This window comes from Neopelma chrysocephalum, unplaced genomic scaffold, assembly GCF_003984885.1.
Source record: "Neopelma chrysocephalum unplaced genomic scaffold, ASM398488v2 Primary Assembly neopelma1_77, whole genome shotgun sequence".
NCBI classification, from domain to species: Eukaryota; Metazoa; Chordata; class Aves; order Passeriformes; family Pipridae; genus Neopelma; species Neopelma chrysocephalum.
Window position 1 is genome coordinate 8,147,266 of NW_020897738.1, and position 72,089 is coordinate 8,219,354.

The 72,089-nt window shown below is 41.2% G+C and overlaps 1 protein-coding gene across 2 annotated transcripts; it reads right to left on the bottom strand.

Moving 5' to 3' along the window:
- Positions 1-5,956: 5,956 nt before the first annotated feature.
- TANGO2 (transport and golgi organization 2 homolog) lies at positions 5,957-27,913 on the bottom strand. 2 transcript variants are annotated; one of them, XM_027689307.1, is made up of 9 exons: positions 27,859-27,913; positions 23,907-24,027; positions 19,243-19,331; positions 18,198-18,317; positions 17,082-17,196; positions 10,422-10,492; positions 9,802-9,955; positions 9,002-9,106; positions 5,957-7,130 (listed from the first exon to the last, which is right to left on the bottom strand). In XM_027689307.1, the coding sequence occupies exons 2-9, from the start codon at positions 23,960-23,962 to the stop codon at positions 7,010-7,012; spliced, it is 831 nt and encodes a 276-aa protein (XP_027545108.1). In that variant the 5' UTR covers positions 23,963-24,027; positions 27,859-27,913; the 3' UTR covers positions 5,957-7,009. The 2 variants fall into 2 exon arrangements, with proteins under 2 accessions (XP_027545108.1, XP_027545109.1); XM_027689308.1 differs by having other exon boundaries at positions 23,907-24,028; positions 27,855-27,909.
- Positions 27,914-72,089: the final 44,176 nt, after the last annotated feature.

A 72,089-nucleotide genomic window follows, 5' to 3' on the forward strand; every position in this document is an offset into this window, starting at 1 on the left:
TTGGGAGAATTAAAATGCCTGCAGTGCTTTGAAAGTGAAAATATAACCAGAGCCTGTTTTTCCACCGTGCATCTGTTCTCAGAGAATCATAATACTGTGACTTAAAGCAACGATGCAACAACCGATTCCTTGAGACACAGACACTACAGGGAAATATACTTCTAATTTTTTATGAACAAAAGAATAACAATCCATTAGCAAACAATGTTTTCATGCAAACAATGCTCAAATCATGGGTAATTTTTTACCCCCAAGGCCTATGTGACCTCTGGAGAATTATATCTGATCTGCTATGTCTAACAAGGGGCAAATTCACCTGAAAATTTTCATCACCTGGACTTTTCAAACACGAATATGAATCTTCCACTTTTGAATTAGAAGTGTCTTCCACTTTTGAACCAGAGGTGCACAGGTCCACCTGCACAGTGCAATCAGAATGTACCACAGTATCATGAAGTAAAATTATCATCAGCAAAAAGAAGTTCCTAATGATAGAGATTTTCACACACAAGATATCAAAAGGCTGGACAGAAACTACTGCTGCCAACACAAAATACAGAAATCAAGGCTATAAAGCAAAAACTATGAGCTTAATGAAGTTACCAGGCTGCATTCATTGGAATGAAAATTAGGTGGAGCCAGTGGCTTTTTCATATTTTTACTTCCAGTGTCAGTAACTGCAGCACATACTGTGCCATTCCCACAGTGAAAGACAAGTCTTTTATTTCAGTAAAAGAAGTTGCATTGCAGTTTTTTATGATTTTTTTGGCACTGGCAAACTGGTAGTTGCATGCATTACATGTCTTAGTGTTCCACTTTTTGCTGAAATCCTCACAGCCATGGAGAGTCATCAAAAGGACCCCGTGAGCAATCTCAGATCAGTTCTCTGATATCAAAAGAGGTGGTTGATTGCTACAAAACATAATCAAAGTGGACACATCCTTCGGCTCAACGGTACCACAGAATTACTAATCTTGCTCTGGCCACCCACACAGATTCATCATAAACTAAACTGTGTTGTCCACAGAAGCACATCTAACTTCTGATTTTCCTGTTGGAAAAACTTCAGCCAACTGGTTCTCCAAAGTTTCAGGCTGCTGGCAGCATTTTGCCCAGTAAGGGACAGTATTACTTAAAGTGGGATATGCTGACTTAAGAGGTCAAATGAAAAGTAACAGCTTCACGTGCAAGTCTGGGCATTTTATTAAGAAAGATGCCCATTTTTAAGTAACCAAGTGACCTTCACATTAGAAACTGGACTGCACAAGCCACTCAGAAGTAAAATTCGGTGCAATTGCCACCTGGACCTGGGCTGGTGCCATCCTGCAGCCATCAAGGCTTCCTTGCTTGTTCTTGATACAGAGAACAAACTTGGTCCTAGGGCTGAAAATCCTAAATACACTCAATTTATCTATGGGGAATATCAAAGAAAAAATTAAATAACATCCATGTGGGACAGAACACCAGTCTTCATACTTTGCTTTCCATAGGCCTTGTCATCCAAATAGTTCAGGGCACTTTTCTGAAATAGGCAAATATATATCTGTTATTTGTAAAGATAACACAAAACCCTCTGAGCCAGCCTTGTGCTGCTTTCACATTGTGCATCTCTACCAGTTAAACTCACCCTGTAAGTCAGTCTTAGTTGCTTTACAAGAGCTGTAGTAGTGTTCCACTGACAGCTACCTCAGACATTCTGGCTTCTCAACCTCTGTTGTGTGGCAGTTTTGCTTCTGAGTCCTCACACACAACATGATGCTTCTAATTCAGACCTGTGGTAACAAAGCCCACTTTGTTGTACACACTTTGGGTGAACTACAGCTAAGAAACTGTTGCTGCAGTTCCTCAGCCTGGCCTCAGTTCCTCGTGTCCTGCTGGCAGCACAGACATGAATCAGGAGCACAATCTTTGCCTGTCAAAAGTCCAGCTGTAGTTGCACATATATGAGCAAAACCATAAATGTCACTACCTTTGTTTTCCCCAACAGAGGCCAAGTAAGTTATGGCTCTGAAAGCACAGCCATGCTGGCAGGGTTGTTTTTTATGTAGCTGCCATTCTGGGATTTCTTTGCCAGTCTAAACTCATGCATATTATACTAAGACAGAACTCAGACTTGACTGGCACAATATATTGCTGAAGAAAACAGAAAAATTTGCAACTGCCACGTTGTGAGGATACTGATACAACACATCCATCACATGCTGCATCTGCAAGTCCAGCAGAGCAACATCAGCAGATCTGTGCAGCAAAACAACTGGTACATTGTCTCTGTGCAAGGCACATTTCAGACAATTTTGCTTCAGGTTAAACCTGTTCCCTGTGGGACAACACCTTGTGCATTCCTCAAGCACACCTACCAGTTCTGTTCCATCTTAAACCAGCCTGGACCCTGTGACCTGAGGCTGCCTTGAAACCTGAACTAAAGCCCAGTAAAGAGGGACTGTCAGAAACACCAGGTAAGGGCACTGTCAATCCAGCCAAGGTGCTAATGCAGACCCATCTGTGATCCAAAGGACAGTTAATTCCTCTCTAAATCCCAGTCATTCCAGTGACAAACAGGAGATGGAGAATGCAGCTGACTAAGACCAGGTTCTATGGTTATTCAGAGCAGAGCTAGTACAGGGAGAGAAAAAATCTGGCTTTCTCATTCACCTTTTTCTTGAAAGAGAACATTCCTTTAACAGAGGCAAAAGCCTCAACCATTGAATACTAATTATAATCCTGTACCACAAGAAGAGACACTACTGGCTCCACATATCCTCCAGTTTATTATTTAATACATCTCAATTCCTGTCTGCAAAGTGATGTGGTGTTCTAGTTTCCTTTGGCCACAAACCTGTGACATGTGGTTTTCTCCACTGACCAGAAGAGATCGATGTGTTTGCAGGGTCTGGTGAGTCCCAGCCCCAGGCTGGCTCTGTGCCTGCAAGGACTGGGGTGGCAGGTGAGAGATCCATGGGAAACACTTCCTGGAAAACACTTCCTCCAGCACCCGAGGGAAGCCCGTCAGGCACCCCAGTGCCTCAGCTGGCACTGTCACTCTCAGAGGCCTCCAAAGGAACAAGCTCATAAAACAGAACATCACTGTGTGTTCTCTGCCAAATCAAGTGTGGCTTCTCCTCCCCTTCCTTTCTCCACCTTCTGATGTGGTTTTACCTTTCATTTTTCTCCATTTATCTTTCTAGGACAAACACACAAAAATTTAATGTGAAATCACCAGAGAAATTGCTTCTTTTTTACCATTCACGTTGCACATGACTTAAATGGATTGTAATTTTGGGCTATCCCACTTATATAAAAGTTTACATTAATTATTATCTTTCTCCCTCATCTGTGATCATAAGTTCAGTCCTTATGTCTTCTATTTGAAAAGATATGGTAAATTTGATTGTGTTAATATGATACTGTTTTACTCATTCAGTTTCTAAGTTCTTGAAATAGGATGTTACAGATAAATTATTTATATATATATTTTATATTCAGCATTTCTTCACTCTGTTCACCTTAACCTACATTTCCCAGCATGAGTCATGCTGATGGATTTTGTAATTCTCACAGCTTATGCCTTTCCAGCTGATTACCACACAGATTCTATTTTCACCAAGTCAAGACTATTTCCCAGATCCTCAGAAGTTATCAACAAGATTTCTCTGCAGAAAATGAATCAGATGGAGAACATCAGCAACATTCAATTACATGAATCTGATATAAAATTAATGCCTAGGAGCTAATATTCCACATAAATTGGGATGCTTGCTAAGCCATAAATGTGCATTAAGTTCTACAGGCTAAATTTGAAATGTAAGATGCTTTAATTATTGCCTTATTTTGCTTAGTATTTCATAGATTCATTTTGAAATTACTTATTTCCTTATGATATTATGACACCAGTGTTCCAAGCCTTATCAATATTTTTGGTTTTGTTTGAAGCCCAACTGGTTCTCTGGTCTGTTTGGGTGTATTTTATCCAGCCACTCCCAGGGAGAAGGGACAATTCCACCTCCAGTGTCCAGGTCCTGTCAGCTCAGTGCAACAAGAGAGTCTCAGGTCTGCCCAGGATCCAGACTTTTTCCAGAGTGAACCTGGATTCGTCCCTCAGTAGCATTTTGTGAGGCTCCACTTTTCCCTAAGGGATCATTAGTTTTGCTCTTTCCTTCATTTCAAATATTTTCCAATTTCTTACCTGGATAAGACAACCATGCAACAGCTCAGAACTAACAAACCCAAGGCACACACCACAACATAGAAACCCCAGAAAAATACAGCACTGAAAGAGGAATTAAGTACCAGAAACAGACTTAACTTACAGCTCTTTCATTGCTAATACCTCCTGAAAGGTTTTACCTCATCTTACCACACCCACTGACAGGCAAACCAACAGAAACAGAGGTGCAAATGATCTATTAATGTCGACAGAGCCTGGTCACCAGACTGACTTTATTCTGATTCTAGTTTTGAACACACATATAAACAACAATCATGACACAACTTTAAGCAAAAAAACACAATTGAGTTTTTACAGATATTTTAAAATGTCTTCCACTACCATTCCAATAGAAACAAAAATCTCTTGCAAATTTATGACTTTGAAGAGATATGTATAAGCAAACTTACTAAAATGCAATGAAATGTTTCCTATATACACTTTTTTCCTTTATATCCCTTAAAACTGATATTTAAAATTCCCTTTTATTATTAAAAATATTTTTACAAAAATAAAACGCTTTCTTTGTTAACTTTAGCTACAGCTGATTTTTTTCCAGTGGATTCATTGCAACTATGAATTGCACAGAGTAGATGATGCACTTCACAAATACCATTTCTGTGGTCACCACTTGCTGATCCCTGCACTGCAGCCCTGGTCCTGCTTCCACTGAAGCCAATAACAACACTCTCATGTGCTCACTTCATTAACTATTCTGACATGATAAAAAATAACATCAGAGGTTTGTGCTCTTTATGGTTTAATTGTCAGAAAAAGCAAATCCCAGATTTAGAATTTTGGTTCAAGCAAAGCAAAATTTGTGATTACAATCTGTTTTTACATCTAAGCTCTGACTTGTCTTTTTTTACCCGTAGGTAAAAGGTGAGAATAAATTTTCATTATTACAGGACTGCTATAAAAACTAAGGTTTATAAATGCTTTTAGCATGAAATTACATGCAAGCATTTTGCTTGCCTTTAAGATGACGTCTTCAAAGAGAATTTCTTGTTCAGATATCCACTGGTGATTTTTTTCTTTAGCCATAAAAGAGTTTGCTATGGAAACTCTCAGAGCGAGCCATCGAGGCAGAGCTTTGTTTTAAAATGTGCATTTGTCCAACTCAGATTTAAGACAGCTACTTCTTTGCATCTAAAAATAGCATTTTTATCCATACAAATATGTGGTTTAAACAGCCATCAAACAATAGGAAAGGGCTGATCCTTTCCTGCAGCTCAGAAGGACAGTGTGGGAGGCTCTGAGCTGGAAACCAGATACAACCCAACCCAACTCACTGATCATCCTGAATCTTCTTCAGCACTGCAGCAACAGCCTGGGACTAGTCCTACAAGCAGTCCTGGTATCTAGAACCTACTTAAATATGCAAATGTAAAGGAAAGAATTGACTAAATGCTGCTTTAGTTAAAGATCTGGGATTCACAGAACTTCACTTACTGCTGGCTCCACACACTCAGGGAGGATGGAACCCACAGCAGCACAACTGCACGCCCTGGAGAGAGGATCAGAAATCTTGCTACTTTGAAATAATTAGTTAAAATCAGAGGCTTGTGGAAAGAATACAGTCAGCATATCTAGAGGGGAAAAAATAGCAGTGATCCACCACTAGCTTAATACTCAGTATTCAAAATAAGTCAGAACACCAGTAGCAGCAAAATAACTTAGGGTTTTCAAATATCCTGATATTAGTTAGGATCTTCCATTACCTGCCCTGGCACTGAATAATTGAAAAAAGCATGCATTTAAATAGCTTTTTAATTCACAGGTGTTAGAACATAGGAATTACATCTTAATACCCAACTTTTTCAGCAATATAACAGTGCAATAATGTCACCTTACAACAAACAGCTATTTTTACTAAAAATCTATGATCAGTCACTCCAGGCTTTAACATATTATACCAATATTGAAGCCAAAATTGCATATGTACAAAACAGCTGATATATGTAAACCTCATATTCAGCTTCTGTTTGCAAACAGGTACCTATTCCTTACCTGCCTGCTGGGGAAGAAAATATCAAAATCAATATTGCTAGTTAGACTATCAGGAAACAAGATGTCACAACACCAATAATTTTATTCCTGTCAAAGGTAGGCAAGTCTGCTCCCATGATTCTTTCAGTAAAAGTGAACAGGGACTGAGCAAAAATTTCCTACCTGCTCTTAGACCAAGTTTTAGAAGTAAGATATATTGCTGTACTATCTAGAGGAAAACAAATGTAAAGGATCCCCCTGCTCTGCCCTCCCCAGGCAGAACAGTGCACCATGGCACTGCTGAAAGGTTGGCATGGGACTAAAGCACTTAATGCTACCAGCAGAACATACATTCATTTAATGCACACTGGCATCAGCTGGACAATCTTAACAGCAGATGTTGAAGGAAAAGCAAAGTTTGGTAAAACCTTCATATATTAACAATAAAAGCAGCAAATGTTTCCCCCCCTCAGAACTGAAAACAAGTTTAAGTCTATTTAAAGCATCTTTAAAATACCCCACACCCTCACAAAAAGCAATGACTTTGTCCTGGACAAAGATGGCCTTGTCCTGAAGGCAGGGTGATATTAAAAAAAATATTTCTGATTGTAAGTTGCTACTTAACATAAACCCAGTTTTTTCACCTGGTTTTAGCCAAAGACTTTGTGAGCCCGATCCAGGTGTGCCACCAGTTTATTTAAACTTTTTTCTTTCCTTGCTATTTTTAGCTGGTGGAGGCTGGCACAAAACATTTACTAGAGGTTAATGGCTTGTTCTCTCCCTGCTGTTTGTTACAAACCATTCCATGGCAGGTTGTCAGCAGTGCAGCTGGAATTCATAGGTGTTTGTTTGCCACTGGTTGATGTCGGCGTTGATCATGTTGCGCTCGGTGAACGTCACCCGGCCCTGGGCATCGATGAGCACCACGGTGTTCGTCCTGCAACACAGGGACAGGCTCAGCCTGGGGCCACTACACCCACTGCCAGGGTGCCAGCCCTCAGTCCTGGGGTGCTTTGACCCCCACAAAAAAAAATCCAAGCTTCCCCCAGGACAACTTCCACCCCTCGCTACTGCGGAATTAGATATCACAACAATTTCGATACTCTGCAGTTAACATATAACCTCCAATGAAATACAAATCTCTCTGCTATACATTAACACAACATTATTACAAACTTAACTGTGTATTAAGCACTTACATTACAACTAAAGCTCTGCCCTCTCAGTAATGGTACAGTCTGTTATGTCTCAAAACTTCTCTTCGTTTTCTCAACACTCTCATGGCTGTTACCTCAACAAGAGTCTCATGATTCTACCCGCAGCAAATCCAAAAATCCGAGTCTTGGCACCAAAAATGTGGTGTTTGACCCCCTCACAAAAAAATCCAAGTTTCCCCCAGGACAAGTCCCCAATGTTTTAACTCTTTTTTTTTTTCTCCCCTGCCCACATCATCACCACGTCAGCAGGGCAGGAATGGCCCTGGCAAGTTCAAATGGGCATTTTCAGTCTGTTCATCTGTCACTCTACTGCTCTGAGTCCCTGCTGCTCTGGCAGCAGCTCACACACAAAGCTGCTCGTTGCAGAGTGTGATGGAAGGTCACACTTAGTGCAAAGTGCTCCACTCAGGAAGAAGTAGCACAAAACTAAGTTGTTCTTCACAGCCTACACGTACCCTGAAGGGTTATTTATCCCATCAGCAGTAACTCTCTTCATTCCTCTCTTTCAAAGCAACTGTCCACTGAGATTTAAACACAGTTAATTATCATCACAGGACACTGATATATGAACACAGAAAAAGTTCTCTCTCTCTAGGAACCTTCCAAAGGGGAAATGTGTTTTCATGGAAAGCAGATTCGGGTCATGCCCCGGTGCCACTCTGCCTTGTCACTGCTGTCACTGCTCCATGGACACTGTGTCACACAGGGATCACTGACAGCAGGAATTTTCCACCATCCTGATGTGGTGGCCTTCCCCAAGTCACTTCACAGTTGTTCACTCACATAAAAAGTGCTTAATTTCCTCAGAAGAACCTCGTGAGGCCCAGTTAACAATCTGTATCCACTAAACCCTGTTGCTAAGGGAAAGATAAGTGTGAGCACACAATTATAGCAGTAGGGAAGACTTGACATATAGTGCTAATTCACCAGTGAAAGGTCAGTACTTCTGCCAAGTTATCCCTGTTTCTTTTGAAATAGCTGGTCTCCAATCTGTGAAGCAAGAGGAGGAAGATGCTTCTTTATCAGGTAAAGTCTTCATTATCCTGCATTTAAAATGTTCTTTTAATACATTTTATAGAAACCACTGCAAAAACTGAGTATCTCTTTCTCAGAATCCCAACTCAAAATGCTTCCAGCAGTGAGCACTGTCTGCTTATCAACTCACATCTCTACAGTGGAAATACTATGCCTGACTATGCCAGAGACCAATCTGACAAAATCATTGGCACACTTTTAGAGTAGGAATTCCCAGCAACAGGGTTCACCTGTAATTTTGTCTCACACGGATTAAATGCAAGGTGCACTGCATTATTCTGTTGTTCTTGGTAGAACAGTCTGAGCAGAGAGTGAGAATATCTCAGTAAAAGCAGCAGCATCAGTTAGGGGAGAAGTAGAAATACGTGATCTTTTGAACAAGAGCAAAGGTTTTTAATGCACGAACGTGGCAGATCCATTTGACAATGCCGTGCCTGGAGAAATCTGATTTAGCTCTGCAGATGACACGATTCCTGCTCGTGGAGCAGAAACGTTCTGCAGTATCTCTGGTAAGATCAAAGTGCTCAGATCTGCTACTGCCCTGGGAATATTTTACCTTGTTCCATAGCCTGGGCAGCGAACACACACAGCTGCATATTGGTTCAGGATGGGACGGATATAGTCCTTCCCCTGGTCTTCAATTGCAGGGTCTGGCAACTGACTGAAAAAAGGAGTAAAGGAGTTAAAGAGATTTAAAAATGCTCCCGTATTAACACATTCATCCCTCTCAAACTGGAAGGAGTTGCAGGACATCCCTGATAGCACAGTCAAAGGCAGGGCTGAAGCAGAAGAGAGGGGGTAAAGGACAAAACCAGCTGGGGCTGCCCCATCCCTGGGAGTGTCCAAGGCCAGGCTGGACAGGGCTTGGAGCAACCTGGTCTGGTGGAAGGTGTCCCTGCCCATGGCAGGGGGTTGGAATGAGATGATCTTGAAGGTTCCTTCCAACCCAACCTGTTCTATGATTCTGTGTAAATAAGGGCTTTCTCTGTGTGCAGGAACAGACTGAACCTTACCCGAGCCTCCAAAAAGCTTCCAGCAAGCAACTCACAGTCCTGCACTCATTGCCCTTGCTAAGGGAAATGCAAGCTTTAAAAGAAAAGGGCACAGAAAAAACAGTGTACAGTTGAGGAGTACTAAGACTGCAGTAGTAACATTTACTGTGTCTCATGCTTAAAAATCAATACTGTTGAAAGTCAGTCTCTGTGGACAGAAAGAACACTACTTTTGCCCTTCGTTACCCAGCTTTAGTCAATTAATATACGGCTAAAGCTTTTTCTCTGCCAAAACAGTTTCTATATGCAATTTTTAAAGGGGTGATGTTGTATTTTCAGTGAACTCCAGCTATCATGTTCTTACGGCTCTTGATTATTCATCACTGTAAGAAGCTCCTTCACCAAGTCTTCTTTGGTAAGGTCTTGGCTTCTCTTCACCACTTCTGTGAAAAGCTGCTTCCCATATTGAAGCTTCTTCCATGGTGTATCCAACAAAGAATTACTCAATCCATATATTCCTACACACACACAAAAAACCCAATTTAATGGCAAGTGTATTCTGGTGATTTGAGTTGTCATTACAGATTTCAAAAACGTTAATAAAATATAAGAGGTCCCCCTAACCTTTAGCTGCAGGTATGCCATAAACACACATGCTGGGTAAGGGATTTAGGGTCAAATCCTTTGAAAATTCCATTCCTCAAAACAGGTTTCTGTCCTTCAGGCACAGTCACCAAAGGAGCATCCCACTAATTGCAGTACAGGTGGGTACATTGACATGGACAGAACTTTTAATGAACTATTGATTCTATATAGTAATTTATTAGTAAATACTTAAATGAATTCAAAGACATTTAATAATATTTTTTTTAAAGAATGTGAAGGAGAAGTCAGTGAAGACAATGCTTAAATAGCTAAACTACTAGAACAATACAGAGCTACATAAGAAAAGGTAATATTCAGACCTTTCTGAAGAAAACCTACCAGCATTTAGGAAAACAGGTTCTGGTTCTCCTTTGTTTCCATAGTAGCAAATTACATCTCCTTTGGTGGTACTGAAAAATATAAATAAGAATTTCTCCTTGAAAAGCCATCAGCTTCTGTATTTGATTATGCTCCAATTTCAGGCAATCTTTGCACACAGTAAGATGTTTCTCCCACTGTTACTCCTATGGTTCCAGGCATTAACTGAGGAGTTTTAGTACTCTCCTCCTCTCAAAACACTGGATTAGCTGCACCACTATCACAAGGCACCATTATCATTTTTAAACATAACTGCAGTGGAATTCAGTAAAACCCCAGAACCTCTGCATGGAGCCAGGTTCCAACACTGCAGGTAACTCTCATTTGACAGAGATGGGATCAGCACATCCAAACAGCAGGGACTTGAGCAGTCATACTCATATTGACAGCACAAACAGCAAACCAACTGATAAAGACAAAAAAATGAAGTCATCAATAAGCCTTGTGTGTCCTCTGGAAATGGACTGCCATCAGAGGGCTCACTGCCAACATCCCTCAATCCCATCAGCTGACATGGAATTCCTCAGTGATTCCTTTACTACCAGTTGGTGGGTTTGGGCTTTTTTTTTTTTAATTTGCCAGAATACAGCAACGAGATCCTCTAATTCTCTATTTCCCCCTTGTGATTTACTTGGTCACAATGGAAGAGAGCATTATTCCAGTTACCAACAAGCACATTCTGACCATTGTTCAGCTTTTACTTTGTCTCCCAAGCTCCAGCTCCTCAGACAGCAGACAGGCTTTTTGAATTGGAAAAAAAAAACAAACAGGCAAAACTTGCAGTTAAAATTGAATTTGGATTAAGCAGCATAAAACATAATACAGTAGAGAAACCATTTCCAGCTCCTCATATTTTCCTAAGATAAAAAGAAGTATCTCTGCATTTTGTATACTCTGATCTGCATCAGGGCAATCTCATTAATGATGTGCTGGAACTTCAATTGCTCTGCATAACTTTACATCCGATACTCAAACCTGAAGAACAAGCAAAACAGTCCTGATTTAGCTGTTTATATTCTTCTTGAAAAGCCATTCTGAAAGACATTCTACAGCATCCTTTGCAAGACAGCCAAATGAAGAAGGAAATATTAACTTATTAATTATACAACTCAGAAGAGTCAAGAATACAAAAAAAAAGAGCAAAAATAGAACTGCCTTTCTCTGTGCACTGCTCTTCCTCCTCCCAAACCCATGAGACTTTTCTGATGCCTTACAGAAAGATACCCAAGTTTTTCAGCATAGGTAGAAGACAGTAATTTTAGGTGGTATTTGTGTATTGTTGCTTTTATTGTTTAATATCATACACGAAGCCCTCAGTTATTCAATTTAAAATTTATCTACTGTTAAAAGAAATGTGTCACTTTCTGAACTCTCCTCTAGTGGTTTAAAAGACATTTATTTTCCTTATCTTTGCTTTTCTGCTCAGCTTTAATGTTGATCTCACGACTTACTGAGCACCTGAACTCTCCACAGACAAGTGCCCACACCAGAAGTGTGACCCCTCGTGTGCTCCAGTTCCAGCAGGGATGGATATGGATCCTCCTCTCCTCTTCTGCCTCTAATTCTACAGCACTGAAGGTTTTGACCAGTCTCTGCTAGAGTTTTTATGTGAATGTATTACCTGTGATATTCTTATGCATCAACCACAGCAAGAAAGTATGTTGTGAAACTGTTTCTTTACCCCAGTTGGAGTATTTGCATTGGGTATAACTAGACAGTCCTTAACAAAAGCAGCTGAAACAAAACAGAAGGAAAACACAACATATGACCAGAATTTTCTTTCCTCAGTTTCCTGAGATACAAATTCCTGTCCCATTACTGCAGATTAACTTGTGTATGTGACCCACTTAAATAATCTACTGAAACAGTTGTATTTTCTTCATCTGAGACAAAAGGGGGTTTAAAACTATTATTGTAGAACACAGTAAAGCAGTGAAATAGAGCCTTTCAGTGAATATGAGAAAGTGCTGCTGAAAAGTACAGGTGGAAGAAAAAAAAAGTTCTATTAGCAGCAACCTGAAACTATTATATTGGTGCAATAACTACTCTCTTTTCAAGTTCTTGAACCTGTACCTGCTGTAAAAGGTCTATGGAGAGAGAAGTTCAGAGCAATTGTGATCACCTGAGGTCTCAAACCCAGTGTTAGATGGAAGGGCAGACAAATGGCCTTGACCACAGCTGTCCATGTCCTGCCACAGATGGGACTGCAAGCTGTGTAAACAGGCACTGCTGCCTTCCTTTAGCAAGGGCTTTTTCTGGGAAAGAATATTATCCTCCAGCATCTGCGCCGAGCTTTTCGTGACTGACAAGCTCAGTAACAGGATCCCCTGGAGTTTAACAAAAAGATGGGGAATACACACAAACTGCAGGGTCACTGACTCAGGACATCTGTATCTTATTGTTTCCACATTCCACATTCCCCCAGACGTGTTTTCACTTACCTCCACTGCAACACTGCTGCTGTCTGCTGTCAAAGGAAGACTGAAGCCTCCTCCCAAGAGGCTTCTGAAATGGGCACACTTTCAAAGTGCAGTTCCCTGTGCCAGTCAGCCACTCTTCTTTTTGTCATTTGGCTCTGCCTGTTCCCTTCCTACTGTTTACAGATACTCAGTACTGAACGTAAAGGCAGAAGCCAAGATGAAAAAAAATCACTATAAACTTGATCACAGCAATAGCCTCAGAACCCTGGCCCGTACTCAGATTCTCTTCCCTTCCAGCTTTACAAGTATAGATACCAATTTCACTGGAGAAGTAATAAAGGCATAATTAAAGTGATGACAATAGGGCCCAGTAGGCTTATTTTTAAATCCCAGCCATAGCTGACAGCAGAAAGAAACTAAAACTGCATAAAAATTATGCTCTTAGATCCATCATTCTGTCAAAAAATGTAAGCAATAATAAATGTTCCGGGAAATATTCTAGGCAGCATAAATCTCAGTAGAAATAGAAGCTTCCCAGCAACATGAAAGCCATGCAGAGTTTGCCACAATCACTCCTCAATGCTGATGAAACATAAGCAATGTCCTTCTGCTCCCCTGCCCTGCTTCAGCTTCAAGGTGGCTTCAGGTCGTGTTGGCCAAAAACAGCCCGAGAGGAAAAGGAAGAAGTGAGGCAGCAAAGCTGCCCAGCGTGTGGTTATCACCAAGTGATCACTCCCCTGGGCACTGAGCTCCACTCTGCTCACAGGGGGAATATCTCAGACAAGGACATTGGATTGTTTGATGAATAATGTGTGCCTGTATTTTTTGTGCAAGGACAAAAGATGAAGTTGGCAGCTTGAAATGCTGAACAGGAGCTTCAGCTAAGTAATACAGTCCACAGATTAATTTTCTTTTCTTCAGTGTTCATGGGCTAATCAGAAAACTTTTTCTGTTCTGAAACTAAAAACACACAAGCAAGCACCAAACCACCAACTATAAAGCCCAAACATAAACCACCTACCATCCAATAAAATGGTGAAAAGAATTCTGCCAGATATTCACAGCATACAAAGTCTGCTTTAAAGTACTACTCTGATTTTGTTGCCAGTGTCTAAACATTTCTTTGGTGTTGTGCTTATATTTTGGGCCAGGCAGAAGCTGACACCAGAGGAAAGAGATAAAAAAGTTGTTCAGAAGCTTTTTTCCTTCTTTTGACATTGGCCTGTCCATCCATCCACTGGAAATGACTGAAGATCTATGCAGAAATATTTCAGAACACAGAGAAGTACCTGGACACCTCATTTTCATGAGGGAGCCACAAGAAGCAAGACAGGTGTACTCTGCAAAAGGTGATATTGTATTAGGACTGACAGTGCAAGAGAAGAAATGTCAGTGAGCTCACAGAGCAGCCGTGACAACTTGACCATCCCCTTCCTTCCACAGCAGCACTCTGACCCTGCCTCACTTTTCACTGGAAAGGCTCCCAAATCTGACCCCTGGAGAGCAATCAAATCCCTCCCACACAGCCAAGCCCTGATCCCCACACTGAGTGCACAGCCCAGGGTGATGGGGCATTTACTACATTTCCCCTGGAGGGACTGGAAACTGGCTGTGACAGGGAGAGCAGCAGAGCTCACCCCCAAGGCATCTCTCTGCATCCCCTCCAGCTGACTTGTTCTGGAAGGGACAATTTGTCTGTTCCTCCTGCAGGAAGTGATTCACTCCTGTTACACGGGGATCTGACTGCACATGAACTGTGTGGGCTCTGAGTGACAACCTGTCAGAGACTCAAACTCACTGGGAGAGCGACAAGAAGCTGCCAGTTCCATTTGTCCTTCAGGGCAGCCTGTATCACACACTTGGCAGTAAGAACACAAGTGAGATGCTGCCACAACAGCCCTGACAGAGGTTTGAGATACCCATGAAAGTCTAAGTACCTGTAGCATTAGATTTGTTGGACATAAATACAGGTTTCCCGAGGACAGAAATGATGCCCTGAGCATCACCAAGAGCAGCTCACTGACTTCAGGTACTGTCACAAATGGGGAAAGGAGGGAAACTGCTCTGAATCTTAAGCAGACATTCACTTAGAGACCAGTCCAGCCTCTGAAACCTTTTTCCTCTCCAATCAGACCCACTGATACTCAGAATTGGAGGATGGCAGCACTGCCTTCCAGGAAGGTAATTTTGCAGCTGCACAAGATCCCAAAAAGACACTGTTTGCCATGTGCTATATATTCAACATAAAAGTAAATTTAGCATAATTGGATAAATATTCACGACCAAGATGTTAAACTGAAAAAATTAGAAAAATAAAAGTACTAAGTAGTCTTCTTAAAAAAAAAAGGAATCAATTGTCTTTAAATTGACATCAAGAGATGTCACAGAGCAAATGGATTATTACACTAAGTGTCAGAACCCATGCATGTTGAAAATAAGAGTCACACCAAGCTGTGGAAATAAACAAGATTTTACAACTCGTATACTTGTTTCCAGCTCTCCTCCTCACATCACTGCACAGGTATGAAGCCAACTATCAGCATAAGAATACAGACAGAAGATTAAAATTTCTTTTTCTGAAATGTGTTCCTGAAAACTCAAACATTGTAAGTCTCTCTAAATATGCTGCTCACAGTCAGCAATATCATGAGCTCAGACACACCCCTCCCCACCAGTGCTTCATTTAAACTTCCCATTTGAGTTTCCTCTCCATTTCACACACTTTAATGGAGCCAGTCACTATTTGTTACACAATGGAAGAACATCTTAAGAATAGTCTTCAGTCCTTATTTTGAAACAGCAACATGGCCCAACAAAATAGCATCAACTACAATAACATTTTCTATTTACATAGAGAAGCAGCTTCCATTCATATACTATATTTCTCTCAGGAGTAATTCTCATTTCCTAAAATGACAAGTTTACAAATCTTATCAAAATTGCTCTGCATCATTAGCTTGGCAAGAATTTCATTTCATCAGAGTATCCAAGGCTAAGGACATGTCAAAACTGAGAAATTAATCACCACACACAGCTTTCAGAGTGATACTCAGGGAGGAATTATGAGCTGTATCACCATGGAGAGACTATTCAACTGAACACACAATTCCCTGTCAGCCCAGCATGGAGGAATAACCAAACAAACAAAACCAACACAGGAATGACTGCCTTAAATAACATCAGTCAGATCTACTGTAATATCTACTTGCAGGAAAGGGGGAGAGGAGGGAAGAACTGACCAGCAAGACTGAACCACCAGCTGAAGGTGGTCTAATACAGAAAGTAAAAAATGCAAACATGAGGCTGGTTAGTGAGAGGTGCTGGAAATCATTTCCACTCGGAACAGCAAACACTGGGACCTGCTGCCCTAAGTGTGTGTGGCTTCCCAGGGGCAGGCACAAAAGCTGAGTGGGAGCAGGCCCTGCACCATGAGGTTGTCTAACGAGATTAATGCTGCTGCAGGAAGGGTGCCAAGCAGGGGTGTGCTCTGGGCAGTTTGTGTGTGCTCATGGTCATGCAGAAAGGATCCACCTTGGGGCTGACACACGGCCTGGACACAGCCCAGCATTGGATCTCCCTTCTTCTCCCTCAGGCACAATGCAGAAAACACCCAGCACATGTCCTGCTCAACTGACACAGGCACATGCAGAGGAAAGGATTGGCCCAACCACCCTGATTACAGTCAAATATCCAAGATCCTTCCTTCAGCTACGGAAACTCTGAGTTAACATAAATCAGCACTGTCTTGTGCTGATTTTTAATGTTTCAGGAAAGATTAATGACACAGCTACTCTGACAGGAAAGGTATCTTGAAAGCTCTCAGGGGCTTTAATCCCACCACAGCGTGTCACCTCTCAGAGAAAAAAGGTATCTGAGAAATGACGGAGCCAAGGTTTTGTTTTCTCAAAACACAAGGCCCAGAGCCCTCAGGGTAAAGACTGGCCATGGCCTGGCAGGGAGCCACAAAGAGTTCTGTGGGAAGCAATGATCAGAACACAAGACAGTGCTCCAGGGCTGGACAGACCAGAAAGTACCCCAGGAAATGATGACTGCAGTGATGTTAGCAACTTACATGCCAATCAACAAAAACCAGGAGCTCTGACTTCAGTTTGTGACAGGCTCTGTCACACATCTGGGCTGTGATGTACATGTACAAAACTGCTCCCTTTGACACCTGAACTGGGGTGTTTTATAGACTTACTTCAAGTCAGCTGCTAACAAATTAAATCCATTATAAAGATGTCCCTCTACTGAAACTTTCTTCAGGTAAGAGTAGCTGTCCAGATCTGCAGTCAGGAAGTTTGTTACGAGAGCACCTAAGAAAGAGAAGTACACAGAACAAATGTGGGTGAGCTCACTGTTCTGACAGGCCTGGTAAAACAAACAGCAAGATAAAGATTCCTGTTGCCAAGGGGCTGTAACAGTGGGGAAAAAACCCCAAACCTCAAAATCAAACCAAGTAAGAAACCAGCCTTTAAAAGTCTTACATCACTGTACCATGTTCCTATTAAGAGCTTGACTTTTACTCTGAAGAACTCAGTCAAAAGCTCTTGATCAAAAATTCCACAGAATTCATATTACTAACTGCTCTAAACTGGATGTGCCTTTCCTCTCCTCCCACCTTACAAATTCTTTCTTGTCTTGCTTCATTTCCCTGATATATGACCCTAAAATGAAATACAAATGACATGGTTCATTTGTTTTCTTTGTCTAACATCTTTTGTCATTACAATATATTCCCAGTGCAGCAGCTTCTGACAGTTACAAACAGACCTATTGTTACTCTGAAAAACCCCACAGATGTGCTCTGTTGAGAATCCTCTTCAAAAGAGGTTTTTTCCTATATTTCTGCTTCTCTGATCTGGGGGAAGGAGAGACTATAATAATCTTTTAGGCTACCTTCAGCATAACTCAAGTTGTATTGATTCCCTGACATAGGTGTTTGAACAGGAATATATACATTTAAAAAAGTCTATTGTAATCTAAATCTAGCTCAAAGCTTGGCTAGCTGTTCTGCCTGTTAATTAGAATTATTTTCAAGAGGAGACAGTTGGTGCAGCATTTCTTGTCTGAATGTAACTTCAGGCTCTAGGCACTACATCTTGTTGGATCAGAAAACCATTATCCAAGTCAAGTTTCTCACACAGGTACTCAAACTCATCAGTTCACAAATTCTGTTTACAGCACATAAACATTCTATTTGCCCATAAAGCTGTGTTAAGGAAATTAATACTGTAATCATCACTGTTTTACTGGAACACCAGGGCTTGTTGGTTCACTTTCTTTTTTTCCTTCTTCTGTTTCAGCTCTTTCATACCTCTTCCTTTTGCATTTGTATCAATCTTTGGCTGCATATAGTTTGTCAGGGCTGCCATCTTGCCTTTCTTACTGATTCCCAGCCATGTCCCACCTTCTTTTCCTTCCTCCATATCCAGACCTAATGGAACAAGTAACAGTTAGGTTATTACATTTGTTTAAAAAAATCTCAAGCTTCGACCAGAATTTCTTAATGCAAATGCTGAGTTTTCATCAGGGTGGATGAAATGCAGTAGGTGCAAGATTGTCCTTCTGGATAAGTGACATAAGCCCACTTAAATTATCTGCCCTCTAATTCTGCACTATCAAGTATTTTCCAAGTAACTGCAATAACAGATGAGAGATAATGAGAAAATTAAATGTAAAAGCAAAATTAAAAGCTTTGCCTATATGCTAAACTACATATGAAGCTTTAAGAATGCTCAGAATGCCTGTTTGCTCAAAAGCAAATCCCAGAAGATTAATGTTATATGCAAGTTTAAATTCCTCACAAAGGAGAACCAGACAGCTGAGGGACTGTGCTACCAGTTTGGCAAGATGTAGACACAAGAGCTAATAAACTGAAGGATCAATAACTAAAATTATTCTGTAGCCTATAAATTATTAACCAATAAAAAATGAGAAAGTTTTCATGTTTCTGAGGCTTTGTTGAATGATTTCTAGTCAATATTACAGACCTTGAGTCTGTGGAATAATTAATTCCACCTATTTTATGACAAACTAATTCCACCTATTTATCAAACAAAGCTAAAGTAATCATTTGTGAGGGAGCAATTAATCTGATTTATTTCCACCTCACCACTAGGACTGAAATCAGTTAAAAAAATGTAAAACTGGTAAAAAAAACCCCAGAAGATACTAAAACACAAATAAGATAATAATAGCACAACTCATCTTTCAAACTTACATATTTTCCTCAGAAGTATAAGGAAGAATCAGATTTCTTATTAGGAAGGCAACACCACCACCCTAATAACAAAAAAATCCAGGCCACAATTCCCTTATAAATTACATGAAAACCTGTCAAAACAGCAGGACATACATACCACTGAGGATCTCATTGCTACTGTCCCAAAACTCGGCCGATTTGGATGGTCTGTGGTAAAATTCATCTCTGTTAGCTGCTAGAATGAGCCTGGAGAACACAGGAGGAAAAACACACTGTTACTTACAAATTGGAACTTCACGGTGCAGGCAGGAACAGAATCCAATTTTTGCCACAGCATTAGCTCATTTTAAGCATGAAACCACCCTTTATCCTCCCATCTCACCTTTATCACTCTGTGTAAAGGCCAAATGACATCTGACAGCAGCCTTGTCCCTCACTGCCCTGAGACAGCAAGTCCATCTTGTGGAGTGAGTGAGGCAGATGTGATTTTCAAAGAACAGGACTTCCAATGGGAGAGATTGAATTAAGATCACATAAACAACCTCAGGATTCCTCAGCATGAAGTTACAGCTTCATTAAAGAAAATGTAAAGACAACCCACAGATTCATAGGTAACTTACCAAAAATCTGAAGCATGAGAGAATGTTTTTACCAGATCATTGCTTAGGATCATGCAGTCACAGTATCTCTTAATGTCTTTGACACCTAAAGCTCTAATTATGGGATTCAAAGATTGTCTGTAAGTACTCAGAGCAGAGATAAATTTGTGATAGTGTCAGAGGTCCAGCCCCACTGAAATTCTTGGATGAAATGACAGTATGGTCAAAGAAGTAAAGGGAAAAGCCGTGGGGTTTTGTAACAATCAAGAGATACTTTGGTGGGCACTTTTCCCCTGATTTTTGTTGTTTTGTGGGTTGGGGTTTTTTTGCATCCATAGTTGCTTGCATAATTTGGGTTCTGCCAGAACAGGAGGAGGTGGCACCATCAGGAGGTAGGAAGAAGCTACGAAAAATAATATGCAATTGAAAAATGTTGCTGGATGAAATCCATTATTTATATTTAGAAATAAACACATCACTCCACAAGAGCGAGTGCTGTCCTGACAAAAAGCATGCTGCAGCTCTTCACGTGCCATCTAAAATTTGATAGTTTTAGAAAATCTGTACTTTGTACTTTGACCATTATCTCTGAACTTTGATAATTATCATAGATGGCACTTTCACAAGTTCAACATGATATTTAAGAAGCAGCAGGCAGGCAAGATAAGACAGGTCTTCCTCAAAAGTTCCAGTCTTTGCAGCAATGCAGATCACTCACATTCACAGTCAGCCAGGCTATGAATGTAAAGCAGGTAAGTTTTAACGAGTCACTACAGCCAGAGAGCTCCACAGGAATTTAGAACACTCCCCATTCTTGGCCTTTGAAAGAAAAAACTGCTTCTCTGTCCGTTTCATCCAGCAGAAGTTATTAAAACAAAGCAACTTTTTTGGTGTCCTCCTCACAGATCACACAGATCCCTCACTCAATGGGTGCCACATTCACTGCAACACCAGAAAGGAAAGTCTGGGCTAATCTGACTGCACACCCATCTTCTGAAACTGAGGAAGTGAACACTTTCTGTTATTCAAAAGCAAGGGAAGACAGCATCAGAAACTAAATTTAATTACTTGTTGCAACATCAGATAGACGCAGGGTATCTGTAAATAAGAGCTTGAGTTAGAAGCATTACATTAGAAATACTCTAGAAAAAGAACTGTAATCAGCTACAGAGAAACTAAATAACCCTCAAACCTCAATGGCACCCTTTCTGGAAGGCAGGGGCTTCGTATTTTGCCCAACAAAGCAGCATCTGTTGGAAGCCAAACTGTATGTACATTTTTTTTCTTTCCAACGCAAATATTATATTGTTCCTTTCAAACCTATATAATTTTTCTTCTCCAAGCTGATTCTGGTCTTTGACCTATAGGCTTTCAGCTGGTTTTCCAAATTTCTGTCATCTTACTTGAATATGCTCCATTTATATCGTGCAGCCTCCTTTTGAAGATTTTTATTTAAATTAACATCACCACTGTTAAAAAACAGTTTGGCTGAAGTGCATTTCTCATCTCCTGAAGCTCCAATTATACTTTGCCTTCAATAATTCTTGACATGAAACCACGGTTTGTTTATGGTATCTAAATACTAAAAATAAGTGAAGTCTTTCTGATGTGATTGAATATTCCCTACCTCAAGTTTAATGCAGACTCCTAAATTTATCACAAGGCTAGTGTACAAGATCATAATAATAAAACCATTTTTATTTTGTCTTTTATGAAACATAATCATACTGAAAAGGAGCAATATTAAGTGACCCTCATCTCCTAATAAATTGCAAAAAGCCTATTCAGCCATGTTATAGCTGAAATAATTCAACTGTATTAGGATTTACGTATTAAGATTTATTTTAATATTGAGAGCCATGAAAACACGAGAAATCATTCCATTAAAGCAATTTCCTACAATGCAATTCAGCTCCTTAAAAAAAAGACTCTGTGATTACAGCTCTGAAGCTTGAAACATGTATTTATTTGTAAGATGCTCACAGCACAGTTCAGGAAGATGTAAAGGCAGTGTGTTCCCTCTGACAATAATAATGGTCTGCAGCAAAGGGCTCCTCACACTGCACTGAATTTCAGTGCAAACAGGCCAAGGGAGCAGCCAGAGCAGGGGCACAGTGCAGGCACACAGAGCTGGTGGGGCAAAAGCAGGCACACAGATCTGCTGGTGCTCAGGGTGAGCTCTGTGCTTGATGAGCTGCTCATGGAATTACCAACATGCTGCTCTAGAAAGCACAGTCTGCCCGGGGGGAAATTCTCCTGAGGGTTACAGAGAACACAGTTGAGTTTGGCCATTTTCTTTCAGCCAATAAACTCTGTCAACGATAAGCACTCTGCCTTTTCAGCTTTTAATGCCTATTACAGACATTCTCCTAGTTTGAGATGCAAAGTAGGGAACAGTAAGGGAAGTAATTGCCAGCTTTAAAATGGGCAAATTGGTATGTCTGCAAGGACAGGAATCCCCTTTTGGTTGGGAAAACTGTTCCAAGACCTCACCATGAAGCAAACAGAGCCACAGTACAGTGATGCCAGGTAAAACTACCCTTAGCAAGGACTAGTGGAGAGATGTCTAACTTGGTCTAATGGTACCAGTTAGGAGGGCTGGGTACCATTCCCAACTGATACTCAGACCTATGTCCTTAAGAAAGCTGAAGCAAAGGTGAAAAAAACCTTAGGAACAGTTTAAAAATAAAGAACTTCAACATTCTTCCAAATAAAGAAAAGCAAAAAGATTTAGTTATGGTGTGTTAAGGACAAAAAATAATAAATGGGGGACTAAAGTTATGTATCTGATGGTAAAACCTGACACCAGGAACACTGTGGTCTGGCACTTATCTCCCAAACAGATGGCCCAGAGTGATTTATCTCAGAGGTAGGGAGCAAGACAGTGCTTAACAAGAAACACTGAGAAAGTTAAATACAATTAAACACTCCTGAACTTGGGCCAAACATCTCAAAAGTGTTGTCCTATTCTGACACTGACAGCAAGTTGTTTTCTGACATAAATTATTAATTTCAATCTTGATGCAATTTTTTATAGCAAGCAAACTACTGTAAGTTTTACTTTTAAATATTGATCGTGGCAGAAAGTTCACTTGGCAAGCAACTACAGCTGACATCCAGAGGATTTTCCCAAGAGGCATCAAATTGCTGAATCTGTCTTTCACTAACTAGTAACAACACAAAGAAAGTCAGACCAAATAAATGGATATATTAATTCAGCACCAGTCACATCATAAACAAAACCCCCTTTTAGGCAGATTCCAGATGCAGAAAGGAATGCACTCCACGGACAGCTGAGGTTTGGGTTCTCATTTCCTTTCTTTCTGTGGAATGGCATCTGCTTCTCAATACAACAAGGCAGAAAAGTCAGTGAAAGGCACAATGATTTCCTGAGCATCCTGACTCTGATGGTTTCTGGATGAATACCAATACTTGTACCCCACAAAGTAAAATGGAACCTATGCAGTATATAGAAATAAAGCAATAAAACTTTACAATCTGCTCACTGGCCTGAAGTGCTGTCTTTCTATTGCCTACTCAATGTACTCAAAGATGCTGCTGCTGGATATGAAGTTTAACAATTGAGGGCTATAATGAGAGAGAAAACGATTACAGGAAGTTTAATGTTTTGGAAACTCACTGTATGCCATCGACACATCCTGACAAACTTACCCAGAGACCTGGATGCTTGTTTGGTCTTCAGGTTTTGGCCAAACATTTCCAAATACACATGACTTAGTTTTTTACCTACAGTTTTAATTGCAAGCAGATTTTAGGGTGGGGGAAGGCTAGGACACTCACTAGAAGTTCCTTTAAAACTGGTTTTAAACTGGAAACCCTAAGCTTATCTACCACACTGAAAGGAGGGGACAGCTGCATCTGCAATGCCCAACAAACACGATTCACCTCAGTCCAAATGCTGAAGTAGAATGCAGGACTTTCAAACTCTGGAGTACAATATTTAAAGGACTTATAAAGCACATGACAGATCCCCAGCTAAAGGTCTGTGATTACAAAGCCCAGAGTCTTCTGACAGTCTGAAAACAAAGGGTTCTCCAAAGGTTACAGGAAACCCTCCAATGGGGAAAGTTGTGAAGTTAAACACCACAAAGGCACAACAGAACACATAATTCTGACCTGAGTTTGTACTTCATGTACTGGATACAGAAAGAAATGGTGTAAAAACACGGAAGCAAGTCTGTTTTAACTAGAACAATCTTACCTGTATGCATTTTTTGAAACTGGGCGGGGGTCAAACTTGAATAGAAGGATGCACATTGAAGAACTGATGTTTAAATCTTGGTTCTTCCACAAAGGCTCAACGTAAGGACATTCTGTAATAGCCTGAAATGTAAATTAAGATTATCTATTACACTGCAAATTATAAAAGGATAAACTTGCTTCTATGCTGAAGCTTAAGGACTGCAATGTACTGACTGACTTACTTTGCCTCTATCAAGTCAATCCCTAAACAACTGGTTTAGAAATTAATCATAAATTAAAGATGCAGTCTTGAATTCTGGGTAACTGATTTACCAGCCCAGTGTTTAGGAAGATCCACAGCCAGCTTTACATAGAAAATCTACTCAGTTTTAGGGTGTTACCCCCCTTCTCAGGCTCCTACTGCTGAATTCTCTGTAGACTGCAACCATACTGGACTTGTACAACCAAACTACTGGTTCTGGAAGACTTGGACCTTCTACATGCAGACCTTGCCAGCTTTTCCCAAAACTCAGGGTCGTGTGCCCCAGCTGCTCTATGTCACCAAGCCTGTTTCCCAAACAACACTCATGGCTCAGAAGAGATCCCCTCAAATCCACAGCTGAGCAGTTTCCATTTAAAACACCACCAGCCACATGGTGGGTAACCCGTGAAACTTTCTGTTGGCAAAGAAGGCCACTTGGTGAAAGCAGGGATATAAAATACAGTTTTAATGGACAACTGTTGCTGACTACTCTTGCTGACTAAGGAGATATGGCTCCTGGTATCCATTAGGTGTCCTGCCAGACAATTAAATGGATTACTCAATGAAAAACTGTCGGCAATTAATCACTCATAAGACCACTATTTTAATAAACATGTTTCAGGCTCCATTAGCTGATGCATTGAGTTCCCTTCAAATAATCAATTCAGTCCAGCTGTTTGTGCAAAATTACTGGCCACATAAAACTTACACAAAAACTGCCAGTCAGAAAACAGCAGCAGAGTAAGTTTGTAACACTCAGCACAATTATCTAGAAGGACAAGTATTTTCAACACTTCAATACCTTTCTACTACTGCTTTGACAGAACCATCTTTTTGTCACCCCATCAACCTTGCTTGATGTTATTACAGTACTTTAGGTTACATTTGTGGTTTTATTAACTCCAAATATCAAACCAGTATTACTTATCTTGGGCTCCACCTGCCGGCCTTGAAACAAGCATTAAGTGTTTATAGGTCCTACATAAACAGCCCAACCTTTTTTTTTTTTTAAATTCAGACAGAAGTGTTAAGCCAGATAAAACAGAGCTACCCCTTAAAATAGCAGCAACACTTAACTGGCAAAGGAGGCAAGCAATGTATTTTGGTACCTTTTATGATCAAGGCTGACACTGCACTTGCAACACCTGTTGAGGTTTTATACCCAGGGCTGGATGTTAGCATTATAATTCTTAAACAGAAGCACACTGTAAGTCAGACTCAAATTGGGATATTCTGAAATTCACGACAATTAACAAAACACTAAGAGGAAAAAAAAACTGAATAGAAGCAGCCATAGATACCATAAGTAGCTAAATATTCAACGAGAAAATCTTTATACGGGTGTCATCCTTTTGGGCTCATGTTCACATAAAAGTGGGTGCTGCAACTATGGGGTGGGACGAGCACGTTGCACAGAGCTGCCAAATGTGCTCAGCAGCCTCCTCTCCCCCCAGCACAGCAGATGTGCTCAGCAGCCTCCTCCTCACGCAGCTCAGTCCCCACAGACCGAGCAGATGAAAAGGATTAGGCCAGCACTGCCTTCCACTTGCAACTGGATGCTACAGCAAGCCCAAAGCTTGATCAAAAGCTGACTTGTCGAGCAGAAAATGTGTCTTCAGAACCATCCTTAGAGATGCAGGAGGTGGCTTAGTTCAAGCAGAAAAGGCTAAGTTGTGGCACAGCACTTGCCTTCTGGTTTTCTTTCTGAAGACAAGCCAGAATATACACACTGTGAAACATGGCAAAGTCTGCAGAAAGGGAGAAAAAACCCTCCACTCTAAGGTGGAGACAGTGAACACTTACTGCTTTCTGGATAATGAGCTTTTATAAATTCTGGTTTGATTATTCCTAGTCAATAAGACAACAGTTACCAAGGATGACACGATCAGCAACAATCTCCTATTTGTGTAATGTTTCTAGTTTGCTGTCCAACTTATGCCTAATACACGCAAACCAGCTTGACAAGAATCACAAACATCCTGTAATGAAGCATTCTGCTCCAAATGGCACCGCTAATTTGGAAATGGCATTCCAGTAACTAACGTTCTTGTTCTGTGCTGCTGGGCTCTGTTAGGCAGTACAGTGTGTTTGGCTCATTTTAAGGACCTGTTAAAAGCCTGAGTGGATACACACCAGCATAAGGAAGCGTTTAGAGGAACTACCAAGAGACCCAAATATGATAGATTGTGTATGCTCTTTTCACAGGGTTCTACCATCATTTGGTTGATTAGAGGCAATCAGTTCACAATTTGGCATAAAACTACTCTACCCTTAAGAATTCCCAGTAGCAGGCTTTGAAAAATGAAGCCACTTGTTATGTATTTTGTTTTCGCAAATGAAGCATCATAAATAACATCTGTCAGTTACCACAGTGATCTCCACTGCTTCTCACCTGATCCAAAACTATTGTTTAGGTGCGGTCTAAAACACAGCTAGAAATCATTTATCACTGGAATCTGCTAGTTTTAGGTACTGCAACAATAACTCGTGGTCAGCAGAGTCCAAAACTATTTTACTGTCTCTTTTGAATATGTCCAAATGAAGCTGAGCACTACAGTCCTTGAATGCCCATTAAGGGGCCATAAAACCGGATGCATTTTCTTGCACTAGTGGAATGAAATTTTTTTTTAACATGGAACTTTAAAACCTATCAAAAAGAGAAATGATCGATTAGCTATAAAAAGTAACCTATGTTTTTCCTCCAGAGAAAAGTGTCTCATGGCTGCATTTTTAAAGCATTTTACTGTTTTATTTTTGCACTTCCCCTGTGTAGCACATGCTCCTGTGCAGCAATACTAATAGTTAAAGACCAGGGGGAATAGATGGATCTAATTTAATGCCTTTCAGGTTGCTCTGTATACAGACTGTAACTAACCCTACCAAGGTGAAGTCTTCACTGCAAGAGACAACAATGCAAAGCACAAGGCTTATGAAAAACAGAAAATAACACATAAGGTGCGTGCCATTCCCAAGTTTAATGAGCTCATTTTTATTTTCAGCTGCATAATTTCTCTCCCACTGGATCAGGTCCACTGTACAGCTCCCGTGAGAAAGAGAGGCCAGTAAATATAACCTTTCACCACAGCATGTTTTGGAAGCATTTGCGAGGATGGAGCAGAACAGCCTTTCCCCCACTTTCTCAAGAGCACAAACTTCTCCTTTGCCACGGATCTGCAGACCCAGAGCCTTCTGCTGGACTTTTTTCCTTGGGCAAAACCCGTATTTTTAGCTCGCACAATTCTTAGGTTTTCTTCAGCGAGGAACCACCAAAAAAGACGTCAGTAGTTTCCGGCGTCTTTCCGTGACAGTTTCTTGCCCTCAAGGTGTCATCGCATATTAAAAATTAATTAAAAGGCTACTTTATTACTCTTGTACAATTACAATTACTCTGGTACGTGACGCAGGTACCGACCGGCCACCGCCCGCGCAGGAAGGCGCTGCCAGGGCACGGCCAAAGGCACAGGGACGAGCCCACACTTCAAATGGGGGCATTTAGGATAAAAATCCGAAGCAAATGGCGCTCGGCAGCAGCGCTCTGCTCGGCGGGGAGGCCGGGGCGGCGGCCGGGAGGGGCACTCAGAGCCCCCCAAGGCAGGAGCCCGTCAGCTCCCGGCGGGCCGTGGCAGGGGAAGGGACCCCGGGCTGTGCCCGAGCCCGTCCCTCAGCTCGGGGCCCCCCCGGCCCCTCATTCACTCACTCACTCACTCACCCAGCGCCGGCTCCGCGTCCCCCGCGCCGCTTCCGGAGCGCGGCCGGGCCGGGGCAGCGCCCGCCCCTCAGGGGGACGGGCCGGCAGCGGGCCCGGCTCCTCCTCCCGCCGCACTGACGGCACCCACACGGCTCCCTCGGGGTGCACAGAGCTTCCTCGGGATCCACACACCTTCCCTGCACCGACACACCTTCCCTGGGATCCACACGCCTTCCCTGGGATCCACACGCCTTCCCTGGGATCCACACGCCTTCCTTGGGGTCCACACGCCTTCCTTGGGGTCCACACACCTTCCCTGCACCGACACACCTTCCTTGGGATCCACACACCTTCCTCGGGATCCACACGCCTTCCCTGGGATCCACACACCTTCCTTGGGATGCACACACCTTCCTCGGGATCCACACGCCTTCCCTGGGATCCACACGCCTTCCCTGGGATCCACACACCTTCCTCGGGATCCACACGCCTTCCTCGGGATCCACACGCCTTCCTCGGGATCCACACGCCTTCCCCGGGATCCACACGCCTTCCCTGGGATCCACACACCTTCCCTGCACCGACACACCTTCCCTGGGATTCACACACCTTCCCCTGGATCCACACGCCTTCCCTGGGATCCACACGCCTTCCCCTGGATCCACACACCTTCCCCTGGTGGAGTCACCATCCCTGGAGGTGTTTAAGACGTGGCGCTGGGTGATGTGATTTAGAGGTCACAGTGGTAGTGCCACATGGATTTGATGATCTTAAAGGTCTCTTCCAACTGTGATGATTCTATGATTCTATGAAGGTGTGAAATAATAACCTAAAATGCTGGATCTGAGGTGCACAGGGCTCACACCTCCAAGGACGGATACACCCAGGATACACCCAGGACTGGACTGCTGACACTTGGCGAGTTTGGAAGTAACTCCCAGCTCCTCTAGAACAAGCGAGTTTGTAGCTCCTGACCCTTCTTTAAGGCTGCTCTGTGGACTGCTGTTCCCATGACCACCCTCAGCACAGACTCCGCTTCCAGGAAGGCCCCAAACTCACTGAGCTCTGAGCTTGCAATGGGCTAAATTCCAGCCAGGACAGCTTTCCTGAGGAATGAGGAAAATACAAGTGACAATGTCAAATTTGCTTTCAGTTATTAAGCACAGCACGATCAGAACTAATAATCAAACATTTAATAATTTTACGTAGATCTGCAGATTTAGGGTGAGATTGGATCCATGCCACTTTTTTGTCACAATTAAATATTAACCTACTCGTGGGTTTTTCAAACAAGATCTGAAAATTTCTGACTTTTTCTTCAGAGGTGGCAATAGAGGGTTTCAGTGGAACCCTGTAAATTACAAAATCTATTATGGTGAAGCCTACAATGAAACACCATAAAAGCCTTGAGTGCTCTTCTAGGTTCTAACACTGATGAACACAGTACACAAAAGATACAAAACCCTAATTAAAAGAACTCCCAGGGGTATATGGATGTGTAACGTGGCTTGCGAACCAAAACCTTTCATCCTGGATGCAGAAAACCTGAAGTCAAGTGTCAGCTTTACCACTGCTCTGGCACATGACATTGAGCAAGTTCATCTCAATGCTTTCTTTCTCCATCATCATCAGTGGGATGATCACATTGACCTTCACAAGGTCTGTTGAGATCTGCTGATGAAAATTACTGGGTGAGTATATGATCATCATTCTTTGTACTATTGCTTCTGAAATACAATAATAGATTGTAGTTATTACCTTGATACGTATAAACCTAAAATGTATTTATGCTTTCAGGCACAGGGTCGTTATTCCAAAGTCATCTGATGAATAAGTAGACAAATTATACAAATCTCCATTACATTGAAATAGGTAAAATGCATGCACATTAATTGTAATGTATTGTTCTTTCTATCACTCTGTTTGAGGCTCCAAGTATAGACTCATCACTGTGACCAAAGATTATTTACCTTCTATGCTTGATACCCATTAAAAATCCTCAGATGATAAATCTGCATATTTTCAGTAGCAGTAATGTCCATGAGAAGAAAAACTGTCCGTAAGCTTTAAAGTTAATGGTGGTTTTTAATGATTTCTTTGTTATTTTTGATACATATGGGAAGTTAGAATAACCTTAGAGTCATTTAAAAAGCCTTTTAAGAGGTTTCACAAAAACAGCCTGCTGAAAGGACTTGTGAATACTGGATTTGGTGGCCATTCAGACTCTTCCTTCTATTCTTGTGTCTACTTTTTGTTCTGCCTAAAACAGCTTGGTTATTGTTGTCTCTTTTAGACCCTGTTCTAGGGGATCTGTGTTTAGCTCCCATTGTTTGTCAAACTTGAATACTCTCATCCCAAGCAGGCTGTGATTCTGTGTCCACTTTATCTTAATGAAGAGAGTAGTACTGGCTGTCAGGTCAGAATCTCTCTTGGAGAAAGCTGAAAAACAAGCAGAAGCTTAGTGAAAACCTTGTAGAATTGTCCTGAGTAAATCTCAAAAACGAAAAGAGAAATAGCCCTGACATCTGTTTAAACCTTGTTCTTTATGTGCTGGAATGCATGTTGTTTGGAGTGCATAAAACACTCCTTAGATGGATTAAGTATCTTTGCCATGAGAGATCTCTTGAAAACTGGTTGTGAAGAGGAGATATCAGGGACCCAGACAGAGTATTCTAGAGATGAGTTCTTGCTCTGATCCGATTTGGTATCTCTATCAATTGCCTGGATGAGGCAAGATCTTTACTAGTAAAATCTGTAGCTTAGCAGATGAGTGGATAATTCACATGGCCGACTCGTTACAAAATCATCTGATATGCCCAATTAAATCATTCCAGTCCAATAAATTGCATTTTTAATATCAGAAAACATGACGAAACACATCTGGAAATAAAGAATGCAGGGATGGGGCCTGCCTTAGCAAAAAGTACTTTAGAAGATAATTTAGCTATTACTATATATAAATATTTCAAGGGTAATACTGTGGTAAACTGGACTAATCACTTAATGTATAAAATACAGATATATAGAGGAGACAAGGGAGTGACACTGCCTTTGTCCACAGCACAGTGACACTGGAACGCTGAAACATTTCTGGCACCCACGGTTAGGGAGGGGGGAAACCACAGGAAACGATTCAAAGGAGGAACATTAATGAAGGGGATAGATAACAAGATATAAAATAAGGGCATGGAAAGCTCAAGGTATTTAGGTTATCAAAGAGAAGGCGACGATCGCATTGCACAGACCGCTGCAAGCGGCGAGAAGGTCAGGTTGGACAAACCAGCATCCCCCGGCTGCGCTGCACCAGGCGGGCCCTCTGCCACGGCCCTTCGGACACCGGCTGGGCCCGAATCCCCCCGCGGGCAGCTGGGCGAGGCACCGGCGAGCTCCCCGAGCGCAGAGACCCCTCGAAGGGGGGGGCCTGCAGGGCCGGCAGGGCGGGAGCGCGCACCTATCCCGGGAGGTGACACAATGGTCCGTGCTGCTCCTGCCGAGCGCGCAGCGACAGCGCCCCGAGGGCAGGGCCGTATCCCGAGCCCGGCTGTGCCGTGAGGGCAGGGCCGAACCCCGGCCCCGCAGTGCCCTGTGCCCACCCCGGCCCTGCTCCCGCCCGCCGAGGGGCGGGGCCGCCCGGCTCCCTGACGGACAGCCCCGCCGGCCAATGGCGCGGCGGCGGGGGCGGGGCCGCACCAATGGGGCCGCGGTTGCCGGGCGCGGGCGCGGCCGAGCGGCCAATGGGGGAGCGGCGGGGCCGGTTGGCGCGCGGGGGCGGGCGGGGCGCGCAGCCCGCGCCGCTCCCCCAGGTGTGAGCGCTGGGCGCTGTGAACGCCCCGCTTAAAAACACCGGAGCTGGGTGGGCCCTGCCCTCACCTGTTCCTTTCCTCTCCTCTCGTTTCCCCGGCGGTAGCTTAGGGAGGGCGTGCGTTTTTCGGCCGTGCCCTCGGACCCTTTTTTAGGGGAGGGCTGCGCTGCTCCGGGGGTGGCGAGCGGCCAAGCCGCGCTGCGGGAGCGCGGACCCGGCGGGGACCCGATGGCAGCGAGTCCATGTGCTCTGTAGAGAAAGGGGGATTCCCCCGTGCGCTCCAAAACCGGAGCAAAAAAAAAAACCCAGTAGCAAAAGGTAAATGCAAGAAAAGGGTTAACGATCGCTTCCACCTCCCCCTCCCTCAACCAACCCAGCCCCCCGTTGGATAAAGATGGTCTTGGATACCCTTTGTAAATAGGAATGTGGAGGTGGGAGGGGAAAATCAGCCCGGCTGCGAGTGCTCGGCGGTGCCGGCGGTGAGCGGGCGGGAGGAGCCGGTGCAGCCCGGGCGCTCTCCCGGGGACCGCGCGGGGGGCGGGCGGAGCGGCGGGAGCGGCGGCGGGAGCGGAGCCGGGGCTGACACAGTACCAGGGCTGACCCGCTGCCCAGCGGCTGCCCCTGCTGCGGCGAACGCTTGGCCTTTTTTTCCCCCCTTTTTATTTTTTTTATTTTATTTTTTTTTTTTTGGTACACCGCCTCCTTGAATCCAGCAGCAGCAGCAGCGAGGAAAATAAGCGGAGGGCAGAGCGATAAGAGAAGACGGAGGAGATGGTGAGCGGATCGCTGGGTCGGGTGGAATGAATGAGCTCGCCGGGCTATTTTCGGTGAGAGGTCCTTGCAGGGTGTAGTAGGTTTTGGGGTGATTTTTGCATCGCGGTTGCGGGCTTAGACTTCTTTGTTCGCTAAAGGTTGGTGGTTCAGGTTCAGCAGCATCCATCAGTTTATTGTGAGATACGCAACGAGGAGTTGATGGGAGCGAACGCCTGAATTACATACGCAAGCCACACACACACAGAGGCAACCTCTAAACAAACCAGCATTGTGATAATCCTGCAATATGATGGGCAGCTCTGGTCCTGCAGGGCAGTCATTGCTCAGGTTATTTGTGGCGTGCAGAGGAGATGACTCTCTTTGTAGCAAAGACCAGGCAAAACTAACCTATTTTTCTATAAGGGTGAAATCCGTTACAGACTTAAAAGCCAAAGTTGGGGTTGTTTTTTACTGTTTGCTTTCCCTGCAGTATTGAGGTAGACGATTGAAATCTGACGTTTGTGGAAGTTGATCAACTCTTTGAAATGCTCGCTCCCAGTATGTAAATAGTAAAGACTGTCTTTTTCCCTTTCTCTGTTTTTTCATGTAGGTACTTGTTTGTGTATGTGGAAGGGGGAATTCTTGTTAGCATGCACTTTGCTTGTTAGGAGGTACTGTTGTGCCTTAGGTAGGTCACAATACAAAATGTGATTTGTAGCATGTTGAAAAAAAAACATAAGCAGATTTTTTTTTTATCGAGTGAAGACCTGTTATCATATTAATAGCTTAAACCCTAGATACAAGTTTTTGGGGAAAAACCCAACCCTACTGTTTTGTATTAATGGGAATGTTTTATGGTAAAAAAACCAGGACTCTAAATGACAGAATATTGACATTGGCTGATTGCATCTTCCTGTGGATGGAATGCTGCAGTCTGTATGAAGTACACTATCCCTTTAAGGTTCCATAAATTCCAGTGTATTTTGTTTACAGAATTGTGCGGGACTGCATGGTGCAGTAGTAAAATCTGAAATTTTAGTGGGTTTAGAAATGTTGCAAGGCACTGCCAAAGAGGAAAATTGCAGCTTCATATTAAATGTGCTATGGAAAAAAGATTGTGATAAAGTAATACAGGGTATGCATGGTGACTAAAGTAGCTGCAAGGGCTGGAGAGTTGAGAGTTTGTATAGAAAAAATAAGTTGTGACTGTGCTGAGATCTTCATCATACAATAGATTTAGATGGATGGCTGTGAAATCTATTTTAAGCAACATCTCTGTAAATGCTTGTCTGAAATATTTAAATTATATGCTCCATTAGGCAAATGGGTTTATCTTCCCATTGCTTGGCTAGAGGAATGTACTAGGAAGGCAAGGTTTGGAAGAACAATAGTTTGACTGCATAGTTTTTCACTGCGTGATTTATCCTCGTGTATTGTTCAGAGATGCACAAAATGTATTTTATTTGACATTGATGATCTTTACAAAGTTGACTTTGATTTTATTTTTATGCCATAGTTGCTGTCAAGAAAAACAACTGAAATCCAATTAATGTGATCATAGTTTTGACCTACTGTTTTGCTAAAATAGATAAAAAATAGTGCCTTCTTTGACGTTCACTTATTAATTCAAAATCTGTAATGGGTCTCAGTTTCAGCAAGTCTTTAATACTGGAAGAACCAGTAAGAGCTACAAATAGAAGGAGATTGCCATTATACTGAGTTTAAGATACTGCACTAGAAATGGCAAAATTGCTATCCTTTGCTTATATTTGGAATTTTGTATGAACTGCAGTTTAGAGAAGATATCTTGTCCCGAAGACCATATGTGTGCATATTACAGTTATATAAAACTAAGCTTCTGTATTTGATTTTATGTAATGCAACACGTTATTTCTGCAGTGCTTTTGGTGGATCTTGGGTAGTGTCAGAATTGATAGACTGCAAGGAAAACCTGTTAGAATTCTTGTGCTACCGGGTTTATGGTTTGTTGCTCTTAATATTTTATTGTGTGAGTATAAATCATTGACACAAACACTGTAAACAAATGCTGTAGCAGCTCAGTGTGAGATTACATTTAGCTTATGTCTTTCCAGTTTAACCAGAGTATGACAGTATCTTGTGAGGGTATCCTGTGGCCATCACAGTAATCTTCAAATCAGAAAGTTTAGGTCAAATTTTTTACTTTCTTGCCTGCTTCTACAGAATGAGGAGGAAAGGGCCAACTCTAGGGTTACACCAATAGGAACAGGGAAGGAATTTAAGATGTGTTGCATGCAGTTACCTTATTCAGACTTAATGTGTGTCACTTGGGAATTAGCAGTGAGATTTCTGTTGAGATTAAGATCCTGATTTTTTTAGGAAAAGTCTTCTTTCCATATACATTCAGAGTATACATGTAACTTGACAAGCACATTTTCTTCAGGAAAAGGCATTAGCAATATCATCAGTGTTTAAGCATTAAAGTAAGAACAGAGAGGTCTTGAAGTAGCTTCTTAAATTCCAGGTAGAATATGGTCTACCTGTGTGCTGGAGCAAGGTGGTAGCCACCTGAGCATCTGGAAAAATAGCAACCAACTTACATAATGAACTGGGTTTTGTTTCATTCAGATAGCTCATGTAAAACAAACCCAAACAAAAAAAACTGCTGTGCAAGTGTTTTGTTCCTTGTTTCTCCATTTCACAGGCAGCCCAAAACAATCTGTGCAGCTGCATCTGGTGCTGTCTGCTGAGGTTCTGGAGGTTGCATCTTCTTCATTAGCTTGGGTCACGTTTGTGTTGGGTAATATGTAAGACAAATAACTAATTCTAGAGAGAGCAGTTCTTTTTGTGGCTGGTTTTGTGCAACATTCTAAGAACAGACAGCTCAATTTAGTAGTGTCCAATCTTTTGAAAGCCTGACAATCAACTGTCTGGCAGTCACATTTTGAAGAAGTAGCATTTGGTGTGTGGTCTGTAAATGGCTAATCATGTAGTAGTAACTGGACAGCATCTATGGCTCAATTTATGCACATTGATCAAACAGAATAATATTTTAGAGCCCTGATTGGGCTCATTGATTGCCACTGTGTTTCAGGGTAATCTGATATTTTGACCCACCAAAATAAATGCCTTTCTTGGAATATCAGTTAATCATGGGGATAAAAAAATGTGCAAGAGACCCAGTAGGAATGTATATACAGGTGGCATTTTTAAGTATTTTAGTTTCTTGTAGAGAACACTTCAGTTTAGTTGATGAAGCTCACATCTAGTGACTTCTCATTCTTATAAAGAATGTATATTTTTTACAGTAGTTGTCATCACTGTTGCCACTGTTGGAACAAAGGCTTCTTTCTGAAAATAGTGAATTTTAACTATGGCACCGTTATACCCCTGAAGTGATTGGCTTTATTGATGTGGTTTTGTTTGGTTGGTTTTTCTAAGTGGTAATTTATCCAATTCTGTAGAAGTTGATACTGCATTTATGTCCTTATATTTTGCTTTGTAGTTGTGTGGGTTTTGTCCAATCTAGATAAAACTGGTGGAAATGTTGCTGGTTCCAACCAAGAGCCAGCTAGAGTTGGTTACAAGAAGCTGGCCACAGTGAAGTCAAGGGATCTGCCTGACCATATCTTTCAAAATCAGGTCCTCTGAGGAGTTAGCCTGGAAAAAAACTGCTCAGTGGGTACTTGTGTAGATACCTAAATCTGTGTTTTCTCAGTTGTACACGTTTTGCACAAGATATACAATGTTTGCTAGCAAAAAGTCCGCTGTGGAAAACCTATGAACCTGAGTATATGCAGTTCTATCTCCAAAAACCTCTTTGTGAAGGATATCTTTGTCTGATTCTGCAAGTCTTAATCCTCTGTAATCAGCTGATACTAATTATCATGAGAAGAGTGATTTTTGACTACAGAGTACATTTAGAGAGAGCAAAATTGTAATATTGGGATCACAGATTCCAGGCTGAGTGGCCCAAGAAGGTAATTCTCAGCCAGCATTGTGTGGTGGGGACACTGCTGGTGGCAATATTCCAGGGTGCTGAGGTGCACTGAGAACACATGGGCAGGGTTGTGCTGCTCTGCCTCCCTCTCCAGTTGATATTGCCCAGGGAAGGCCTTTCTGTTCCTCAGCTACGTGCAGTGTGTTTCATCTCTTCAGATGTGATGGCTTTCTTAGACAATTTGGGAATTTTGTTCCATAAGGTCCTTGCCTGGGTTGTCAAAATCTTCTGTGCATGCTTCAGCTGGTGTTATTTATAGTTGTGTTTTTTCTGCATCTCCAGCACATGCATTTTGGTTCAGAGGCTGCACCAGGGTTTCCATGAGATACCATGGGGATGTACAGCAGTGCCCCTCTGATCTGTTAGCTTCTTATTTGTAGGTCAGGGAGAAATGGAGATTTTTGCTATCTAAGCAGCATCATCTCTTTGCTGCTTCAGTGCTTACGTGACATCTCAGGTTGGCTGGAGGTTGAAAGGACAATGCCAGGGTATCTTTCCCAGTTTCATTTTTATTATTTATTTTGTTTGCCTTGTTGTAAGCCACTGAAAGGTTGAAGTCTAGTGCCTTACCACCAGGCCTTTGTCCTCCAGAACAGGTACTCTTCAGCTCCTTATGGATTATTTAAGAGTTGTGAAGCATTTCTTCTGAAATGCATCACTGAAGAGTTACAGCTTAAACGCTGCAAGTGAGAGGGAAGAAGTGGGTAAATCATTTTGGGGCAAGTCCTGACATTGTGTAGTTATGGTAAATTAAAAATATTCATTATTTCCCATATTTCTTTGAGAATTTAGTAATTTGGGATTTTGGAATTGGGCATCAGTGCTTTCTTCGCACAGTTATCCTTGAAAGTGGGCTTCTCAGGGGATTGACATCAGGATGTGCATTCTTAATTGGAAATCGTTCTACTTATCTGATGGAGTAATTCCTGTAAGAATTCTTGGAGGTGCAGTGGTACTCACTGACTCTGAGGTGGGAGCTGTAGCTTAATTTGGAGTGCTGGCCAGCAAAAAACAGCTTTACAGGATCTGGGCTTTGTGTATCACATATGCCTCTTTTCTAAGTTTGGTTATTTTCCCCTCTTAATATAATAAAAGAAATGATCATGGGGTTTTTTGTAGAGAAAACCAGCACCTTAACTTGTTGCTGTGAGAGTGTTTTCTTTATTTCAAAGAATGTAGATCAGTTTAGTTAGTGAAAGTACCGTTAGTGTTTCCAGTAATTTAATTGCATGTTCTTCATCTGCTCTGGTGGTGTAAGTTCTGCCCATGAGCTGGAATTCCTCCATTGAACCCTCTCATTACAGTAAATAGTTCCCTATTTAATTTGAGTTCTGTAGTGATAAAATTTTAAGTAACTTCTATTCAGAACGGTGACAGAAGTGATGGCACAGATTTTTACTGGTTTATGCTGTGGCTAAGAAACTGTAATGCAATGTTTGACTAATCAACAGTGTCCATGGCTACTGGATTCACAGCTTGATGAGAGCTGAATGTATATGGTGAGACTGGGTAGGCTTTTCTTTGCAGGTTGTAAATGGAAAAATAATAATCGTTTTAACAGCGTGCAGAGTAGCAAAGCTTGCTGAGGTTCCCCAGGGGAAAGCAAATTGCAGAATTGCTTAAAATACGGTTTATAAAGTGTGGTCTGTCTTGGGGAAGGAGAATGAGATGTGACACTGAATTTGGGGTAGCTACAATAACATCAGGCACATCAGTAGGTGCCTGAGTTAGGGAGGGAGACCCTTCTGGCTGCAGGTAAGAGCAGTGATGGAGCTGGACTCCTCTGGAGGCTGGTTCAGCCCGGGAGGGTGAATCCAGTGTTTTATCTGGCACTTTGAAGGAGCCTCTGTGTCTCTGCTGAGCACCACATGAGGTTATGTATGGAGACTGGCTTCTGGACTGGGACATGCAGGCCGGGTGCTGAAGTGAGACAGTGTGATCATTGTTCATGTTATTTGTTCATCAACACTCTGGAGAACTTGCTCATTGATGGGTTGAGTTTTCTTTATAGACAACTGTTGGTGCACTTCACCTATGAAGCTCATTGTGTGAGGTTGGAGGGGGAAAAATAGCTTTGGTCACTTGGTGAAGCTGTCAGATCTTTGAGATAATTCCATGGATGTTGGCTGAGTTTCCTGGGATGTGTGTCGCTGTCCTGGCAGTCTGCTGGAATCCATGAGCTTGCTACTGCAAGAGTTTCTTGGCTGCTTTTTGGGAAAGAGAGGGAAGCCTTATACCAGACTGCATATGGAGAGAAAGGTGGGCATGAGCATGCCTTAGGGTTTAGGTGTTTTATTTGGCTTTTCAGGGAGAATCCCTCTGCTGTCAAGAGCAGGTCCGTAGGAAATGCAATGGAAGTGTCTCACAACACCAGTGCTCCTTTAAAATGGGGTAGATTTTCTTTGAGCAGTGTTATTTATATATGTACAGAACACAAAGTATTGGTGTAGACACTTTTATTATTATTATTATTTTGATCTTTGATGTATAATCTTAATATTTTGGTGGTCTTCTGTAGAAGGTTAAAGTGGCACAAAGATCAGATTACTGGAAGTAGGAGTCTTTTATCTCTCATGTCTGTGTCTGTTTCTGCATTTTGATAGGCCAGTGAAAATGAGTGTTCTTTTGCTATGTGTCTAATCTGAAATATTTAAAAGAAAAGTGCCCATTATACTATATATTAACAGTCTTTCATACAATTGTGGTAATACCTTTATCAGTACTTAACTTTTTGATACTTCACAAACATTTGGCTTGTGGTTAGTGTTCTGCTGTTGTGTGTTACTGTTGTATATTGCTGTCAAGTTTTGCTTTATAAACGAACTCTATTTAAAAATGAAATAATCTAACATTCCTTCTACAATTCTTAATCTGATGCAAGGAAGCTTCAGCCATGTTGATCAATAAATGTCAATAACCATTCATAAAACAGTACCTGTATCCTAATGATGGTCCCAAGGTATTGAAAAGTTTTATTGTATGCAGTAGCCATAAATTTAAGAGTTTTCCAGAACGTTTAGGAACAATACTCTTCTGCCTGAATAAATATCACATTTGCCTTTATTTTATCAATGTAATGCCAGGTGAAGTTTCAGACATGAATTCTGAGTTAAGCTGGCAGTGTTCTGCTTCTTTGCACCACAGGCTGGGTCGTGCCATGCTGGTATAACTTCTCATATTTTTAGGCTGGTTCTTTTTTAATTCAGTGTGACAATACAAGTAGTGAGTTATTGATGGCAGCTAAAGTGAGACCATTATGGCTGTAATCAATAACACACCTGCATAGAATAACAACTACTGCCAGGGACATATTTTGTATTGATTCAGGAATTTATGCTGTCTGCACTATACCCAGGCTGCTACTTCCATAATTTATGTAATAAAATCTCTGCTTTAGAGAAGCTGTTACTAAGTTAAATACCAAGAAATGATGACATATCAAGATGTAAATTACATATTGAAGATTTTTACTACAAGCAGAAATAGCACTTGCTAAATTCCTGTGGGTTCTGATTCAGGACCAAGGCACTTCCTTACTGCAGGCTGGCAGATAATGGGAGGCAAACAGGGTGTTCCCTGTCCTGGGGCAGGATTGCAGAGGTGGAGGGGAAGATGCTGCTTTTAATGTGCTGTGAGGATGGAATTGTATAATCCATGAGTTCCAACCTTCAGAGGTTGCCACAGTTTTTTCACTGATGTTTCACTGTGGTGTGTTCTTGTAGGTGACAAACAGTCTTCAGCTTTTACAGTTTATTTACTATGCTGAGGGTGATTCCTGAATCCCAGCCCGTGCTCATCTGTCTGTAAAGGAAATAACCCCCTCATTTCAATTGTGATGCCACAAACCACTTGCCACTGTTTTGAAGCAGAGAAACAGGATGATAGTTCTGAATTTCAAGAACTTTAATTTTGAGGTACTGAAGATGTAATATTAAACAGAACTGAAGTTTGTTATATTCACTTTCCAGGAAGAGGTGATGTAACTTATCTACTTATATAGAGCCCAATAACAAAGTTCTTGTTAGCAGCATTTTTTAAATAGAAAATTAACATAAATTCAAAATATTATTGATTGTATGAAGGTTAATCTCTTCACAATGCAAAGGAAAGCATTTACATTTAAATGATCAGGAGGTAATACATATAAATTATATTTGTATACATTTGGATTTGAGGTCATACAGGAAACACAAGAATTCTGTGGCCTTTCTCACCATGCTTGTTTAAAACTGCACACAGTCCTGAAGGCATTTACCACATTCCCAGACTTGAGTTTCAAAACACAAAGTTTTCATTTACACTATTGTAAACTCTGTAATTAAGTCCAATGTCCAGTTGAAATTGTATAATTCAGGGAATATTGAACATGCCCACTTGCCTCAGGCTGTCTAGTGGACTATATTGCCCACAATTAAACAGATGAATGCACAAATAAGGATAGGCATCCTTCCAAACACTTCTGGCTATATTTAGCAAATTCTTCTCATTTCCCTCTCTGTAGGAGGGTGGTGATGTTGGTAACCTTAACACTGGCCAGTAGAACTGTCTTAGACCCTGTCCTACAAGATGTTTTCCTTTCCCATATTATTTTGACCTTGTATTCTCTTCTTTTCTCTTGGATTAACTCTTTGTGTCCTGAAGGAGAAATTTGCTTTGCATTGTCCATCTGAATATAGAAAATAAGTAGAAGCTTGTTCTCTGTGCCACAAAGGAATAGGAAGAACTTGGAAGTTTCACAAGTTAAATGTTATAAAATTTGTGAAAGATACATCCAAGGCAGGGGAGCAATACAAAGAAATCTCCTTTTTATGGAAACCAAAGGTACAGATTCTGTAATTTGTTACCTCATTTTATGTATCAGTATTTCAATAACTACAGTGAGTCTTGTTAAAATTCAGCAACCTTTCTCTGTAGTATTACCTTGAGAAAACCCTCAGTTGGACTGAGAGAACTGCTATAATTGGCGTTAGGCATTTTAACCATAAATAAGACAAGGTGTTGGCTTTTTATTTTTGTTTTTTATGCTACAGGCTTCCTACCTGTGCCCTAATGAGCAAATACTGCTGCATTTTGCAGGTGCAGTGTTTAGCCAAACAAATTGGCTACAGATCCTGGGGCTGAGAGAACTCACCAGGTGCCAAATGCAGATGTGTCTGTCGCAGTGATGCAGTTGGGGAGAGGAGGCTGAGAGCCAGAGATTCAGTGTGTGGGGGTTGTACTGTGCTGCCACCAGAACCAGAAAGCATCTGGGAGGACCTTCATAGCCCTTGATTATTAGCCCTTTATTACTTAAAGTAATCTGGGCTGTAGTTTGTCCCGATGCCCCAAAAGGAGGGAAAAAGTCTAATAAGAATTACAGGATGAAGAGAACTATTTCATGGGAAAAGGAGTTGAAGTCTGGGGGGGAATGCAGCTGGTCTCACCCAGGAGCGAGTTTTTAATTCTTTTAAGTAATTTTTGCTTTGAAGAATTAAACAGACATATTTCAGAATGATAAAAGCTTCAAAACAATATTACAGGTATTTCTGTTAAAGAACAGAGCTGTTGTTTCAGAATTAGGCAGAACTCTGGAGCTGTAATCTGTAGGAAGGGTGCTGTACTGATCTTCAGAGAGTTTCTGATTTTGGTTGAATTTGTCAGGATAAGGGATACAGGGATTTTGGAAGCTTTAGTGTCTACATTGTAGCTCAATTAAGAAAGCTCATTTAAATCACATGCCATGTAAAATTCTAGTTTTCTTCTGTCTGTAATCTATTAAGTATCTGCATGTACCCATGAGACTGCTATACAGAGGATATAATTATTTTGTTTACCACTCTGAGATTGATGTGAAGGGGATCAATACCAGTTACTTTGCTTTTCATTACTGAAGGCATCTGAAATGTTGACCAACCTTATCTCCCTTGTGTCAAAGGGATCACAAAGCCCTTCCAGACACACCATTTGACCTTCTAGGACATTCTTCAAAGAACTGGCAGGCTTAGCATGTCACTTTTTTTCCTCACTTGAAGAAATTAAATCTAATTAGGAGGATCCTACTAATACAATGTAGATACAGATTACAGGTGCACGCAGTGTGTGGAGAGTCCAGAATGAAAATAGCTGTAGTGAAGAAGCCTGGGGGAGGGGGAAGACCCTGAAATAGGCTGACTTAATTATCAGACTTGTACTCTAAAATAAGGGACTTCAGTAGCTGCACTGATATGAAACAGCAAGGTGGAAAATTCTGTTGGGGAGAAGAAATCCCTCAAGGCATCTTCTTCTACAGAATATAAGACCAGAAAGGAATTATGCACAAAAATACCAGTTGCCCAGTTTTAGTACCAGAGATTAATGCCTGGTATTTGTTTCCCTCTCCTGACACAGGTGTAGTTTGACTCGATACACCTGAATTACTCCCATGTTTTAGGGGGGGAAGCATGACCAGAATTGACTTTTCCTTGGAAAACCTTTGACATTTCAGTGGCCATTAACGTTGTCCTTCTTACAGCAAATGTCACTTGAGACTTCTGTAACAGAGAACGAAAAATATGCTTGTGCATTCTTGTCATTTCCTGTGAAATCAAGTGACTGATTTCTGATGGAAATCTCAAGAGCATTGAGTTCATGCAGGTTCCTACCAGGTCCACCTCACAATAACTGGCTTTTGCATGTAGTGTGTGAGGCAAGGAGTGTTAATAGTGGATTTTCTGAGAAACTAATTATTTAAAATATCCTCGATCCCGTGAAATTGAAATAAACCTATTGAGGATGTGCAATAACAAGAGAAAACCCAACTGATTTAAAGTCGGTGTCATGCCCAGGAGTGAAAAAATGTGTTCTTGATTTGTGTGTCCTCGTGTGCCGGGGGGATTTCAGCAGTCACTGGAGATGAAGGAATCCAGCTCTGTGCATTCTTGGGCCCAGGGGCCGTGCTGGGTGATCCCTAATTCATGCAGGCACGGGCAGGAGATTTCATGGTTGTACATCTCATTGTCCTTCTCGGGGCTCGTGGCTTTGAGCAGCTTGCACTGATCAGGAGTGTCCAACAGGCAGCACAGCCTCGTGTGCTGGGGGATCCAAAGAGGAGAAGTCTTATTTCAGTCAAAACCTGAGAAAAAATTTAAGTGTGAACTGGAGCAAGTTGGCCAGAGATTGTGGAGGTTACGTTCCTGGAGATTTTCAAAGCCTGACTGGAAAAAAAAGATCTTGAGTAACTTGTTCAAATTGTCTCTGCATTGAGCAGGGGACTTGGACCAGATTATCTCCAGTATTTCCAATCTCAGCTGCATTTATGAGACTCTGGTTTTTGTTTTTTAACTAACTTGGTTCTGTTTATTTAAATGAACATTTGAGGTCAAACTTCTTCCTTTAGTGAAATAAAGAATGTTAAGTGGTTTATTTAAATTTAAGCACTTCCACTGTCACTTTATACAAGTGGCTTCAAAGCATATTGAATTATATTGGATATCATCTGCTAATGAGCTTTGTCAGTAGATACATGTTTCTTCCATTATCTTGTTTGTTTCTATTTTGTACTTTGTGAGTAATATTTGCAATTATTTTCTACAGTACCATGTTGGTAACAGCAGCAGGAAACCATGGTTGGCTCAGCTGGAACATTTTGGCCTCTGGAGTTCTTGCATTCAAATATCTGCCTGCTTATCTTTGTGGCATTCTGATTCTCTTCTTCCTCTCATCCCCTTTTTTGTTCAGTATTTCTTTATTGGTTAGGGTTAAGACAGATGGTAGGAATAGTAAATCCAAGTTGATTATAGCAGATAACTGTCTGACATTGGCATGTCTGTAACTAGGAAGATGAAAACAATGGGCAGTAAATATTTTGGACAAGCTGAAAGAAGTTGTTACAATAATTCATAATTGTCTTGCCTGTTAGAGTGGATAAACAAAGCGAAAATTATTTCCTTATATTTGTGCACATTTTTGGAGAGCCTCAGAACTGCTGTGGTGGTGTATGGAGCTGTATTTCTGCTCAGTGCTTTTTGTGGACATATTTAATGTTACCCATAACTTCCACCAGTCTTCCTGTGCAGAATGTGTGCTGGGAGCAGTGGTGGGACTGGGAGAGCTGTGCTCCCTCTGCACCTCTGCAGCTGGGCTGCATTAAAGCACCTCGAAGGCATATTAGTAATGTTAAAATAAAGGTGCTTAGCCTTTGTCTAAAATCCTGTCTCTGTGGAAGCAGGTTACCTAATGAGCATGTTCTACTCATCTCGTGGGGGCAAAACCTGAGCTGTTAAATCTGTGGCAGCAAAACGAAACAATTTTTGAACCAAGTCATCGTTTTCAGCATCAATAGAAGGTCGTGCCCTTGTCAGCTGGCACTGGTTCAGCATAAGGTTCCACTCAGAATTGGCTGCACGATGCTGAGAGCTGCTCTTTAGGAGACCTTCACCCTTTGCTATGTTTGGAGCTGCTAATGTGGCTCTGCTGAATATTTATAAGGGACTTATTCCACCAGTCCTGCTGCAGTCACTGAGAGCACAGCCTGGTTAGTCCTTGGCAGCTGCTCTGGCACAGAGAACTTTGTTCAGGCTCATGGCAGAGACTTCTCCCATCATTTCTCCTCTGCTCACTGTTGTGTGTTAAGCCACGGTACTTATTTGTAAAGTCCAAAATGCAGCTCTGCTCCTGCAGCTGCTGCAGTTTCCAGCTTGGCTTGGTTCCTGAGGAACTCAGACCTTTGGGGACCTGGAGCTTGGCAGACTGAACTTCTCGAACAAGGTTATGAGTGAAGGCTGCAGAGCTTGTTCTCTTGATTTGCTGCTTGACTTACCTGATGTTTAATCATCTGTACTGTGCAAAGGTATCCAAAATCACATTCCATCCACTCCCCCCGTGATTTTAAGAACGTGACATTGCAAAAAGTCAGGGATCTCTTTTAATGGCATGTGGTGGTTCTCATCAAGACTTGCACTGGTCTGATCTTTTTGCAGTGCAGGTTTGGTCACACACTGGAATTTCTCTTCCCACGAGCATCTTTCAGATGCTGAAAAGAGATGAATTTTTAATCAAGTGAAATTACCAGAATATCAAACATACTTTTTGAGCGATGTTGCTCATAAAAGAGGAAGTTAATAACATTCATAAATTTAAGTTCTAGATAATTATAATTTCTTCCTGCACTCTTTCTAGGTCTTACAGGCATTGTACACATAGCAGAGTATCCAGATTTGTAGCTCAAATTATACCGTGATTTACATTGAAAACATAAATTAAATCAGCTTGCTGCCAACTTATGTTTTTATGTCATCATTAAGAAACTCACTGATTATTTATTTAAAATAGGCCATAATTTTCCACGTTTTTTAAAGAGTAGAGGCTTTTAAAATGGCTCATGTGGAATTGCCATATTTAATTAAAAATAATTTTAGAAGGACTGTATAGGATTTCTCGCAGTGTTTTAAAACTTGATACTAGTGGCATTTTTTAATATGTGGTATTACCCTGCTGATGTCTGTTTAATATTATTTCTGATTGTCATAACTGTTTACATTTCTTTTTGGTTAGAGGAAATCGTGTGTTCCTTTTATTCTTTGGAAAAGTTATTAAAAGGACAAAGCACTGACAAGGCTTTGCTTCTGACCTCTGGGTTGAACTGCTCATCAGGCAAAGTCTGAATTGCTAGTAAAAATGAAACTTTTGAGGAAAATTCTTGCCTGAGGTTGGATTTGTACCGATTCAACACATTTCTTATGACTCTGCCATCTCCCTCAGTGCTGCTTCTGGAACAACCTGACCCTTCTAATGAGTTTTATTTTGTGACAAACTGGATTTCCGTGGACGTGCTCCACTTGCTCGTGTGTTCCATGGTTGTGATGAGATTTCTCCTTTGTTCTGCAGGACTTAAAAGCATTTACTTATCAGAGTGGAAGATAAATAAAGCATCCTGTTTACTAATTAGCTAAATTTTTGTCAAGTGTCACCCTGAAGTCATTGGAATTACTGTGTTATGACATAGTGTTGCTTTACAACTTGTAAATTATGGAATGAAACATAAAATGTACCACAGGAGGTGAGGGCTCCCAGGGAGTACAGATGGTTTTTATAGGGCAGCCAAATGTTGAATGGGTTACAAGATGGGGGATTTTAGGGTCAGAGTGAAGTTTGTCCTCTTCTCTCCCGTAACCCCAGCACTGCTGGCTCGTGGTGTTCCCTGGGGAAGGTGTGACCTGCAGTGTCCACATGGAATTGTGGGGACTTCTAGTTTGGAAAGGAAGGCAGGTGGAACAGTTGGAGATGGATGGTTTGGAGAGTAAAAATAAACACAAAGAAAAGTTGATTAAAATTGGCAGAACGTAGCCCAAGACAGTGTTTGTGTTCCCTGAGATTTAAAACTTCGTATTACTGTGAACTTGATATGAAAAATGCTCTGGTTTCCTTATAACTTCAAGTAAAAATATATTTAAGCAAAGAGAAAGTAAGGAGAAACATCTTGGCTGGTTTTGCATCTTGTTACTGTACAGTTAAACAAAATGATTTTTGAATTTTGTGACCCAGAGGTTTCAGAAGAAACTTCCACATACTAGAGTTTTCAAACCACAGAGAAATTTCTACCATGAACTTTTTTTTTTTTTTTAAATTTTTTTTTTGGTGGGGGAAGTAGGAACTCTAATGATGAAAGTCTCAACTTGCTGTTCTGCACTAGGGGTAGCAGTGCAGTTTGGCAAGTGTTGAGAGTTGCCCCATTGCTCAGGTCAACAAGCCATTAGTCACACTAATTACAGCAGTACTGTTCAGAGTTTGATCTGTATCTTCTGTTTTCCAGGGATATCCATAACTGAGTTGTGCTCTATGAACAAGGAAAGGAACCCAACAACTCGCCTGAAGGGGTGGTAAGAATTGCCAAAATTTCTTACATTTGTATTTCTGTCATTATTACACATGGTCATGTCTATGAAATCTAGAAAGCAAAATTGTTCCTTTTTTAATCAGTCCTGCTATTTACTGTCTTAGACAGTCTCACACTTGTCATTCTTTAGCCAACAATGAAGTGATGAAAGACTAAATTCATTTTATAGTAATAGCCTGCAGTGCCTTTTTTTCAGACAGGAGGACTGTTGAACTGAGTATGGCTAAAATATGCAAGAGTTTGAATTGGTCTGCTTGGAATAGCAAATCACCATATAAAAACTAATGTCTGTATAATGAAAATGTAGAATAATTAACTGCATATAATGTAACTAATAGTAGAGCTTCCAAAACTTTATAAATGGGCCGTTTCAGAAGGTTTTGTCCTGCTGCTGTGTGCTTTTTGGACAAGAGGTGAGCTGGTTTCCCCCCTCCTGGCTGCCTGTGCTCAGCCCCTGGGGTTTGTGTTCAGCTGCACTGACAGACATTGCACTTGGGCTTCTTCTCAGAGCTCTCTGTGCAGAAATCTGTGGCTTGTGGATGTAACTGGGTTATAAATCCAGTGATTATTTACCTCCTTGTGTGGTGGGATGTGTGGCTTTCTGCAGCATAACTTCCCTATTTTCAGTACAGTCAGCATAATCAAAGACCAAGCAATTTATTAATTTGTATGACTTGCACTCATTTGGGAAGTCATTCCTCAGAACTAATCAGACAGAAGTTTTCTTACACAAGGAAAAGTCATTTACATTGGGATAAAGGAACATGATTAAAAAAAGCTGGTCTCTTTAAATGACTAAAACCAGAAGACAGCTGTACTTGTTAAATGAATAAAACTGATTGAATAATTCAAACTTTTAAAAGCTTTCATTTATTTTATTAGTCTCTTTTTAAATTTGTTTTAGAGAAAGTAGATTTTTAGGTGAAAGAACGGAGCACAGTTTACATAGGATGAGCAAAACTGAAAGTTATTGCTTCCAAATATCCTAAGCAATGCAGAAGAGGTGGGAGATTTCCTAGGGAATTTTTCTCTTAACAGTCATCCTAGGGTGAAATTGGTAGTATTTAGAGCAAAGGGAAATCATTGTAGGGGTGAAAGGGAATAAAATGACAGTAACTAGGATGTTATCTCTTGCCAGACAGCCTCACTAGTCTTTCAGAATTAGGAAATCAAAGGAGATGCTGTTTGGGGATACATGAGCAACCTGTTGGTATCCTGCAGCTTATTTGTGAAGGAAAAGAATGTACAGCTTTGAACATGTTCCTGTTCCTTCTACACTGCAGAAACTCTGGTCATTGTGCTATCATTAACAGAGGGCTTTTTTTACAGAGTTCACGTCTAAGACCAATTCCTTATTTCAGCAGTGAGGTGTTCTCTGTGCTCCTTTTAAAGGCTGTGTCACCCTTCATCAGGAGTGCCATGCATTTTCAGAATGATGGTGCTCCCAATTTATGGCTTGTCAGCCCTGCAGAATGCTGTTGGTTCCTTTGAGAGCAGCTCACTGGCCCAGGCTGCTCACTCAGAAAGCAGTTTTAGGTTTATTTTGATTGGTTATTGGTTTGTGGCTTTTAATGATGAAATAAAATTGCATTTTTGTGCAGTAGACGTCGGGGTGGAAAATCTGCAAAGTTTGGAGCTGCTCTGACTCCCACCAAGATCAGCAGGAGCATTTCTGTGGCTTTCAGTGGGAGTAACATTATACTGTGTGAATGTGGAGACTTTTCTTTCAAAAACACTCACAATAGTCTGCCATAGTTCTGGCAGTAACTAATCTACTACTTGTTTATGGAAAAAAGGGATTTTCTAAGCAGGAGAAGGCAGTTGTATTCATTTCTGTTGTGCCAGCATATTGCTTGGTTTGTTTTAATACCTACAGCTCTGAAAGGCATTGCACCACGAAAATTGGTTACCTAGGATTGTTTGATTATATCATCCAGTGTTTTTCATTGCACTGTCTGTAGGAGTAGGTCTGAAGAGACACTGTGTCTTCCCACAAGGCAAGGAGAGCTGCAGGATGAATATTTATTGGAGTGGTGGGAGAGGTGGCCTAAATTCTGCTGCTGCAGATACTACTGCTCGTGTAAACAGGGGCTGGAGATTGGAGGGAAAGCATCAAACCATCTCCTGAATTAGTTCTCAGCTTTGAGCAAAAGCTTAATTAAATATTATCTGAGGAATTTTCATGGATGTCATTGAAGGAAAAGGTTATTTTTTACAAAGGTGAACATGTCAAAAAGTGAGGTACTGTATTTGCTATGCAATTGTCATACTTTTTTTTTAAATTTCTTTAGGAAGATGTTGTTATAAGTAATTTGGGCATAAAAGCTTCTAGCCCATGGTTGCCCAGAAATCATTTGAAAAACATTCAAAATAACTGCCTTTTCAGAAATGCACACTGAATGGATATTTCTTGGACTGTGGTTGTGTGATTTAAATGGTCAGTTTTGCCTGTAATGTACAAAATGCAGTTGACTTGATTGGAAACTTCCTCCAGGCTGCCAGATTTCAGACCTGAGCCATCCAGAAGGGGAGTTTTTTAACTGTTCTGAACATCTTTTTTTCTTGTAATTAATTTTCTTTCCCTAATTCGTTGCTTGTAGATTAATGGCTGCTTATTTTGAGTTTCTACCATATTTTCTGGAACGACCAAGAGCAATGAATTAATCTTAATTGATGGATTACTATAGATTAATCAAACTCCTACTTAATGTGCTTGATATTTCTTGTGAGTAAGCTGTTTTTTTAAAACATTGTCTGTAGTTAAGTTTATTAAATTAAGACTTGGGCATGTAAGATTCTTTGTCACATCCAGGAAGCACTAAGATATGACCCAAATACTCAAATTACCAGAGGATAGCATTTTGGTTTATAAACATTTGCAGCACAAACAAGTCTGAGCTAAGTAATTTTAGAAAGGAATTTCCCCTCCTGGTAGTGTATATTATACGTAGATGTTAATTAGGGATTTTTTCATATGTGGCTCTTGGAAATTATTTTTATCCTGTTTATCTGAGGCCACGTCTATTTATCTTGGATGTGAAGGTTCACTATTGTCTCTGCATGACAGGGTTTACAAACCAAGTCTGACTTTGTGTTGTGTGCCTGAGAATTTACGTCCACACGATTGTCTTCAGTTAATGATCATAAAAACCTTCCAGAATTGCTGATGAGTCCTAATTCTGGCTTTGTTATCCACACAGTTGTGCTGCCTTTGGTGGCGTTGAATGGATTTCAACAGGAGTGTTGGATTTTTACATACAATAGGCAAGGATTTAATTTCTTGTGCTGCTGATGTGTGTTTTTCTGGACCCCAAAGACCAATAATCTGTGTTTGGGATATGCCTGTGGAAACGTGCTCATGTGTGTCTGTCAGTGGAGTTGGACATCTTTGCACACATTAGTGCTGAGAACAAACATGTCACTTCTGATCCTTAAGATCTGACAGCCCGTGTTCGTGTTCTGGTTAAACATAGGATGTAATTCCTCTGTCCTGTCTTTGCTGGCATATTCCCTGATGCCACACGGAATTTCCCCATGGGGATCAAATTGGGAAATTAAAAGTTCTTTGAATTTAATCTGTATTTTCATAGCAAGAGTCATGGTAGGCCTTCTTAGTATTCATTCAGTGTTCTTGGAGACATCTCTGGCAATACTGGAGTAATATTGGCATGGTCTATTAAAACTACAGTGAATAAAACTTTAAGACCCAATCTCTTGATTTACATTTCTTACAGCAACATCTAATAGAATTGACAGGGCATAAATATTAGCCAGATTCTCTCCTTTTATTTAGATCCATTAAAGGCCTTTCCAAGCAGATAAAGGGAACTTAAATGATGAAAATGATTAAACAATAAATATAAAGCAGTAGCTTGGAAATACCTTACAGTTCTTGGTGCTTAGTAAGCCTCCCCTCAGAACCATATCCTCTTCAATTAATGTTACAGAACAGATACAGATGCAATTGAAATGCAGTCAGTTTTAGCTGCTGCACCATCCCATGCTGACTTCTTAACTATTTTTTTTCGGGTGTTAAAAAGTATACTTTATGAAAGAGGACAGGCAGTTTTATTTGGCTTTTGCCACTTTCTTGGTTTTTTGTAATTCCAGTATTATTCTTCCATTGTAAACTTTCATGCTTTATGGTAAGCACTTAAAAGATGTACAGAGTGAAGTTGAGAGCATTAGACTCTAACAAAACAGTCACCTTGGCATTTTTCGATTTAAAGCTGAATTTTTCCCTCCATCTGGAGGGTTATGCCTGAATAACTGCAGAGATGTGCTGTCCCATGAGAGCTCTGGCAGGGATTGTTTCCCTGGAGCAGGGCATTCAGACAGGGAAGGGAAACGTGCCCTGCTGTGTTTCAGGAGCTAAAAGCATCACTTGTTCCTCCTCTCCTTCCTGAGTGGAATTCCAGGGATTGTTGTGGCTCCAGCAGCGCCCACAGCAGCGAAAAGGGAGACTTTGTTCCTTGCCACTGCTCCCTGCCCCTGCCAACATGGATCCTGGGCATTCTTGATTGGGGATATGAGGGCATGTTTATCTCATTAAAATGATCATTAGCATATCCTTTTGTTGGCATTATCTTTGTCATGTTCCTCCTTCTAATTAAATTGTAGCCTGTTGTAATTCTTCTGCTTTCCTGAAGTGTTTCTTCTCCTGAAGAAGAGAGAAGGGGAGCTGACAGCTGACAGGAGATTGACTGGGTGATGCTGGGCTGGGTCACAGCACTGCTTGTTTGGAGTGTTCCTCCTCTTGGCACCAGGCACTTGTGAAAATAGTTGCTGGTATTTTTTTTTTCCAAGTTTTACTCTATACATGTATAGGATGGTGTTTTGGCACAAAGCTCCAACGCTTCATTTGGTGACAGGGAAAATTGTCAGCGTTCCTGGAGGAAGTCAGTGTTTGTTTGATGGCTGCACGTCACTGTCTGGGTATTTATAGATGCAGGGGCAGCACTGAGGGGAGCTGCTTTCCAGCATGTGTTAGTGCAATAGTAGAGCTTTCAAGAAGTTTTTTTTTTTTTATGGAGCTGAGTTTAGAAATATGTTTGGAAACAGCCTTGTCACACGTGTCATCAAGGTCAGAAGGGAGAGAAAGCAGACATTTCAGTGTTCCAACACAGGTTTGGTGACAGGACTGGAGAAGGTTGGTGTTTGTAACTAGAGAACTTGTCTTCGTGCCTCCTGAACAGTCTCACAGTCGGGGTGACAGGTTCTCCTCTCCATGAAATTTTTATCTCATGCTGCTGTTTGGGACTTGAATGTTGAACTTGCAGGGAATACACTTGATAAAGCCACTGGTGATGGACAATGAACCCAAAGTGTTAAAAGATGAAAGCCTGGAGTGCCCAGTGTGGGAAAATGCCTCAGTGAGGTTGGGAGTGTGGTGTCTGTGCTTGGAGGTTCTCTGATTGTTGATGTGACAGAGAACAGAGGTTCATTCTGCCTGTTTGTAGACAGTGGAGGCTTTTGTGGCAGAGCTGCAGTGCTTTGGAAAGGGCCTCTTCCAGCTGTGGTGCTCACTTTGTCACGTTTGCTGCACTCAGCTCTGAAGGAACGTGGACAGTGGGTTCCATGTTGTGGCAGTTCAGCATGTGGTGAATGCAGGTCAGTCCTTCCCCTGCTGCCTCAGAAATGGGGTGGATACAGGTCATTCCTTCCCCTGCTGCCTCAGAACACCTGGAGACTGAGCCCTGGAGGTGACAGCCTTATCAAAAGCAGACTTGCTGTAATACCCTTTGTGTGCTAGTGACACTGTAAGATAAATGCTGCTTTGTGCTCTTTTTTTAACTTAAAAAAAAACTCCACTGATTTCTTGGATTTATTCCAGGCTGGAACCACCGTGGAATCATACTGCTGCTGTGTAAATCCTTTCTGCCAGCAGGTGGAAATATGGATACAACTCATCCTTTGACTTATGTCTGTCTTTGGCTGGCTGATGTCTCTCTCCCAATCACTGAAGCTGAAGATTTATGAAAAAATCCTATTTAAAATTTGCAACATAATGGATCTTGCTGTGCCAAAATTTGCAAGGTGTGTTTTAGGGATGTCTGACTGCTCGTGCACCTGTCAGGTGTGTTCCATCTCTGTGCTGCAGCATTGTTTTGGAACCTTCCTGCGTAGCCATGTATTAAATAAAAAGCAGTAACTTTTTCAAATGAGCCTGAGCAATACCTTCCATAGGAATAAAAATTGATAGGAAAGGGGATATTATTTTTTTAAGTATTAGATGCTGATATTTTCGTGTCCAAAATACTTGACCAGCAGTAATGGTCCTCAGCTGAGTCAAAAGAAGATGATAATGGGAGGATGATTTTTTTCATCCTTCTGATGTTAGTAAGTTTTAACTGTATATTGAGGCAGATTAGGAAAGGAGTTTACTTTGTGGGAGTGAGACTCAGAGCTGTGTATTTCTTGTTTCCCGTGGATTTTTTTCCTGTTTTCACCAGTGCAGTTACCACTCCAGGACTTAGCTGGGAGTGGAAAGCAGACATTGAAGGAGGTACAACTAAATCTGAAACTAATAAACTGTTCCTGGGTGGTTCTGTGGTCATGGGTAACCCTCCTACAAAGAGCACAAGGGCAAAACCTCTTTAAAGAGTAAAGACAACAGTGATAAAGGGGAAGAACCCTCCAGAGCTCTGTCTGTGTGGGAAGGTTCCCCTGAAATCAGCTGGGAGGTGAATTTGCATTCTTGCACTGTTCACTGGACATTCCATTCTTCTGACAGGTAAAGATAAGGACACCTCTGACAACTGAGAGGGTCAGCTTTTGCATTTTTGAGGCTTAAGAATGTTATGTGAGGAAACAAACCCGTGGTCTTCTCCATGCAGAGAAGGCTGGAGGCAGTGGTGTGGTGTTTCTGTGAGGAGTAGCCCACAGTTAGTTGTGACAGTAATAGTAGAAAAAGTGTGTGGGTACTCTTAGGGAACAAAAAGTTGCTGCTGTTTAAGAAATGATAAAATTATTTTTTGCTGTAAGTTTTACTCTCTTTCCATGTCAATGCTTCCTTAATTTTCAGGGTCCAAAGACTGTAATTGCTAAGTTTCTCAGTTGGTTCAAGTGAGCAGAATTACTGTTGCCTGGTGTTGTTCTGTTTGGTGTCTGTGATAGCAGTGGAATGGGTAATATTTGACCAGAACACCTTCCCTGTCAGTGCTTTTATTTATTTATTTATTTTGCCCTCTTCTTTCACGCTTGGTAAATATTATAGCTATTTTTATTGTGTGAAAGAAACACAGATTTATTTCTCCATGCAGTTCTGATCCAGAGATAAAGAGCTGCTTTCCTAGTCTACCACAATTACATAGGAAAAGGTTATCTAGCCTTTCTGAGAACTCATTTAAAAAGGAAAGGAATAAGAATATTTTCTCCATTTCTTCTGAATAATAGCATGCAGAGATTACATTTTGCATCTTGGTCCAAAATCCAATCAGTTCTTTTTAGTTCTGCATGTAATGTAATTCCTTGGCATTTGGAGAAGACAGCCCTGAAAAGCAGTGCATATGGGTTGGGTTTTTTTTTTCTATAAGCAAGTTATTTTGATGTAATGAATAGGAGCCCATCCTCTGTCAGAAAGAGTTGATCAAATGTGAATTAAATAACCAGACTGTATTAAAAGTCTGTGACTAAAATTGTAAATGGTAATATGATTCATCCAAAAATGTAGGTATGAAATACGGTTAAAAAAATGATCTTGGTCCACTAAAGTCAAGTAAATTGGGAGAAGTGCAGTGCAGGAGAGAGTGAGTGGCATTTTGTTTGGTCGTGTTGTGACCACAGGGTATTTCAGAATAGTTTGAGTTTGTTAAAAGGCAAATTTTGCTGGAAGGGATAAATGCAGGATTGTGTTTTGTCGATTTATAATAGGAGTGGAATGTCATTAGCACTACTATTCATTTGTGTTGTGGGAGGAAGAGTAAAATAGATTCTCATTGACTTAAAATGTCACTGTCAATTCTGGCTGCTGGAATTCTCTGCACTTTGTTGGCTGAACATATGAAAGAAAATAGGACTGTGGGTCAGCCCTGTTCTCTCTAATTAAGATCCTTGGGGTTTTGTGTGGGCTCCTGTGTTTGTGGGGTTTTTGTTGTAGTTGTATAACATTGTGCTTTTGTCTTCTCTTCCAACACCCACGGGCTCTTTGCTTTCTGTTATATTTATTTCTGTACTGCAGACTCTCCTCTTGACTGCAGAAGCAGAACTTGTTGTGCCTGTACTTCATACCTTTCTGTCCCTGATCTCTTGGAAAGTCCTTGACGTTTCTTTACTTGGTCTGTCCAACATAATGTTTGCATTATTGTCCAACTGCTGACAGTCCTTTCCTCAGCTTTTCTCAAACTTGTGTTTATTCTCCCTTCAAAGAGCTGAACAGCAAATCTCTGTATCCCTATTTTCACATTCATCTTCTGTTCCATCTTTCCAAGCTCTGTTCCTTGTCACAAATTTTCAGTTTACTCCTTATAGGGCAGCCTTTGAAATCAAAGTCTGTGTACTGGCAGTAAGATACATGTGATTAGTTTTCACTTTGGCTTAAACAGAAGAATTACCATCTCTGCCAGTGTCAAACACCAAATTGCTAGCTGGCTACTAGAGCTGAAACTTTTTGGAATGGTGCTTATCTCTTTTTGTTTTGGTAGAAATTCTTAGTAGAGGTTACTGACAAATACTGTCCTTCCTGCTCAAAGTGACAGATGATACTGATATGGAATTTCCTGCTGGTACTTATGAACAGCCTTTGAGTTATGGCTGTGGTTACCTCCTTGATTCAGAGAGAAGAGTTTCATGTCTCTATAGGAGCAGTTGTTAATGGCAGTATTTTAGACAGAGGAGGTTATTTCTCTAATTCCAAACCAGCATGTGTGTAGATGGAAACAATTAAAAATACAAGTATTGTTAATCCCCTGCAGCTGTTTTATAGTAGGTAAAGTCTAGCACTCCCTGTTCTGAACAGGGCTTTAGTTGAACTACTGCTTCTCAAAATATTTCCCCTTATCTCTGAAGTCATAATTATGGCATTCATCATGTTTGAATATAATTGCTGCACTTTGCATTCTGTTCGAGTCGTGGGACTTCAGGAAGGAATTAATTTCAGCTGTTGCCTTCTTGCCTACTGAAATCTGCCTTTTGGACCCTGCCTGTGCTGAGAACACTCCTTGGGTGCTGGGGAGGGACATTCTGGCTGCAGACAGGGAGAGGAACGTGTGAGTCCAGGGCAGGGCAGCAGAGGATGGGACACGGGGGGAGCATCCCCAGCTCTCCCCAGGGTGGGGACAGCTCAGCACATGCTGAGCACAAACCATTCTCATTTTTCTCCTCTTTATCAGCCTTTTTTTCTGGGATGCTATGAAGTTTCTTAGTCCTTGGGAATTATATCCATCTCCAGCCTTGCTGCTGGGCAATTGCAGCAACAGCAGAGTTCAATTTAGCAGTATTTCTTCAAGAGCTTGGGTCCTTGACTGATTTGTAGAGGACAAATGAAAAGAGCACTTGCAAATGGGTTTCTGTGCTATTAGAGCCTAAACAGCTTTCCCTCTTGGCTGTGTGTCAGATCACACCTCAAGGGGGGACAGGTGGGTTATGAACCTTAAATTTAAATACTTAAGTGCAGGGTCAGCTGTTCATATCAGTGGGTGTCTTAACAAACTGCTCTCAGAGTGCTCAGCAATAATAATTTTCTTTAAAATTTTCAGGTAGCATTGAAAGTGGTAATTGAGTAGCAAGTGTTTTGAGTTCTTAAGATTTCCCTACAGATTTCCTTACAATTTATGCTTATATGATAATTTTGCTATAGAACCTCAGTTTTGGATTAATTTTATGAAGTGTAGTGCAAGGTTGTTGTGCTGTGGGGAAAAACAGGCATCCAGTATATCAATACCTGCACAGAGAACTGGGAAGCCAGAGAATAAACCAAGCCAGGAGAGGAAGATGTTAAAATGATCTCTTCAAGGAGAGATATTAGCATAGAACTTCTTTCCCTCTGTGGGCTCTGTTCCCACCACTGTGGTGGTGCAGAGCAGTGGTTTGTAGGTGTGAAATCCATGCCCTGATCCTTTGCTTCCCTCACCCTTTCAGTGGCCCTGCTTGGGTTCCCTCTGTCCCTGAAGCATCCCTGCTTTGTTCTTTACAGGTGGTTTTCTGTGGCTGATTCCTGATGTGGTGTGGGGATAATCTAAAAAATGAAGAGACCGTGCAGTTATCTCACATATAAAAATGATGTATTGACCACTGTTAAAGTAGTAGGCTTGTCAAAGAGAAAAGATAATTACAAACCAACATTAGCATTCCCTGAGGGTGGCTAATTGTGAGAAATTGGGAGGAACAGCAGAAAAGAAAACTTTAGGAATAAAGTGCCAGTATCTCTGACCTCCCATTTGAGCACCAAGCCTGCCTTGTATAATAAAAGCTATTTATAAATTGCTGCTCTGTTAAACGTGTACGGAATTTTACGATGCATAAAATGGGAAGCAGAGCCAGCAAAGGGACTCAGCAGAGTGATGAATGGATGACAGGGTGCAAGACTGAAACTCTGTTTTATTCATGGATTGTGAGGTCAAGAAGAAGAACTGCTGGGAGGGGCTGGCAGTTAAAGGAGAAAGATAGAGAACCCAAGAGATAAAGAATCCAGTAATCTGAGAATTATCAAGCCACGTTGTCACACTTCCTTTTGACAGTTACAACTCCAGGTAGTAGCTTTTTATTTTCATGAGTTATTTTTAGTCTTTCTCCCATTCCAGTAGCAGTTGTCACCATCTGCTTCCTGTGTCACATCCTTAGTCCTCCTAAATCTCAGTAATTTATTCTCTTACATTTTAAGCAACAGGTAAGAAGAGGTATTTCCCCCCCCTTTTGTTTTGACAGAGCCACCCACTCCCACCCAATTCTAGTGTGGGTAGTAGGTGATCAAGCAGTCCCAAATCACAGTCTTGATCTGGGGCCCAGCTAGAAGTTCATTAATCTGTTCAGTTTGGGCTGAACTTGTCAGGGCTCAAAAGATTGTTAGAGGCTGATAAATCATTAAAATGCCATTTAATTCTGCTGGTCATGCAGGTATTCCTGAGCAGAATGCAATTAATGCTACTTAATTCCAAACAGGCAAATCAAGTTAAGGTCAGTGGTTTGCAATCATTCTTTCTAGTTTTGCCACAGGATGTGTTCAACTTGCAGGTGCATTTTGTATCCACAAATAACCACAGAGCAAAACAAATCAAGGCAAGGCTAGAACAGAGCTGGTTTGGACCAATTAACAAAATCTGATTTCCACTTCTTTTATTCCTTTCATAAATTCATTGTAAGGTCTTCATGTATTTAATTTCAAATTGGCAGAGAGATTGTTTGTAGATATGTGGTTGCACTTCAAAATGCTCGTTATTCTCTTGTGTTCTCTGGGTCTTGCATCTGTAAGGATTTCTGCCAAAAAACATTGGAAAGGAGATGAAATAGGCACTCAAGATAATCATCACAAAGAGAAGAATTCCCTTACCTGGTAGCAAATGAGAAAATACACCCTGATTAGTTTTACAGTAGCAATGGCCTTTGAGTTTCCTTTGACAGCTTGTAGAGTGTTTTCTTAAATACACAGGGTAAACTTTAGGTTTGGGGAAAGTGCAGCACATCTCCTGCATGCAGAAATGGCAAAAGATTCACCTGACACACTCTTGATATTGGAACCTTGTAAATGCTATAATTTAACTTAAAAAAAAAAGGCAAGCAGTGTATTAAATTAAAACATGGTTGTGATTCTTCCTATGTGACTGTGCCTGCAGTGTTGGTTTTGGTCTAACAGTGTTTGTTGGCCAGATTTCATCCTGCTTTGGGCCACAGTGTCACTGAAGGCTCGTTTAGAGTGTGAGGGGAGTGGGTTGAGAGTGGGTCCATTTCTTTCCTGACGTCTTTTCCAGCAGCATGATGGTTCTCAGGGAATGGCCCGTTGCTCCCCCGGCTCACAGGATCTCTCTGGTGAGCCCTTAGACCAGGAATGGGTGAGTGGGAGAGTCTGGGATGCACAGCAGTTCCTCACCAGACTGTTTGCTGCTGGCAGACCACTCAGACCACTGGGAAAAGTCTCTTTGCTCTGTGAAATGCTTTTCTCAGCCCTGCCTTTGTCCAGCAGTACAGCAGTTACCTTGGTCTGCTGATTTTACCTGCCTGTTGAGCCAAAGCACGACTGACTTGGTGCATCTGTCCTTCACTGTGCAGTGTGTATTTGGAATGTTTTTCTACAGCAGATGCAATTTGAGGGGGATATTAAAGTTTGTTTGCAGTGATAATACCTTCTGGTTGGAATAACACGAATGTCTGTTCTGCAGATAATTGCAGGTACAGCCTGCATGCTAAACAGAGTGCAGAGGCTGCATGATGGTGGTTTTGTCAATGATTCGAGATCTTAACTTTGAAGTTCAGCAACCATGAGGACTATTGTAAAAATAATCTTGAAAGAAAACACAGGCCAGGTTTTTTTCCAATAGTAATAATTTGATACTTCTCTTCTGAACTGTCAATGATGTTTCTTTTAGGGAAGCATGTTTTTGCTAGGTATTTATTTTATATGGACAAAGGTTATATATATATGAAAAATTATCATTATTGTAGTAAATGAATCAGAAATGGCTTTGCTGTAACTCTAGGTGGAATTTTAAAGTTAACTGAAAGAACTGGCCTTCCAGTTGGCAAATTAAGCAATAGTGGAGCAGTAAATATGAATTACATGCAATTTTTCACTTCTTACACTGTTCAGATTTCCTTTACCATGGAATAGGACTGAGTTTAGAATAGTTAATAGCAGCACTTCTTGGAAATGCTTGAGATGTAATTGCTTGTTTCCACACATCCCAGTTGGCTCAGGAAGGGCTGTATTTTCTCTTCAGTGCCTTCCCTGACGTTATTTCCCCCCCAGAAGCTGATGGTCCCTAAAAACAGAGAACTCCTGTGGGAAGTTAAGGACATGCAGGAAACAAGCTCAGTCTGAGTACTGGTGTTGGTTTGGACATTACTTGGATTTATGGGCTGTAGGATGATGGGATAAAATGATGCACGGAAGGGACTTCATTCTTTTAGTGTCTGTTACTTTGTGCTTTCTGTATATGGGATTTTTTTGGAAATTAGAGGACATGCAGCATTGTGCATGTGGTGTGAAACAAAGTGGGAAGGAGAGCACATGACGCCTTAGGTGGGGCTCTGGGAGGAAGCAAATTGCACACCTGCCTGAACATAAAAGGCTCCCTAACGTGGTGTTCAGTGTGTTTTCCCAGGAAAGCAATTACGTGTTTTAATCCTGGAGCCTGTGAGAGATATGCATTACATGTGTCACTTTTGTGTATATTGTTCTGCTTTTCTCTGGAATTGCCAAATTAGACTTGTTTGGACCAAAGCCAAATAATGTATGAGCCAATTTAATGGCTTGTGAATTATTGAAGGGAATGTTTGGTACGTAAAGCTTCAGTTTGCTGGCTCCCCTCCCATTTCCCTTAATCCTTTTGGGAATCTTGGTTATAACTATCTTTCAGAGGCTCAACAATTTCTGAAGGCTGGGGAGCTGTAGCAGTGGAATGGAAGGAATTTTAAATATGATCTCCCTTTCCCCTGAAATTTGTCCCTTTCTGGGCTGCACTCTCCTTTTTGCTGATTCTAGATGGCAACTATACCAGATCCCAAAATACACTTTGATCCTCATGGTCAGCCCTGTCACAAAAACCACTCTGAACTTGGGATCAGAGGATGCTCACAGAAATAATGTAAAATTTGTTTCTGTATCTCTGTAGTAAATTTATTGAAGATCCCATGGCCTGTTTTCTCACTGAAGTGTTTGTGTCTCTCTTGTTTGATAAGGTTGGTTCCAGGGCAGGGCTGCTGGTTTGCAGCTGGAACAGCAGCAGGAGTGAGGAGGACACACAAACAAGCAAACTTGCCATATACTGTTGTTGGAATAGAACATACCTTGCACAAATTTGGGTCAAGTGTGAGCTTTTATAATAATTTCAGGGTGGATTTTGTTTCATAGAATCCAGTGAATTACATGAGTTTATTGTGAGATGACCTACATACAGGGGTGATTTTTAATAGCATGAAAAATGCCTATTAAACTTACCTTAAGGCTTTTTTTTTATTTTTAATGGTCTGTTACCTCTCTTTACATTTCTATTATTTGAATTTGGCAAGGTCTGAAATAGGATATATTTTAATGAGGGAAGATATGCCAAGTTGTTCCGAAACCCTAATTTGTGAACCTCTTTGGAATTCTTTGCTCTAACAGACTTTCTGTATTTATACCTTACATCCCACTTTAAAGGCTACAGAAAAGTAGTTTTAATAGAAAGAAATTATTCCTGCCAATTTTCAGTGTCATTCATAGGTAAATATTTTTTCCCCTCTTTCCAGGTACTTGCTACATAAAGTAAATGTATTGATTGTATTTCTTACAGGGAATGCTGCATGGAAATACATTAAATGAGATGAGCACTATTTATTTAAAAGAACTACAAGTTGTATCAATGCTTACTGCCTGGAAATGTTTGTGTAGCAGCTTTAGCTTTCCCCAATAGGAGAAGACTCCTGTAATCTGTGTTACTGATGTGCTGTAGAAAGTTTAATAATAGTACAGTTTTATTACTGCATAAATCTCTGTCACAGCAGCATGAATCTCATATGGCAAACTGGAGGCAAAATCATATTAATTGTGTCCTCCTGTTGACTTCAGCTGAGTCATGTACAGATTCTTTGACAAAATTAAATATGAAGAAATGCAAAGAGACTCCTTGTCAGCTGTGTCTGTATAGACAAAGCAAAATAACTTAAAATAGGGGTAACTGTTAAAGCTTCCTGGATAAGAGATGGTGAGTTCTTAACTTTCCTGGCATCTCCAGCTCTGTTCCAATGGCCTTCAGTGCACAGGCAGGGATTGGCATGGAAGGGGGGAATTTTACTCACAAAGTTTAAAATTTTGCTTAGTTCCTGCTCAGTCTGGTTATTTTGTTTTTATTATAATGATTCAGATTGTGAGGATAACTCACAGTATCTGATCTGGACTAAGAGCTGATGGGAGAGCTATTTTTAACCATGCTCCTAAAAGTTATGGTAAATTATTAATTAATTCAGTATCTAATTTGGCAAAACCTGATAATACTTATCTTCACTGTTGATAATCTCTGTAGTGTGCTCTTGAAGGAGTTTCTTTAGAAGTGAAGCAGAAGTAACAATTTCTAAAGGCAAACTGCATTCTCTGAACACTGTCAGGGTGGAGCTGATCAACTTGAGCATTATGAATAAAAGCCCAAAACGAGTGTGGAACACTTTTTAATTTCAACTTAAAAGTTGTTATTGCTCATCAGAAGTAACCTGTTTGTTTCCGTATGCTGTACTGGAAAAAAGGATCTGTGTTAATTGCAAGTTCTTTGTAATGTGATTGTGTTTAATAGATGTGTAATGTACTCCAGAGGTTGGATCTCAGGACAGGCAGCATGTTTGGAATGCCAGGTGGCAGGGCTGGGATTTTGTGAACCTGGCCTTCATTTCACAGCTTTTGTTACAGGTCTGAAATTAAATATGTCATGTCAAAATGAAATTTTGAGAGGGTTTGAGCAAGAGAAGGAGCTTTTTCAAATTCAGTTCGATCTGCCGAGCCGAGAAATCAATTATTCACAGTGCCTGAGTTAGGACATGAAATGAAATAGTTTATTATCTCCAGTTAACTTTTCTCTCTGTATTTTTGAACAGGATATTTGAGCTTAGACACGGGGAGGTTGGGGGGTGTTGCTGTTCGTTCTCTTGGTCTGTTGTTTGTTGTTTTGGGTGAGTTTTTTGGTTGGTGGTTGGTGGGATCTTTGGGGACTGGAATGTGTGGAGCATGCACTGGCTGGGATGTTGACTAGAGAAGGGGAAAAAGACACCTGAATTCTCAAGGCAGCTTCATGAATGTCTGTCCAAGTGTGGTGTGAGGCTGAAACCACTTAGGCTGAGATGTGATGAGGGCCTGGTGCAGGATGTGGTGGCTGCAGAGCCAACACCAGTGAGCAGAACATAAGTACAAGTGTGCCTTCAGTTATTGATAATCTGTTTCATGTAGGAAAATAGGTCATTGAATAGCAAGAAGCATAAAAACATTAAACTACATATATTTCAACAAATGAGGTTTTTTCCAGATCTCACGTAAGGCTCTGGATAAAATGCTGTGAAGTTTTTGAATTTTTTTTAGCCCCTTTTATGCTGTCTCTGCAAACACACCTCATGAATGGGTGGCAGTGTGTTGTGCTTGCTTTGTCTTGCATCGGGCAGTCCATCCCCTAAAGGAATATTTGACATAGGGGAATAGTGCAGCAATTAATTGGAGACAATACACAACCTTAATGGTTCCTTTTAGGATGGCAGTGGATGCAGAGATGCTCTGGTAAATCTTTGCAGTCCAAAAGAGTGAGAATTGACTGCGTGTCCTCCTGAAAGAACCACCTAGATAGGGATGGAATCATCTTTGTCTTCATTCAGTGTCCCAGGCTCTTGCTGGGATTTAGTGCTGTGGCTTCCAGCTCTTTCTCTTGGGATAGGAGGGAATAAGCTGTTCATGGCTGGGCACACTTGGACACAGACAGAGGCAGAACTGGCCTTTGGATCAGGATCCCTTTGGGAGGCAGCGACTGGAGCTTCTCAGCTCAGTTCCCTCTCGTTTGTAATGAACCTTCATTTCCCTGCTGTCATGTCTGCACCTTGTCTGGGGTCTGTCATTCCATCACCAGTCCCTTTTCTTCCTGAATTTTTGTTTCCATTTTCACTCTTCTGTGATATTCTTTTTCCTCTCCATTTCACTCCAGCTGCCTCACAAATTCCCGTGTTTCTCACGTGTCCCCACGTCCAATCCCACAACATTATTCTGTATTTTCCGGTCCAGGGTGTAACTTTTTGCATGGCTTGTGCTCTTCCACATGCCTGGCCTTCCTTGGCAGAGGAAACACGGGGGTTTTGCTGTAGTGTGTTGTTTTTATTTTTCAGAGATGGGAGGCTTTAGGTGATAGGAAGCATTGTTTTTTAAATTTTCCCACATGCAGGTACTCTCTGGGTGATGCAGATTTGTGGTGCCATCCATCAGCCATTTCTAAGGTGTGGGAAAGGAAGAGTGTTCTGCATTTCCATACTGTGCTGAATGGGGGAGGGAACTTCATTTAATGTTTAGGCAGCAATTCACAGTTGTAAATGCTGTTGTGTAAAGCTCTGAGTTAATGTTCCCATATATGAAAATCCCCCACGTTACAGATGTGACTGTGAGATGCAACCAGAGAAGAGAATTTGCTTTAGTTTATTTTATTTTTAGGATTGACTTATTTCCACTCAAGATCTCACATGTTCATTAAACTGAGTAGGTGTTCTGAAACAACATCAAGCCTATTTACAGAACTTAAAAGAGATTTTGTCTGTTTATGGCATTTCACAGCTTTAATGCAAAGAGTCCATAAATGTGGTCTTATCCTTTCTTAAATAATAAATAGGTTTTCCATGAGAGGTGTGTTGTTTTCTTTCCTTTTAGTTTTCTCTCACTCCTTATTTTTTTACCAGTCATTGGAATGTGCTAACATTCCTGGCATTGAAGAGATCTGAAAATTGAATCTAAACCATTGGAAATGGTCTTCTGTCTTCCTTGTGCTTTATCTATTTCCATGAGAAAAGCCTGGGTTATTGACACTGTATCATATTTATTGTAGGTTCCTGGATCTTGTTGCCATAGTTACATCTGGTAGTCAGGAGGAGTTTTGCTGGGTTCAAAGTTATGCTAATTGACAGTTTCTTAGGCAGAATAATCCTCAAATTTCAGGGTATAATCATTCTTTCTTGCTCTAAAACTTGAGGAAACTCTTCAGTTTTCAATCACAACAATATCCCCCCTCCAACCCAATTCAATACCAAGGCTGTGTGTAGTTAATTTTTCTCAGAGAATGTTTTTATTCCTGAATGCTTTTTTGCTGTTTGATTGATCAATCCTCCTCTTGCTTTTCTCCTCTCCCCCCACCTCAGAAAACAATGGCCCTTTTCTGATGCTCGTATAGATTTTCTGGAGCAGTGACAGTAATACAATGTCTGTCTTGAGTTTTGAGGTTTTGGGGTTTTGTGGGTGGTGCAGCCTATTGTCCAAAGGAAGATAAGCAGGGTTAATCACATGGAAAAGCAAAATATTATTACTGATGCACCATTAATCTTTTACATGTTCTTAAAGTAAACTGACTTACTCTTACAAAAGAAACAAACAAAACAAAAACTCTGTTGTTTGGGCCTGGGCTTTCTGGTGTTATTCTCAAGCAAAGAGAAGGCAGAGTGGTGTAATGAGCAGAGACATTGCACTGAGGATTCCTTCTTGGTACCTGTAAATGGTACCTGACAGGAAAACTGCATCTACAAGATTGGCACAAATGCAGGGGATGGGATTTGTTCATTTAAGTTGTTTGAAGATACAATCAAAGCTGTATCTGCCTCAAGGTTCCAGCTTGCTTCCTTCAGTGTAAACTGATTTGTGGCATGGGAGAGTTTTATTTGGTTTCGAGCAAGGACCAGCTTTGTGTCCTCCAGGTTTTGCCACTTTTATATGAGTAGCTAAAATCCTCTTAGAGGAAAGGCTTTATTGGCACAGACACTTAGATTTTATAATGTTGGTGTGTAACAGTTCTCATGCTGTAGTAAACCAGGGAGAAAAGGCACAGCTGCCTGTCCAGAGTCCTTGTAATGCCCACTTAATGCTGTGTCCTCAAGGTGCTTTAAGCTGGGTCTTCTGGACAACATCCAGTGGTTACCCAATTAACTTGCAAACCCTTGGGCACTTCTCAGTCACCAAAGTTATCAGCTGAACTTCTAGAATTAGATAAAGTCTAGTTTGTCTCAGTGAAGAGGCAATTCAGGAGGAATTGCTGCAACTGTTGCATTAAGCACATCTGATGAAAGTTCTGATTTAAGAGCCTTTAAATGCTTTTTTGGGGCTGGTGATAACTGGAGACTTTGCCAAGGTGGAGTTTTTGCTGAGGAGCAAGCCAGAATCTTTTCAGGTGCTTTCTGAACCTGCCTGTTCCAGGCTCAGCTCTGTGCAGGGCTGGGAGCTCGTGGCTACCATGGCTTGGGCTGGGAGCTCGTGGCTACCATGATTTAGCAGGACTGAGGGCAGGTGAAGGCTCTACTGAGGGTCCTGTACCCCAGGAACTGCTGAGGCTGCTGGGGTGGGGACCTTCAGGGTCACAGAGGTGAGGGGGAGCTTTGGGATGGTGCATTTAGGAAATGGGGCTGTGCTTGACAAGGCTGGAGATCTCTGTTGTGTTAGCCCAGGTCTCTGGCTGGAGCTGGTGCTGCCTGGTGTGTGCTGCTGACCTGCATCCCTTGCCCTGATGGAACTGCTGTTCTGGTGTTTGGAGTGCTGGAGTTGTCCTGTGTCAGCCCACCTTGAACTGCTGCAGTGTCCATGTGTCCCCTGCCATGATGGCACTGCTGTCCTCTCATATGGAGTGTTGGAATTGTCCTGTGTTCAGCCCACCCTTTAATTGCTGCAGTGTCCGTGCATCCCTTCCCCTGATGGAACTGCTGTCCTGGCATTTGGAGTGTTGGAATTGTCCTGTGTTCAGCCCACCCTTTAGAGTCTGTGCATCCTGGTATGGTGCCTGCTCCTGGAGTGTATGTCCCACTGTCCCTGGACTGTGTGTCCCCCATTCCTGGCAGCCCTGGAGTGAGCAGTGCAGGGCCCTGACTGCCCAGGGGCTGCCCAAAAGTTTGGGGTTTTCATTTAAAGCTCCCAGTGTGCAGTGTCACCTGCTGGAACCAGAGCCTTGGCCCAGGGAGGGAGAAATGATCCAGAGCCAGGAGGTTCCGAATTCTGCCCCTGGCTCCTCTATTGATTTGCTGCAGCCTTGCACATTTTATTTATGCTGTGTGAATCTTTAATGAGGCTGTTTTTAAACAGGAGAAAATGAAGAGGGATAGTAGTGGTGGCTGAACGGCTCCTTTAATACTATTCTAAAGATTTTATGGATTTAAGTTTATAGATACTGGCAAGGCTTGTCTGTGGAAGTCGTATATGATCAAAATATTTTTATTATGATTTTCTGTTGGAACTCAGTGGTGTTGAGATTGGCAGGGTTCAAAGGGTAGCTTACGTATTCTGAGTTTGAATTCAAAATATGGTCTCTGTGTTCTGTGCAAAGCTATAGTTCCTTTTTACTATTGTTTGGCAGCAGTTGTATGCCTGTCTCCCCTTATCACAAGCTCTGAAAGGCTGCTGTTCAAGAGTGGATTAATATACTCAAATTTGGTACCTTGTGTTATCAATTTAGATTTATAATTTTTTCTTTCTTCTTAATAACATGATATATAAATGTATAGTATGTTTTTGCCTTAGGTGGTTTAAATCTGCTTTCTGTTAGCATTTTTTGGAAGGCCACTTTTTTCTGCTCTTTCAGTGCACTGTGCTGTCCATTTGTTTCAAAGAGCCTTGTGATTTAGACTCATGTAAGAAACAAATTTAGCTACAGGAGGGTGTTAAAATCATCTTGCAGTGCACCAATCCTGCTCTTGACTTGGCTTATAATACTACCTTTAGAGAGAAGAGGACAATTAACAGAATCCTTGCATCCTAAAATTGAGGTATTTATTTGAAGAAGTACAGTTTATATTTAGCCACTGATGTATTCAGAAAAATACACCTCCTATAATCAGTGCAAATTTAAGATTAACATCCAATCACCTAATTATTTTGCTTGTTGTATTTGCTACCAACTAAAACTTGTAATCAGTTCTCTATTACATGCATTCTAAATTTTCCAGATTCAGTTTAATCTTTGCCTTTTTTCCCATGTGTACTCTAGGGCTTGGTTTTTGCAGATTTGCATAAAAATAAACTCTGAAGGCCCAGAGAAAGGACTCTGCTAAGAATGTCATGTTCCTGAATGCCTGCTCCTTAGGTCTTTTACTATTGTCAGATTAAAATTGCAGAGAAATTAGCTTACTGTATTGTTTTAATTATGTAACAGAAGTGTGGTTTCTCTTCCTTTTTTGAGCACTGTATTATGCAATGACTGTAGCCAGAGAAAATTCGTCTTTTTTTTTTTAAAGTAGTATTAAATCACTGATTTTCCACTACTTTGAAGCTGTCTGCAGATAAGCAGATCTTAGCATTAAATCATGTTTAAATCATAAGGCCACTGACTGTGTTGAAGTCGTGGGGACAGAACTGAAACTTTCCCGAAGTTTGACTGAGTTTGAATTGGGTATTTTAATTCAGGCACATCTTTTGTTCCCGAGTTGGGCAGCAGCCAAACTGTGCTATATCTGTTCTGCTCCCTCAGTGAATTGTGGGCATTCTCAGCTTTGTTTTATGCCTTGGTTGAACATGTTGTATTTTTTGGCTGGGCATGAGGGAGGAGAAGAAGGGAACCAATCTCTAAATGCTCAGGCACGATACCATGAGCTGTAGAACATTAGGAATGGAGAATTTTTACTGATTTCAGAAAGGTGCTCAGTAGCTTCTTGATGGAACCCTCCAGATCTGGTGGCTGCTTTGAAAAGCTGGCTTTATATATATATGTTTTTATATATATATATATATATATATATATATAAAAAAATATATAAAATATAAAATATATAAAAATATATATTTATATATTTTTATATATTTTGTATATTTATATATATACATTTATATATAATATATATATTTATATATATTTTTATGTATTTTTTATATTTTTTTTTTATATATATATGTGTGTGTGTGTGTGTGTAATGTAGCCATGAGTGTAACACTACATGGAACACAGGAGCAGAACTCAGTGAACAGATCTGACTCTCCCATATGGCACTGCTTAGATTAGTTCCTGGAATTTTGTAGTTGTGTTTAAACACTTGACTCTTTCAACCTGTAATTAGCACATTGCTTTTTCCTCTACCTGCTTCATAATTTTCTTCAAGAACATGTGTGTATGTGTTTATTACATTTCAGAGGAAAGAAAAGCAAATCAAACATTAATTTCTCCTGTTGAATAAAAAATGTCAACCTAATGATGTTTTAAAAATATAAAGTGTTCATGCATAGCTTGCTGTTTAGATTGACTGTGATCTGTTCATAGTCACCTGCTTCAAAAATGGGTTTATGTGTCTGAGTGATAATTTTCTAACCCTGTTCTGAAGGTCACACTGCTGAGGGGACCTGCTGCAGTATTTAAGTTATGGCTGAGTTTATGTTTCCTGATTTGATGCATGATGATGTGATTATGCATTAAGCTCCAATGTGATTCACAAGATCCAATTCTGTGGTGCCTGGGATGTAACTGGAGCTGCTGCTCTGATTTTATGACTTTGTGACATAATTTATGACGTTATTTCCAAAGCCAGTTATTCCTCCCTTTAAAATATCACCAGGGCATGTTCTTATCCCAGCTGGCATTGAGGATCAGGTCCTGCCCTTAAATTGACATTACAGTTTATATTTTGGAGTATTGGAGGGTATTAGATGCTGAAAAGAGAAGTTGTGAGATGTTAAGTGATACGAGGTAAAGAGCAGGAAAGGATGGGCTTCTTTGCATCTTCATTTTAATGATTCCTCTGCCGTGGTGGAAGTGTGGGTGTGTATTAATTGTTCTGTACAGCATGTTTGTAATCGGCTCACAGTGTTTCAGGACATTCATAAGTAATTTTATGCTAAGGTTTTTTTCTCTAGAATGCATTAATCACATGTACATGTGAGCATGTATATGTGAATATCATAAATGAGCTAATCTACACAGAAGATTTACAGGCTAATTTAAATCAGGAGTGAGGAAACAGGTGTGTTTTTAAAAATTCAGGGTACTGTAAAGTGCAGTATGTATTGTTAAATAAAGATGGCTATAAGATAATGGTCAGCCAGATTTTTCAAATGTCAGGTGTGCAGTTATGTGGAAAAAATATGTAACTAATGTGATTGGGATTCAGGGATTTGTTATGTAAGAGAACTCAGGGATCTGTTATGCAATAAATGCTTTGGGTGTGCTCACAACTGCAATGGAGGTGACACTTTTAAATAAAGCACTTCATTGTACACATGGTGCAGGCACTTTTTTTATGTTGATCTCTCCCAAGCAAAATTGCTGACTAGCAAGGAGGCCAAGTAGTACAAAAGGTTTTGCAGAAAGTATCTTCATACTTAATTTTTATTGTAATAACAACTTATTTGGTCAGAACTACCCATATATGACTTTATGGCAAATTTTAATTTACATGGTCTCTAACTATGTTGAACATGTAAAAGGTCTTGGGTTGTTTCCATCTTAATGCTGTTTGGGATTCTCAGGAAATTTTTTGAACCCATAAAGATCAGGCTCTGACCTTTTTTGACACTCCCACCTTGCCCAGTGTCCAAATTGTGAGTGATTTGGTACACTTGCCTGCGTCACAGTTGCTCAGTTTCTGAAGCAGCTGTAATATGGTGCAGATAATGAGCATTTTTCTGTGAAACTTAGTTAAAATAAAATAATTTCCATTTGGCTTTTGTGTAACTGTTTAAGGCAGAAAGTTTCCATAATGCTGGAATACGAAAACATCTTATCTTGGCTGGGTGACCTGGGTCTTAGTTTGTCTGGGCGATTCTTAATTATGTCTAACCAGGCATAATTGAGAATTTTCTATTGGTTCCTTGTCTCTTACAAACATGGGAGTTTTGGAACTGCTTTTCCACTCCCTAAAGTGGGTGGAAGTTGGTGTTAATGAGGGAAATGAGGAGCAGAGCTGTGATGGAGCCCACTGCAGATTCCCTTAGGGGATTAATTACTTGCTGCACAGGCCTTGCTCTTGCTCATGGCAAGGTGTGTGGTCAGAGCCCTGGGCTGTGTTGGCAGCAGCAATTAGACCTTCCATCCCCTCAGTGTGAACCACACCAGTCCCTTCACCTTGACAGCACTTCCCTGATGGACAGGCTGGGGGAGCAGACTGTGTGTCTGAGCAGACAGACAGACAACTGTGAGCTTCAAGAAGTCTTTTAGGAATAGTTGTCACGTTTTGATAAGATCTAAGAAACAAATTCTGCCTTCAGATTTGTGCTTGTGTAAAACATGGGAAGTTGTATGAAAGATTTCAGGTGTCACTTTATAATTCTACGGTGGTTTGCTCAACACAGATGTTGGGAGGGGCCCTATCTCAGGAGGGTGTGTGTAGGGTATAGGTGAATAATTTGGGTTTGATATTCTTGTACTTGTGAATGAATACCCCTTTTCATGTAAAGTGTGTGTCTGACTTCAGGGATGTGCTCCAGTTCCAGTTATGATGATGGGATTTAGGTACACACTTGGTGTGTCACCAGCTCACCTAATTAATTGCTCAGTCTAAAACTGCACAGTGCTGTTACTTATGTATGTGTTATTGCATCATAAAATACTTCAGTGTGACATGGAACAACCTTTTAATTCAAATTTGGAAAGTGTACCTGACAATATCAATTCAAATTTCCTTTCCAAATAAACTGAGGAATTTAAGGACAAATAAAACAACTCTATAAATTGTCTTTCATTGTTGTTGTGTGCTGTAGCCATGATTAGTTGGATGTCTGGCAGCAGGAGGAGAGGCACACAGCAGTAGTACTGGGCTGAGGAGGTTTAGCATGTTTTCCATGAGGGCTGGTGGCTGACAGCCAGCTCAGAGTGAAATCACTGCCCTGTGCTGACCTGTGGATTGGGCTTCCCTTGGATTCCTGTGCAGGGAGTGGTTGTGATGAGGAGCTCCAGTCCTCTGTCACACACTGTTCACTGACCTGTGCCTTTGGACCCTGGAAAAGTAAAGTGGCCACTTGTAACCTGGGAATGCATGGAATGATCGGGGGGGAAAAATCCCCTGTGGGATTGGTGCAGGTTGCAGGGGTGTGTGGGTGGTCAGCCACAACA

Coding starts and splice junctions, on each gene's coding strand:
- TANGO2 (XM_027689307.1), bottom strand. CDS start 23,962: ATGTGCATCCTTCTATTCAAGTTTGACCCCCGCCCAGTTTCAAAAAAT. Junction 9,107..9,801: donor GTGATGAATAATCAAGAGCC/GTAAGAACATGA, acceptor TCCTTTTTTCAG/TCAGTTGCCAGACCCTGCAA. Junction 7,131..9,001: donor TGCCCAGGCTATGGAACAAG/GTAAAATATTCC, acceptor CCTGTGTTGCAG/GACGAACACCGTGGTGCTCA.